We start from the raw sequence: 68,657 nt of genomic DNA, 5'->3' as shown, positions 1-68,657 counted from the left end.
TCACTCACCTTTTCCCCCGCGGCGACTGCTCATCAGCCAGGCAGAAACTGAGCGGGCGCGGGGACGGCGGATCAACCGAGCACACGTCTGCTCTCCGCGACAGCCAGCAAGCAAGTGACTGAGGCGACGCGCTGCGGCAGCTACGCATACGCGCGCTCCTAGCGTCCTCTGCTCCACCCGACCGCGCATGCGCCCGCGCTCCTACTGCCACCTGCGGCGACCACCTGCGAGAGGCTAAGAGAGAAGAGCATTCCTGCGCCCTCTTCTTGCATTACTCATTGGTCGTGACGTCATCCCATTGTCTCAGGGCTACCCTGCTTTTTTTTAACACAGTCGACACAACTGGACAAGGTCAATCTGCAATGAAACCATGGCATGACGTCATCATGCACCTGCGTGGCTTAAGGACGCGTGCGCTCTAGACAGGGGACCTATTATTTATTGAATCACTATCCCAAGATTATTTCCTTTATTCTTCTATAACGATTGAATAGGAAACTATTGCAGAAGAACACCATGCATGAAAGCTGATCGTAGAAATTCCAAAGTCTTACTAAATGTGACTTGCAAAAGAACAAAATATCCTAACACGTAACTCCATCAACGGCTAATAAGAGGACTAGGCACTCAACAAATCAACACAGAGTATGGGTAACAAGGAGCGCAGAACGATGCGTCTACTCCATCCGACAGCCAGGCACGGAACTGAGTCGTAATGCTTTTTCTCCTCTATAAAGTCATGCATCTATCCCTCTTGCGGTTGATTTCTGAACTAATATAAACCGCTCGTAACAAAATCCACCTGCATCGTCGAACACCATTCACCAGTGACGAACCACACATCCGCACCCCATCAGAGGCAGACAGAACCCCAGCGAAACTAAGCTCTTCCACTGACGGCCAACGCAATTGCTAGGAGCAGAATTAACGTGTCCAGACCCGCCAGTGCCCAAGAGAGAAGTGAATCCTTGCACCCCCTGCAGGCCGTTCTCATTGGTCGTGACGTCACCCTATTATCTCACGGCTACACTGTTTTTTTCCACTAATGCTCCTCTAAACAAGGTCAACCCGAAACAATAGTGTTGCGGTATGACGTCATCATGCAGGTGCGTGGCTCAAGGACGCTTACGCTCTAGACCGGGGACCTGTTATTTATTGAATCACTATCCCTAGGTTATTTCCTTTATTCTACTATAATTATTGCATAGGGAACTATTGCAGAAAAACACCATAGATAAGAGGAGATTGTAGCATTTCATTCCCAAAGTCTTACTGTACAGGAAAAAACAAAATAGTGGTTCAGCAAGACATGTCCATCCCAGCCGAGAGCCATGTAGCTAACTGAATAATGACGCTTTGTTCCTCCTGAATAAAGTCACACACCTGTCCCCCTCGCGGTTACTCTCTGAACTAAATGAATCGCAAAATTATTAAGAATAGCTCTACTCCCATTCAAGGCAGCCCTATCGTCATCATCAAGAATATTCCTTGTACAAAAAGAAAAAAACTACATGTAGAAGGAAAGCATGTCAGAACAGGTCAGAGCATGTCAGCGCATGTTTGTCAGACAACAAGGGGGAAAAAAGCGAAAAGAAACGAAGAAGAAAACCAGCATCAAACTATTTCTAAGCACACGCACTCCTCTTATTCAAAAAGAGTGCTCCTCATAAATCCGTCCAGGACAATACACACCATTTTTTTATTGCTACACTCAATAAATAACAGGTCCCCGGTCTAGAGCGTAAGCGTCCTTGAGCCACGCACCTGCATGATGACGTCATACCGCAACACTATTGTTTCAGGTTGACCTTGTCTAGAGGAGCATTAGTGGAAAAAAACAGTGTAGCCGTGAGATAACAGGGAGACGTCACGACCAATGAGAACGGCCTGCAGGGGATGCAAGGTTTCACTTCTCCCTTGGACACTGGCGGGTCTGGACACGTTAATTCTGCTCCTAGCAATTGCGTTGGCCGTCAGTGGAAGAGCTTAGTTTCGCTTGGGTTCTGTCTGCCTCTGATGGGGTGCGGATGTGTGGTTCGTCACTGGTGAATGGTGTTCGACGATGCAGGTGGACTTTGTGACGAGCGGATTTACAATGAGGGAATGTAGTGTACGTGTCCGATGATAGTGAGTGTCTTTTCACTCTGTTCAAGTGTTTGTTTTCCTCGGTTGCCCAGCAGTCTGTGCAATTTGTCCTGACGTGTTCTGACATGCCCCGATATGCATGCTTTCCTTTGTTGACGCTTTGTATTTTTTCTTTTTTGACAGGGAACATTGTTGTCTTGATGATAGTGCTACCCTGAATGGGAATAGTGCTATTTTTAATAATTTCGCAATTAAATTAGTTCAGAAATCAACCGCAAGAGGGATAGATGCATGACTTTATAGAGGAGAAAAAGCATTACGACTCAGTTCCGTGCCTGGCTGTCGGATGGAGTAGACGCATCGTTCTGCGCTCCTTGTTACCCATACTCTGTGTTGATTTGTTGAGTGCCTAGTCCTCTTATTAGCCGTTGATGGAGTTATGTGTTACGATATTTTCTTCTTTTGCAAGTCTCATTTAGTAAGACTTTGGAATTCCTACGATCAGCTTTCATGCATGGTGCTCTTCTGCAATAGTTTCCTATTCAATCGTTATAGAAGAATAAAGGAAATAATCTTGGGATAGTGATTCAATAAATAATAGGTCCCCTGTCTAGAGCGCACGCGTCCTTGAGCCACGCAGGTGCATGATGACGTCATGCCATGGCTTCATTGCAGATTGACCTTGTCCAGTTGTGTCGACTGTGTGAAACAAAAAAGCAGGGTAGCCCTGAGACAATGGGATGACTTCACGACCAATGAGTAACGCAAGAAGAGGGCGCAGGAATGTTCTTCTCTCTTAGCCTCTCACAGGTGGTCGCCGCAGGTGGCGGTAGGAGCGCACGCGCATTCGCGGTCGGGTGGAGCAAAGGACGCTAGGAGCGCGCGTATGCGTAGCTGCCGCAGCGCGTCGCCTCAGTCAGTTGCTCGCTGGCTGTCGCGGAGAGCAGACGTGTGCTCGGTTGCTCCGCAGTCCCCGCGCTCGCTCAGTTTCTGGCTGGCTGTCGCGGAGAGCAGTCGTGTGCTCGGTTGATCCGCCGTCCCCGCGCCCGCTCAGTTTCTGCCTGGCTGATGAGCAGTCGCCACGGGGGAAAAGGTGAGTGATTTGCCGTGCTCCTTTTCTCGCATGTTCGCCGTGCCCCCCCCTCCGTGTTTAGCGGTGACCAACGAGTGATTTGTCGATGTTTGACCGCGCTCGTGTTAAGCCTTTTCTCGCATGTTTAGACTTGTTTAGCGGAGAGCAAGCCTTTTCTCCGTGTTAACGCACATTTAGCTGTTCCCGCCTTGTGTTAGCTGCATAGTGTTGTGACGCTGTGGTTAGGCCTAGTCGATTGCCTTTTCCCCGATGTGTACTGTTTTCTGTGTGTACTGTGTGTTAACCTTTTCTCTCGCATGTCTAGACTTGTTTAGCAGTGCTGCTATTTTTACCTGCCGCTTGTATCTTGCTGTTCTCTTTCTCGCATAGAGCTATGATGGTGGCGCCATCTGGTGTGATGCCTTGCAACTACTTAGCCACCTGTCGTCGATCTCTGCAACTGCCCGTCGCCAACTACCAACATGGCAGGCGCAGATCACTAGGGTGTTGCGGAGCGGCTTCTTCGCCGCGGCATCGTTGATTTTCGAATAAATTGTTTCTCTCCACTCTAATTCTAACTTTTTATTTTATTTTATTTTCTACCTATTTTTTTATTTTTTGTGGACAGAGGTTGTCGGTAATGCACAGGGTGGTCTGGACACGAGTTAGATGCTCCCCAATTAGTGTAATGACTCCCTGGAGGGTCCTGATTAATGTGGGGGGTCCCAATTAGCTCTAATTGCTAATTAAAAGTGTCCAGAAGCCTTGTAGCGTTGCGGACAGTCTGTGTCCAGTAACTACTACTTATGGTTGGCTAGAAGCGTGCTATGTGGTGAAGTTCATTTTTAAGAGCGCAGAATGCAACTCCAGTTCCGGTGAATGCAATTGGATGAAGTGCACGTAAGTAATGATTTTAAGATAAGGAACAAAAGTCTGCAGCTCTTAAAAGCACCTTAGCTTATTCAGGTACAATCAAGAAAATGTCCCCCTTAATATCATATGATATGATAAACTGATATGATTGTGCATATGATAATGTAAACTGAAATCAAATCACAAAACTTAAAAAAAAGCTGTGAACAATATACAGAGCTTGAATGGGAGGCAAGATAATGCTGCAAAGAGGTATACGGAAGGAGGCTGCACAGCATTTGTCCACTCTGAATAGTGGGTTGCAGCTCTTGGCCATGCTGTCTCAACTCAGGGGTTTCCTGCTATGCTGAGGAAATTACCTCTAAACATAAAAGCACATAAGTGAAGGGAAGAGCACGGATACATATATTCAATATGTTAAAGCATGGTTTCTAAGGTCATGCTAAACGAAGTCTATTTCTATCAACAGTGTATCACCTGAGTTTGGTGACGAGATTCGGTAACTTCCACTTTGTCTTTTTTTTACACTTCCTCCCTCTCCCTGATATGGGCCCCAAGCGGCCACAAGGTTCTAACCTTGTTAGCCCAAACAACGAAAAGAAAGTACTAACACTTTTGCGCCGTTTAGGTGCCGATGTTCTTTCCCCGGTGTGGACAGGTATTGTGATGGCACTACACCTTTATTCAAACGCCACTGAGCTCGGTATCCAGTACGTGGAAGAGCTTAAGCGTCTCTTTCGTAATCGTAATCATTGAAATGTTCGCTACAAACACGGGCAGTCGATGGCACCGCGCCGTCTTTCCATTCCGGCGATCCCATTGCTTCCTGGCATCAAAAGCTGTCCGTCTCGTCACTGAGAAGCATATGACCCTGGATGCTCCGGGGATATTGACGTGAATTAGGGCAACCAACCATCCAACATCGTCTCGGTATGTCGGCGAAAACCACAGGATGCGACTGCGATAGACTGCGACCACCGCACGGAGATCATGGAGATTTCCACCCCCGATGAACGCATACACAGGATCCTACTGATCCATACTTGAGTGAAATTGCAGCAAGAGACGCGTAGAGGTGGGTTAAACAAATGCGACAGGAGACCTGCAGACTCGCAACTAGCAGAAGTTTAATGGGAGGAGACAAATATACTCCGCTACAACCCGCTTGTTTCCAACTGATCCTGCGGCGCATGCTCCTGGCGGCACCACGACACGTAACGATGACGTGTCGCGGACCCGATCGTGGTTCGCGTCAAGTTACTCATGGCGTCTTCGCGCGGCAGCTCGACACGGCGTGGCGCCAGCTGTACTCCCTTCGCGGCTCCGTTTAAATTCGCTCCAGAGAAAACTCCTCGCATGATGAAGGTAAAATTTTGATTCTGCACTCAGAAAAGTGTTTTCTTTCTGATGAAAACGAGAAAAAAATCATTTCATAGTCCCTTTAACGCAGGGAAGAAAGAGGAGCGCAGAAAAGCAGAACAAAGAGAGCGTGAAGGATTACGTTATAACATATGCTTACTAAATTAGTTAATAATATACGAATACTCAGGCTCGAGAAGACGAAAACTGTTGAAAAAGACCAAACAAGCGTATAAACATACAAAATATCGCGACACCTCCCCCCTACGAAGAAAGAGTGTCCCCACTCTTCAACAAAACCATAGTACCTAGCACAAAAAAACATAAGAAACAGTGAATAGAATAACAAGCATTCATTCTGACTTCAGAGTAGCGTCAAAGCGTTTAAAACATTGGGCTATGGATAATGGCGGATCAGTAATATACAAAGTCAGCATGTTCGTTAGGTCGCGCGTTACGACGAGGCCGGCCATGTGCATCGGTATCCTTCGTACGTGCATCGTCCTCGACATCCGATGAGTCGTCCGCACTAAAAAAAATTCGTTCTCGGAGTCACTGGATTTGCCAAGGTCACAGGCTCCATGGCACTCCGGCGCATCATCTGAACCATCTGGATCGCTGTCTGAGCTGTCTAATTCCCATTCCGGGCGATACGGCTTCAGTCGAGCAACGTTCACCACATCTGTCTTGGAGCCAGTTCTATTTTCTACTCCCCAATCGTTTTCCGCAGTCTGTCTTACAAGTCGGAATGGGCCCTGTGTAGCAGTGTAGAAGCTTCCTTGTCCTGTTCTTCGACCTTGCCGGTGAATATACGTAGACGAAGTCGCCAGGTTGTAAGCTGTGTTCCCGTCTGCGTTGATCGTAGCGCTGCTTGTTCTTGCGCTGCGTATTTCTCTCCCTTTCGGCAACAATTTCTCGGGCACGCTCGAGGCGATGTTGCACTATCTGTGGGCTCATATCCGTGCAGGAGAAAGAAGGCGGTGTATCCAGTCGTCTCGTGCTGGGAAGAATTATATGCAAACAAAATATACGGAAGAAATTCGTCCCAGTCCTACTGGTTCGCTGACACGTATACAGGGTGTCCCAGAAAACGTGTCATTGAATTATAATAAAAAAACTACACCACCTAGAGTCATGCGGTCAATGGCATTTGTTCTTAATGGGTTTTTGCCACCTCCTCATGTAACTTTTTGCGAGCTTAAGTCGGAAAGTTGCCTAGTAAAGGTCACTTTTTTACCCCACCAATGTGAAGAGCGTGTCTAATTTAGTCAAATTAATGATAATTGACAGGGATATTCAGGAGCTATCCCATCGGAAAAAATAGCCGAACATCATGCTCTACGGAGGTCGCACAGAATAGCGCACGATGAATTTTTCAGCGCAATCTTTGTCAGCCCGACGAAAGGAGGTTGGAAACCCAGCCCTTCCCGACATCGCAGAAAGAGATAAAACAGGAACGGCTTATCACGTCCGACTTTCGCTGAGATAATGCTTTCCCTCTCCCAATTTTAGGAACTGTTACTTTTTCTACTATCACTCTGTGGGCTGGCTTCGGAACCTCCTTTCGTCGCACTCAGAGCGATTGCGCTCAAAACGTCATCGCGCGCTATGGTTCGGTGCTCCGAAAAGCACGATATTCGGCTATTTTTTCCGATGGGATAGCTCGTGAATATCACTGCGAATTATCATGAATTTGAGTGAACTCTGCACGCTCTTCATATTGGTGGGGCAAAAAAGTGACCTTTACTTGGCAAATTTCCGAGTTCAGTTCGCAAATATTTACATAATTAAACTTGGAGTACATGACATTCACATTAGGAGGTGGCAAAAACCTAATAAGAACAAATGCTGTTGACCGCGTGATTCTAGTTGGCGTTGTTTTTTTTATTATAATTCAATGACACGTTTTCTGGGACACCCTGTATGCTTATCATGTCCACCAAGGAGTGATTAAACCTCTCACGGAGCCCGTTCGTTTGCGGATGATAAGCTGTTGTCTTTGCATGATTGGTCTTCAGCAGGACGAGTATTACCTCCAGTGGCGTTGCCACAAAGTGCTGTCTGCGACCTGTGATCACTGATTTTGATGGATTTTTAGGCGCTAACAGGTAGCGCTCTCCGTCGGATAAATCATTCTAGACCAACCAACCTTCAGAACCGTATTATTTTATCTTCCGATTTGAAAGAATGTTGATACATAAAACGGGGCGCGCCCCCTTTCTCAGCTTATCGGGAAACAGAGCGATATCATCCGCGATGATGATTGGCATACTGCGTGCTATGCGGTCAATAGCGCCCCCTGTTAGTGCCTACAAATCCGGGCCCTACACTGTTACAACAGAACTTCACCACATAGCACGCTCTTAGCCAACCATCATACCGAATGATATCATTCTGTGTCATGATTTGCTCAAAACAGGGGGGAGGTGCCTATCTGGGACAAGATAATCTGTCCCAGATAGGCGCCTCCTCCCATTTTCAACAAATCAATGCACCGAATGGTATAATTAGGAATGATGGTTGGCTAGGAGCGTGATATGTGGTGAAGTTCTGTTTTAACAGGGTAGTGATCAGCTTCTCCGGAGCACCATGTTTGAGCACGATGTTCTCAACGCATCCTTTGGCCGCACACGATGCGTGGCTGCTGGAGTTGCAACGGCTTCCGCAAACATGGAGTGGTAGTCTGTCATTTTATTAGGACGTAACGTTTACCGGTCTTCGACTTCGTAAGTGGACCCACAAAATCCATTCCAACCTGCTGAAAGGGGCAAACAGGTGGACTGGGTTACAGGAACCCCATTGGCTCGAGAGGAGTTGTCTGGCAATCTTTGCAGCCCATCACGTACTTCGTAGCGTCGGAAAACATCTTCGGCCAAAAGTATCTGCCTCGTATACACTGTTAAAACAGAACTTCACCACATAGCACGCTCCTAGCCAACCATCATTCCTAATTATATGGTTCTGCACATTGATTTGTTAAAAAGAGGAAGGAGGCGCCTATTGGGACAGGTTATCTTGTCCCAGATAGGCGCCTCCCTCCTGTTTTGAGTAAATCATGACACATCATGATACCATTCTGTATGATGGTTGGCTAAGAGCGTGCTATGTGGTGAAGCTCTGTTTTAACAGTGTATGGCTGTTCTTTTTACTTTACGCTCAACCTGGCCATCCGAGTTTTCCAAATGTTGAATAATTCTTGCCAAGAATGGATCTTTAATCTCCCACATGTCAACTGGAGTACTTTGTTAATTGGGGATCACGACAAAATAGAGGGTGAATCTTTAATCGACCTAAGTATTGCTCTTGATTTAGTGCAGATTGTTAGAGAGCCCACTAGAACTGCTCCCGAACGTCAGGGAACAATTTTGGATTTAGTGTTTGTGAGTAATAATCTATTTACAAGAGGGTGCTCGTACGAGATAATACATGGGCTCTCTGACCATAATGCTGTGCTCGTTAGCATTAACATCAATGTTCCTCAAGCGCCAACCGCCCGCATACCCATCCTTGACTTCGATAATGCCGACTCAACTGCAATTATAGATGAACTAAGCTTTTTCTTCGGCTCCTTTTGTGGTCTTGCACATACTTGTGACGCTGACTCTTTGTATACTACATTCCAAAACATAATTAAGAAGTGCATATCTTTATTTGTCCCGTTGAAATTCAAAAGAAGGACACCATCACAGCCGTGGTACACACGGGAAATCTTGCAGCTTAAGAGGCGAATTGCGAGGATGAGAGTGCGCCTGATTGTTAGTACCAATCACATCCTAAGATGTGAATTCCATAATTTAAAATCTCAGCTTAAGCGTAAATTGAGAGAAGCTAAATTAGCGTATGAGGTTTCTTTGTCGCAGCTCATAAAAACGAACCCTAAGAAATTCTGGCGGTCCATTCTGCCCAAAAATGATCGGACTAGGTCATTTCTGATCAATGACCACCTGGAATATGATCCTCTTGTTATTGCTACTGACTTTAACAACCAGTTTGTTACTACGTTCTCGCACGACGATGGAATTTCTCCAGAATTTCATGTCACTTCTGAATTGCCTGTGCTTGAGGATACCGAGATTGATTCATCAGGAATATTCAATCTACTGTTGAAACTGGATACGAGGAAGAGCAGTGGTCCAGATTGTGTGACCAATATATTTTTATATCGGTTCGCTGAATGGGCATCTAAATACTTGCAAATCATCTTTGAGAAATCTTTAAATACAGGAGTCGTTCCCACAGCATGGAAAGTAGCAAAAGTAATTCCTATACACAAGACTGGTAGCAAACAACTGGTGGCTAACTACAGACCTATCTCATTAACCTCATCATCGTGCAAAGTCTTTGAACATATTCTATGTAAGCACATTACTGATTATTTAGAAACACATTCAATTTTATCTCCTCGTCAGCACGGTTTTCGCAGGGGATTTTCAACCCTGACGCAACTGTTGGAATTCACTCACTTTCTTGCATCTGCGATTAATGATAAAACCCAAGTTGACGCTATCTTCATTGATCTGAGTAAAGCCTTTGATAAGGTATGCCATGCTAAGCTGATTCTAAAACTAAAAGCATTAATTAGGAATGATAGGATTGTGTACTGGATCGAAAACTATCTTTCAATGCGAACCCAGTTTGTTTCGTTTGATGGACATGACTCGACCAAATCTAGCGTCTTGTCGGGTGTCCCCCAGGGATCTGTGCTAGGGCCACTGCTCTTTCTGTTATTCATAAATGATGTTGTCAGTGAGGTCTCCTCAGAGATAAGATTGTATGCAGACGACTGCGTCTTGTATTCTAGAGTGAAATCAGCGGATGATCAAGTCAATCTTAACCAGTCACTTTTGATGTTTCACAACTGGTGTAAAAGGTGGCAACTAGATATTAACTTTTCTAAATGCGCTGTGCTGTCTTTTACCAACAGGAAGATCCCTCTTTCATTTTCTTACATACTTGACGGTCATGCAATACGTAAGGCTGATACGTATAAATATCTGGGTCTGCATTTTTCTTCTAACCTAAACTCGAAAACCCATGTCAAAATTGTTTCGTCTAACGCTCTGCAGAAGCTTGGCTACCTGAAACGAACGTTAAAATTGGCCTCCACGGATACCAAGCTCCTTGCATACAAAACCTTAGTACGTCCAATTCTGGAGTACGCTTCTGTCGTTTGGGACCCTCATTTCAATAGTGACATTAATGTTCTAGAGTCAATTCAAAGTAAGGCAGTTAGATTTCTTATGAAACGTTACGACAGTCAGTTTTCTCCATCTTCCGCACTGAGTTCCACTGCGGCAGAGGTGTGCCCTTGAAAGGTTAAAATTTTTGCATTTAATAGCTCATAAACAGATTAACATACGCCATGAACTTTACTTTACGTTTGCACTGCCGTCCAGTCTTCGGAACTCACACCCATTGAACATTGTTCCTATGCGTTCACGTATAGATGTTTTTAAATATAGTTTTTTTCCTCATACAGTTGATGAATGGAATAGGTTACCTGGTGCTATAAGGGTATTACCTGTGAAAGACTTCTGTAACCAAGCATGCCTGCTCCTGCTATAGCCTCATAGAGGCTGCAGTATTTGAAATAAATAAATAAATAAATAAATAAATAAATAGATCGCCGTTTTGCTGCTCCGCGAGATTACCTTGGTCCATGATGAGAAGCGGGAGCACGGATTCTTCAATTACTGGAGCTGGATCACAGGGAAGGCGGGATAAGGCATCGGCGTTATTGTTCTTCCTCCCTACTCGATGGCGTACACTCTTAAAAATGAACTTCACCGCATAGCACGTTCCTAGCCAACCATCATCTCAAATGATATCGTTATCTGCCTTGATTTTTTGAAAACGAGAGGCGTACGCCTTTTTGTGACACTTATGCTGTTCATAATTGTCACAGAAATGGCGTACGCCTCCCGTTTTCAACAAATAAGGGCATATAACGATATCATTTGAGATGATGGTTGGCTAGGAGCGTGCTATGCAGTGAAGTTCATTTTTAAGAGTGTAGTTCTTGAAGTAGAAGGGACCACCTGATTGGTGGTGTCCGTTTGTATTCCTTACATTCATTAGCCATGCGAGACTAGATTGGTCCGTCACAACAGTAAATGTGCTTCCAAACACGTAGGGTTGGTAACTGATGGCAGGCGTGCACACCGGCAAGGCACTCTTTTTCTGTTGTGCTGTAGTTGCATTCCGCTCTGTTGAGGCGGCGACTGGCGTAAGCAACCACACGTTCTTCGTGTCCATCTCTTTGCACGAGGACAGCACCAATTCCGCAATCGCGCGCGTCCGTGCGTATCTCTGTCGGCTTGCCTGGATCGAAATGGCACAACACTGGTTCAGACACAAGGCGTCGCTTCAGGGTTGCGGCATCACACTCAGCTGTCCATACAAAGGGTACGCCCTTCCCTGTGAGGTCGGTTAATGGTCGGGTTAAGCGCGCAAAATCTTTTATGAAACGGTGATAGTATAGTTTCAGATTCCAAGGAAACTTTGCACTTCTTTCCGGTTCTTTGCACTTCTTTCCGGCTTTTAGTTTTCCACAGCGGGAAGGGGAGCTTGTCCCTTGTCCACGTCTCCCACAGCCGAGGGAAGAACAAAGTCCTCACACAAGGCGGGAAGAGGGACGAGGGAACGGAGTAACTAACAACCAAGACAGTTTCCTGAAGACGAACTGCCTACAGTGGACCAGGCTGCCGCTTATATAGGCCCAGAGGATGGACCCGAGCGCTGGTATCACTGTGACTCAACTTTATTTTAACACAAACACATACAAAACAACGAGGGGCGAGGGTGTCGCCCCCGCAGATGTGCAACAGTTACACGAAGCCATTAATGAAGGGAAGAAGGAGGAGCACAGAAAAGCACAACAAAGGGAGCGTGAAGGATTACATTCTAATATATGCTTACTGTTGATAAATTAGTTAATACTATACGAATATTCAGGCTGTAGAAGACGAAAACGGTTGAAAAAGAGCAAACAAGCATATAAACATACAAAATATCGCGAGAGCACTCACGTCGTATTTATTTTAACTGGACGATTGAGGCGGATTGCCTCGGTGATTACAGCGCTTCGACGGTAAACGAAGTATAATTCTCCATGGTGTTGAAGGCGTCGTCGAACGTCCATTCTTGAATACACACTTTCATTTCGTTGTTCATTGTGCGATGACCTTCCTTCCTTAACGTCCAAAGGCCTTCTCCAGATCCTTGGTAACATCGTCTAAGGTACCTTCATGGATGTAAGTTAGCATGTAAAAAAAAAACAATGCTCCAGAATACAGAGGCAATGTACTGCTTGCAATGTACTTGTCTGAAATCTCCACCCAGTGGGCCCATCCAGCTGTCCCCTATCGGCGGTGTCGCGCGCGGAGGAGCCGTACCATTATGGTCTCCGAGGGGTGGCCGTGTAGGGTGCCTGTTTAGGGTGCTCGTTTAGGCGCCTGTAGGGTGCCTCAATACTAACTCCCTCTGCATAGGATGAAGACAACCGCGTCGTCTGCTACGAATTTCCGCCATATTGACTCCCACGCACAGCTTGCGGTACGCTCACAAAGGTGTAGCGATACGCTTAGTGACGCAGAGCATTTTAGAGCTGAGTAAATTTGTAGCAAAGGAGGTTTGAAAAAATCAGTGCATAGCATGCATGCATGGTAAGCGTTGTAGTCAATACGCGGCTTGGCGCCATTCGCTTCTACAAAGGGTGACTCCAGCCTACACCGTGGGAGGGAGCTAGTATTCAGGCACCCTAGGCGTCGGTTTCACCCAACGCCACCAATCGAGAGAGATCATCTATGATACTTTGGCGTCGTCTGCTAGCATTCTTTCCTCCATCCACAGAGGTGACATAAATCCGCCATTTTTGTAAACTACCCTCAAGCGTGCTTGAGCAGCTTGTTGTAAAACCGCCATATTGTCCTGGTCACACGTCAGAGACAACGTCATTTTGAGGTCATGCGACTTTGTTTACATGTCGTTTTACCGCTTGCCGACATATTCCCGTCGATATAAAGCCAAGAGATGAACGTATTTTGCCAGCGTAAACTAGCTGAAGCTTAACTGCCAGCTGAACTGGCATCCCGAAACCCGGGATCGAACCCGGGATCCGTGGTTCGATCCCGTGTTTCGGCACCAAAATCTAGGAAACGATGACTCCAATTGAGAGAACAAGTGTTTAATGCCACACGAACGAGCAGCTATCCACGAGCTCGATATCTGCTTATTCACGAAGATGAGCGCAGGTGGGGTCAGGTGATCCTCATCCTCTTCGCAATTTCTTATAATAATAATAAAGTGCGTAGGGAGTCGAGAACTACCTGGACGACGCAGACATACTGGGACATCAATTTTGAGAGTGCTCATTCAGCAGCACATTAAGCTAGACAGTGATTCCTCCGCTACCCTCGAGCGACCTGACCCTAACCAGCGTCATCATCAAGCTCTGACACGTCGAAATTGCGTGTGTGTGTTTTTTTCCTATGCTAAGACACTTTCAACGCGCCGTGATATTGAAAAAGAACTTTAACATGCTCCTGGGTTTCTGTTTTGTTTTTCCCCTGAGTCGCATACCCCACTCCCTCAAATGGTGGTAGTGCTGAATGAGCTCGCCGTCGTCGGTCTCACAGAGGTCACTCTCAGAAAAGAATGGAGGGAGGGGGAGTAATGGCAGGATCGGCTCGCCGTTGTTGGCCACACAGAAGTGGGCGTAGTCACGACTATACCAAAACAAAAAAGAAAAGAAGAAAAGAAAGACGAATGGAGGATAGAGGATGAAGGGTGGAGATGCGTAGAGGGTGCATGAGTTAGTCGTGGAGAGCAAAGTGTTAGATGGGTCGTTGAGCAAGACCCGCCTCCTGCAGAAAGAGACCAAGAGACCAACCACTGTCATGAATGATAGAGTTACCGCTTCTGATTCCAAGAGCGAGGGGGGTACTCCTATTATTGACAAGTTGGATATATGATAATTGCTACAACTGTGCGTACGCCCCTCTCTCTCTTCAAATCAGAAGCGATAACCCTATCACTCGTGGCAGTGGTTGGCGCACAACGTGCTGTGCGGTGAAGTTCTGTTCTGAGTGTGCAAAAGCGATGCTAACCACACATGCACGTAGAGTACGCCATTAAAAACGAACTTCACCGCATAGCAGGCTCTTAGCCAACCATCATCTCGAATGGTATCGTTATCTGACTCGATTTGTTAAAAACGTGAGGCGTCCGCTTCTTTTGTGACAATTATGGACAGCATAAGTGTCACAAAAGACGTACGCCTCCCGTTTTCACGATATCATTAGAGATGGTGGTTGGCTAGGAGCGTGCTATGCGTTGAAGTTCATTTATAAGAGTGTAAATATGTACGGCTCTCGTCAAAGCTAACTGTAACAATGCCTTCATAACGAGGGCCGCCCCTCTAACTGTAAATACAAACAAACACTCTCCGCCATTTTTTCTACTAAGCTCCACCAGGGTCCGGAAAGGTTAACTCCCATGCGAGCTGTACATGTTGGCTACACATTTTCATTGGCGGTATTCGAGGAATACCAACTGAAATTGCCTTACCAAACTTCAACCGCCTTCTTGGTTTAGGGTTTTTAGGCCTATCCCTTTATTGCGTAAGGAGGTTTCAAAGCACAAAAATTACAAAATGAAAAGCAAGAAAAGCAGTAGTTACCGTCTCTCATTTTCTGTAGTCGTCTAAGTTCATCTGAAACGAGGAATACTTCGGTTTTACTGTCGCCACTTGAAAGTGCATGTAAGAAACTCGTTTTGGATATAACTTACTCTTGACGATACTATATGTTTCTACAATCCTACACCGTGCACTGTTAAAACAGAATTTCCCCGCATAGCAAGCTCTTAGCCAACCATCATCTCGAATGATATCGTTATTTGACTCGATTTGTTAAAAACAGGAGGCGCCCGCCTCTTTTGTGACAATTATGGAGAGCATAAAAGTCACAAAAAGACGCACGCCTCCCGTTTGCACGATATCATTAGAGATGGTGGTTGGCTAGGAGCGTGCTATGCGTTGAAGTTCATTTCTAAGAGTGTAGATATGTACGTCTCTCGTCAGAGCTAACTGTAACAAGCCTTCATAACGAGGGCCGCCCCTCTAACTGTAAATACAAACAAACACTCTCCGTCATTATTTCTACTAAGCGCCACCAGGGTCCGGAATGGTTAACCCTCATGCGAGCTGTACATGTAGGCTACACATTTTTCATTGGCGGTATTCAAGGAATACCAACTGAAATTGCCTTACCAAACTTCAACCGCCATCTTGGTTCAGGGTTTTTAGGCCTATCCCTTTATTGCGTAAGGAGGTCTCAAAGCACTAAAGTTACAAAATTAAAAGCAAGAAAAGCAGTAGTTACCTTTTGCGCTTTCGTCTAATGCACCGTCAAATCCCCCTGAAACCAGGAATACTTCTGTTTTACTGTCCACCCAAGACAGTGCATGTAAGAAACTCGTTGTGGATATAACTGTTACTCTTGACGATACTATATGTTTCTACAATCCTACACCGTACACTGTTAAAACAGAACTTCACCGCATAGCACGTTTCTAGCCAACCACCAGTCCGAAAGATACCATTCTGCCTTCGGATTTGATGAAAATGGGAGGAGGCGCATATCTGGGAAACATTATGCATGCTCCAGATAGGCCCTTCCTCCTGTTTTCGACATATCGGGAGATAGAATATCATTCAGAATGGTGGTTAGCTTCAAGCTATGGAGTGAATGCTTGTTTGAACAGTGTACTTTACTACATACCTTTCTGCTGTTCAGCTATCGCGAGACACCACTATACACTGTTACACACCACTATAACAGAACTTCACCACATAGCACGCTCCTAGCCAATCATCATTCCTAATTATATCGTTCTGTGCATTGATTTGTTGAAAATTGGAGGAGGTGCCTATCTGGGACAGATTATCTTGTCCCAGATAGGCGACTCCCCCCTGTTTTGAGCAAATCATGACACAGAATGATGTCATTCGGTATGATGGTTGGCTAGGAGCGTGCTATGTGGTGTAGTTCTGTTTTAACAGTGTACGCACTATCACGGCACGAGAAACATATGTCTTAGCAAACAGTTAGTACAAGCAGAACGACTTGCTCCGACAGAATAACCAGGAGCACGCACCACAGATACTGAGTTCCTAGCTTCATACACTGAGTAGAAGAAAAAAAGCAAGATGGTCAATCTTCTGCATCTCCTGTCCAGAGGTACGTGCACATAAAGTCATCTGCTAGCCTCGGCCGCCTTCCCATATTTTCCCTCTCCTCTAACTGGCACACTAGAAATACTAAGCACACACACGAGTGATTCTACTGCACTAGCACGATGGCTATCAAATGGGTTTTCTCGCTCGCACATGGGAATGTTGCACCCTAAATGCAGGCTATACCCCTTTGCAGACTAAGCACGGGCTGACTTTGCACCGTGTTTTTTGTTCTTTTTTCACGACGCACCCAAGTGGTGACGTGACTCTGTTTTGTTCTTGCTGGTCCCGGCCTAAGCTAAAGGTAAACACAAGCTGTGCCAACGTTGCGTAGAGCTTTCGATGCCGTGACGTCACTATACAAATAACGTCCAGTTCCTCTATACAACACCTCTATGATAGCCGAAGGCATGCGCCCTACGTCACCCACAGGGAGGCCTCAGTGAGCTTTTCACTTGTAGAATATGCACCCGTTGAGACAGACCAAGGTTAGGTGAGGAGCCCCTTTTACGTATTTTACACGTTGGGGAGTGGGTCAGGTCGTGTAGAATATACACCCGTCGAGACTGACCAAGGTTAGGTGAGGAGCCCCTTTTACGTATTTTACACGTTGGGGAGTGGGTCAGGTCGTGTAGAATATGCACCCGTCGAGACTGGTCAAGGTTAGGTGAGGAGCCCCTTTTACGTATTTTACACGTTGGGGAGTGGGTCAGGTCGTGTAGAATATACACCCATCGAGACTGACCAAGGTTAGGTGAGGAGCCCCTTTTACGTATTTTACACGTTGGGGAGTGGGTCAGGTGATGTAGAATATGCACCCGTCGAGACTGGTCACGGTTAGGTGAGGAGCCCCTTTTACGTATTTTACACGTTGGGGAGTGGGTCAGGTCGTGTAGAATATACACCCGTCGAGACTGACCAAGGTTAGGTGAGGAGCCCCTTTTACGTATTTTACACGTTGGGGAGTGGGTCAGGTCGTGTAGAATATACACCCGTCGAGACTGGTCAAGGTTAGGTGAGGAGCCCCTTTTACGTATTTTACACGTTGGGGAGTGGGTCAGGTGATGTAGAATATGCACCCGTCGAGACTGGTCAAGGTTAGGTGAGGAGACCCTTTTACGTATTTTACACGTTGGGGAGTGGGTCAGGTCGTGTAGAATATACAGCCGTCGAGACTGACCAAGGTTAGGTGAGGAGCCCCTTTTACGTATTTTACACGTTGGGGAGTGGGTCAGGTGATGTAGAATATGCACCCGTCGAGACTGGTCAAGGTTAGGTGAGGAGCCCCTTTTACGTATTTTACACGTTGGGGAGTGGGTCAGGTGATGTAGAATATGCACCCGTCGAGACTGGTCAAGGTTAGGTGAGGAGCCCCTTTTACGTATTTCACACGTTGGGGAGTGGGTCAGGTGATGTAGAATATGCACCCGTCGAGACTGGTCAAGGTTAGGTGAGGAGCCCTTTTTACGTATTTTACACGTTGGGGAGTGGGTCAGGTGATGTAGAATATGCACCCGTCGAGACTGGTCAAGGTTAGGTGAGGAGACCCTTTTACGTATTTTACACGTTGGGGAGTGGGTCAGGTCGTGTAGAATATACACCCGTCGAGACTGACCAAGGTTAGGTGAGGAGCCCCTTTTACGTATTTTACACGTTGGGGAGTGGGTCAGGTGATGTAGAATATACACCCGTCGAGACTGGTCAAGGTTAGGTGAGGAGATCCTTTTACGTATTTCACACGTTGGGGAGCCGGTCAGGTCATGTAGAATATGCACCTGTCGAGACGGACCAAGGTTAGGTCAGGAGAGCCTTTTCCGTATTTAGCACGTTGGGGAACGGGTCAGGTCATGTAGAATACGCACCCCTCGAGACTGACCAAGCTTAGGTCAGGAGAGCCTTTTCCGTATTTCACATGTTGGGGAGCGGGTCAGGTCATGTAGAATATGCACCCGTCGAGACTGACCAAGGTTATGTCAGGAGAGCCTTTTCCGTATTTCACACGTTAGGAAGTGGGTCAGGTCATGTAGAATACGCACCCGTCGAGACTGACCAAGGTTAGGTGAGGAGAGCCTTTTAAGTATTTCACACGTTGGGGAGTGGGTCAGATCATGTAAAATATGCACCTGTCGAGACTCGTCAAGGTTAGGTGAGGAGACCCTTTTATGTATTTTACACGTTGGGGAGTGGGTCAGATCATGTAGAATATGCACCCGTCGAGACTGACCAAGGTTAGGTGAGGAGAAAGTGTTACGTATTTCACACGTTGGGGAGCGGGTCAGGTCATGTAGAATATGCACCCGTCGAGACTGACCAAGGTTAGGTGACGAGAGCCTTTTACGTATTTCACACATTGGGGAGTGGGTCAGTCCATGTAGAATATGCACACGTTGAGACAGACCAAGGTTAGGACAGCAGAGCCGTTTATATATTTCACACGTTGGGGAGTGGGTCAGGTCATGTAGAATACGCACCCGTCGAGACTGACCAAGGTTAGGTGAGGAGAGCCTGTTACGTATTTCACACGTTGGGGAGTGGGTCAGTTCATGTAGAATATGCACCCGTCGAGACTGACCAAGGTTAGGTGAGGAGAGCCTGTTACGTATTTCCCACGTTGGGGAGTGGGTCAGTTCATGTAGAATACGCACCCGTCGAGACTGACCAAGGTTAGGTGAGGTGATCCTTTTACGTATTTCACACGTTGGGGAGTGGGTCAGTTCATGTAGAATATGCACCCGTTGAGACTGACCAAGGTTAGTTGAGGGGAGCCTTTTACGTATTGCACACGTTGGGGAGTGGGTCAGTTCATGTCCAATATCACCCGTCGAGACGGACCAAGGTTTTGCGAGGAGACCCTTTTACGTATTTCACACGTTGGGGAGCGGGTCAGGTCATGTAGAATATGCACCCGTCGAGACTGACCAAGGTTAGGTCAGGAGAGCCTTTTCTGTATTTCACACGTTGGGGAGCGGGTCAGGTCATGTAGAATACGCACCCGTCGAGACTGACCAAGGTTAAGTCAGGAGATCCTTTTCACTATTTCACACGTTGTTGAGCGGGTCAGGTCATGTCGAATATGCACCCGTCGAGACTGACCAAGGTTAGGTGAGGAGAGCCTGTTACGTATTTCACACGTTGGGGAGTGGGTCAGGTCATGTAGAATATGCACCCGTCGAGACTGACCAAGGTTAGGTCAGGAGAGCCTTTTCCGCATTTCACACGTTGGGGAGTGGGTCAGGTCATGTCGAATATGCACCCGTCGAGACTGACCTAGGTTAGGTGAGGAGACCCTTTTACGTATTTCACACTTTGGGGAGTGGGTCAGGTCATGTAGAATATGCACCCGTCGAGACTGACCAAGGTTAGGTGAGGAGAGCTGTTACGTATTTCACACGTTGGGGAGTGGGTCAGGTCATGTAGAATATGCACCCGTCGAGACTGACCAAGGTTAGGTCAGGAGAGCCTTTTCCGCATTTCACACGTTGGGGAGTGGGTCAGGTCATGTAGAATATGCACCTGTCGAGACTGACCAAGGTTAGGTGAGGAGAGCCTTTTAAGTTTTTCACACGTTGGGGAGTGGGTCACGTCATGTAGAATACGCACCCATCGAGACTGACCAAGGTTAGGTGAGCAGATCCTTTTACGTATTTCACACGTTGGGGAGTGGGTCAGTTCATGTAGAATATGCACCCGTTGAGACTGACCAAGGTTAGTTGAGGAGAGCCTTTTACGTATTGCACACGTTGGGGAGTGGGTCAGTTCATGTCGAATATCACCCATCGAGACGGACCAAGGTTTTGCGAGGAGACCCTTTTACGTATATCACACGTTGGGGAGTGGGTCAGGTCATGTAGAATATGCACCCGTCGAGACTGACCAAGGTTAGGTCAGGAGAGCCTTTTCCGTATTTTACACGTTGGGGAGTGGGTCAGTTCATGTCGAATATCACCCGTCGAGACGCACCAACGTTTTGCGAGGAGAGCGTTTTCCGTATTTCACACGTTAGGAAGTGGGTCAGGTCATGTAGAATACGCACCCGTCGAGACTGACCAAGGTTAGGTGAAGAGAGCCTTTTAAGTATTTCACACGTTGGGGAGTGGGTCAGATCATGTAGAATATGCACCCGTCGAGACTCGTCAAGGTTATGTAAGGAGACCCTTTTATGTATTTTACACGTTGGGGAGTGGGTCAGATCAGGTAGAATATGCACCCGTCGAGACTGACCAAGGTTAGGTGAGGAGAGCCTGTTACGTATTTCACACGTTGGGGAGTGGGTCAGGTCATGTAGAATATGCACCCGTCGAGACTGACCAAGGTTAGGTCAGGAGAGTCTTTTCCGCATTTCACACGTTGGGCAGCGGGTTACGTCATGTAGAATACGCACCCATCGAGACTGACCAAGGTTAGGTGAGGACACCCTTTTCCCACGTTGGGGAGTGGGTCTGTTCATGTAGAATATGCACCCGTTGAGACTGACCAAGGTTAGGTGAGGAGACCCTTTTCCCACGTTGGGGAGTGGGTCAGTTCATGTAGAATATGCACCCGTTGAGACTGACCAAGGTTAGGTGAGGACACCCTTTTCCCACGTTGGGGAGTGGGTCAGTTCATGTAGAATATGCACCCGTTGAGACTGACCAAGGTTAGTTGAGGAGAGCCTGTTGTGTATTTCACACGTTGGGGAGCCGGTCAGGTCATGTAGAATATGCACCCGTCGAGACTGACCAAGTTTCGGTGAGGAGAGCCTGGTACGTATTTCACACGTTGGGGAGTGGTTCAGGTCATGTAGAATACGCACCCGTCGAGACTGACCAAGGTTAGGTGAGGAGATCCTTTTACGTATTTCACAACGTTGGGGAGTGGGTCAGTTCATGTAGAATATGCACCCGTTGAGACTGACCAAGGTTAGTTGAAGAGAGCCTGTTGTGTAGTTCACACGTTGGGGAGCCGATCAGGTCATGTAGAATATGCACCTGTCGAGACGGACCACGGTTAGGTCAGGAGAGCCTTTTCCGTATTTAGCACCTTGGGGAACGGCTCAGGTCATGTAGAATACGCACCCCTCGAGACTGAGCAAGCTTTGGTCAGGAGAGCCTTTTCCGTATTTCACATGTTGGGGAGCGGGTCAGGTCATGTAGAATATGCACCCGTCGAGACTGACCAAGGTTAGGTGACGAGAGCCTTTTACGTATTTCCCACGTTGGGGAGTGGTTCAGGTCATGTAGAATACGCACCCGTCGAGACTGACCAAGGTTAGGTGAGGAGATCCTTTTACGTATTTCACAACGTTGGGGAGTGGGTCTGTTCATGTAGAATATGCACCCGTTGAGACTGACCAAGGTTAGGTGAGGAGAGCCTTTTCCGCATTTCCCACGTTGGGGAGCGGGTCACGTCATGTAGAATACGCACCCATCGAGACTGACCAACGTTAGGTGAGGACACCCTTTTCCCACGTTGGGGAGTGGGTCTGTTCATGTAGAATATGCACCCGTTGAGACTGACCAAGGTTAGGTCAGGAGAGCCTTTTCCGCATTTCACACGTTGGGGAGCGGGTCACGTCATGTAGAATACGCACCCATCGAGACTGACCAAGGTTAGGTGAGGACACCCTTTTCCCACGTTGGGGAGTGGGTCTGTTCATGTAGAATATGCACCCGTTGAGACTGACCAAGGTTAGGTGAGGAGACCCTTTTCCCACGTTGGGGAGTGGGTCTGTTCATGTAGAATATGCACCCGTTGAGACTGACCAAGGTTAGGTCAGGAGAGCCTTTTCCGCATTTCACACGTTGGGGAGCGGGTCACGTCATGTAGAATACGCACCCATCGAGACTGACCAAGGTTAGGTGAGGACACCCTTTTCCCACGTTGGGGAGTGGGTCTGTTCATGTAGAATATGCACCCGTTGAGACTGACCAAGGTTAGGTGAGGACACCCTTTTCCCACGTTGGGGAGTGGGTCTGTTCATGTAGAATATGCACCCGTTGAGACTGACCAAGGTTAGGTGAGGAGACCCTTTTCCCACGTTGGGGAGTGGGTCTGTTCATGTAGAATACGCACCCATCGAGACTGACCAAGGTTAGGTGAGGACACCCTTTTCCCACGTTGGGGAGTGGGTCTGTTCATGTAGAATATGCACCCGTTGAGACTGACCAAGGTTAGGTGAGGACACCCTTTTCCCACGTTGGGGAGTGGGTCTGTTCATGTAGAATATGCACCCGTTGAGACTGACCAAGGTTAGGTGAGGAGACCCTTTTCCCACGTTGGGGAGTGGGTCTGTTCATGTAGAATACGCACCCATCGAGACTGACCAAGGTTAGGTGAGGACACCCTTTTCCCACGTTGGGGAGTGGGTCTGTTCATGTAGAATATGCACCCGTTGAGACTGACCAAGGTTAGGTGAGGACACCCTTTTCCCACGTTGGGGAGTGGGTCTGTTCATGTAGAATATGCACCCGTTGAGACTGACCAAGGTTAGGTGAGGACACCCTTTTCCCACGTTGGGGAGTGGGTCTGTTCATGTAGAATATGCACCCGTTGAGACTGACCAAGGTTAGGTGAGGACACCCTTTTCCCACGTTGGGGAGTGGGTCTGTTCATGTAGAATATGCACCCGTTGAGACTGACCAAGGTTAGGTGAGGACACCCTTTTCCCACGTTGGGGAGTGGGTCTGTTCATGTAGAATATGCACCCGTTGAGACTGACCAAGGTTAGGTGAGGACACCCTTTTCCCACGTTGGGGAGTGGGTCTGTTCATGTAGAATATGCACCCGTTGAGACTGACCAAGGTTAGGTGAGGACACCCTTTTCCCACGTTGGGGAGTGGGTCTGTTCATGTAGAATATGCACCCGTTGAGACTGACCAAGGTTAGGTGAGGACACCCTTTTCCCACGTTGGGGAGTGGGTCTGTTCATGTAGAATATGCACCCGTTGAGACTGACCAAGGTTAGGTGAGGACACCCTTTTCCCACGTTGGGGAGTGGGTCTGTTCATGTAGAATATGCACCCGTTGAGACTGACCAAGGTTAGGTGAGGACACCCTTTTCCCACGTTGGGGAGTGGGTCTGTTCATGTAGAATATGCACCCGTTGAGACTGACCAAGGTTAGGTGAGGACACCCTTTTCCCACGTTGGGGAGTGGGTCTGTTCATGTAGAATATGCACCCGTTGAGACTGACCAAGGTTAGGTGAGGAGACCCTTTTCCCACGTTGGGGAGTGGGTCTGTTCATGTAGAATATGCACCCGTTGAGACTGACCAAGGTTAGGTGAGGAGACCCTTTTCCCACGTTGGGGAGTGGGTCTGTTCATGTAGAATATGCACCCGTTGAGACTGACCAAGGTTAGGTGAGGACACCCTTTTCCCACGTTGGGGAGTGGGTCTGTTCATGTAGAATACGCACCCATCGAGACTGACCAAGGTTAGGTGAGGACACCCTTTTCCCACGTTGGGGAGTGGGTCTGTTCATGTAGAATATGCACCCGTTGAGACTGACCAAGGTTAGGTGAGGACACCCTTTTCCCACGTTGGGGAGTGGGTCTGTTCATGTAGAATACGCACCCATCGAGACTGACCAAGGTTAGGTGAGGACACCCTTTTCCCACGTTGGGGAGTGGGTCTGTTCATGTAGAATATGCACCCGTTGAGACTGACCAAGGTTAGGTGAGGAGACCCTTTTCCCACGTTGGGGAGTGGGTCTGTTCATGTAGAATATGCACCCGTTGAGACTGACCAAGGTTAGGTGAGGACACCCTTTTCCCACGTTGGGGAGTGGGTCTGTTCATGTAGAATACGCACCCATCGAGACTGACCAAGGTTAGGTGAGGACACCCTTTTCCCACGTTGGGGAGTGGGTCTGTTCATGTAGAATATGCACCCGTTGAGACTGACCAAGGTTAGGTGAGGAGACCCTTTTCCCACGTTGGGGAGTGGGTCTGTTCATGTAGAATATGCACCCGTTGAGACTGACCAAGGTTAGGTGAGGAGACCCTTTTCCCACGTTGGGGAGTGGGTCTGTTCATGTAGAATACGCACCCATCGAGACTGACCAAGGTTAGGTGAGGAGACCCTTTTCCCACGTTGGGGAGTGGGTCTGTTCATGTAGAATACGCACCCATCGAGACTGACCAAGGTTAGGTGAGGAGACCCTTTTCCCACGTTGGGGAGTGGGTCTGTTCATGTAGAATATGCACCCGTTGAGACTGACCAAGGTTAGGTGAGGACACCCTTTTCCCACGTTGGGGAGTGGGTCTGTTCATGTAGAATATGCACCCGTTGAGACTGACCAAGGTTAGGTGAGGACACCCTTTTCCCACGTTGGGGAGTGGGTCTGTTCATGTAGAATATGCACCCGTTGAGACTGACCAAGGTTAGGTGAGGACACCCTTTTCCCACGTTGGGGAGTGGGTCTGTTCATGTAGAATATGCACCCGTTGAGACTGACCAAGGTTAGGTGAGGACACCCTTTTCCCACGTTGGGGAGTGGGTCTGTTCATGTAGAATATGCACCCGTTGAGACTGACCAAGGTTAGGTGAGGACACCCTTTTCCCACGTTGGGGAGTGGGTCTGTTCATGTAGAATATGCACCCGTTGAGACTGACCAAGGTTAGGTGAGGACACCCTTTTCCCACGTTGGGGAGTGGGTCTGTTCATGTAGAATATGCACCCGTTGAGACTGACCAAGGTTAGGTGAGGAGACCCTTTTCCCACGTTGGGGAGTGGGTCTGTTCATGTAGAATATGCACCCGTTGAGACTGACCAAGGTTAGGTGAGGAGACCCTTTTCCCACGTTGGGGAGTGGGTCTGTTCATGTAGAATATGCACCCGTTGAGACTGACCAAGGTTAGGTGAGGACACCCTTTTCCCACGTTGGGGAGTGGGTCTGTTCATGTAGAATACGCACCCATCGAGACTGACCAAGGTTAGGTGAGGACACCCTTTTCCCACGTTGGGGAGTGGGTCTGTTCATGTAGAATATGCACCCGTTGAGACTGACCAAGGTTAGGTGAGGACACCCTTTTCCCACGTTGGGGAGTGGGTCTGTTCATGTAGAATACGCACCCATCGAGACTGACCAAGGTTAGGTGAGGACACCCTTTTCCCACGTTGGGGAGTGGGTCTGTTCATGTAGAATATGCACCCGTTGAGACTGACCAAGGTTAGGTGAGGAGACCCTTTTCCCACGTTGGGGAGTGGGTCTGTTCATGTAGAATATGCACCCGTTGAGACTGACCAAGGTTAGGTGAGGAGACCCTTTTCCCACGTTGGGGAGTGGGTCTGTTCATGTAGAATACGCACCCATCGAGACTGACCAAGGTTAGGTGAGGACACCCTTTTCCCACGTTGGGGAGTGGGTCTGTTCATGTAGAATATGCACCCGTTGAGACTGACCAAGGTTAGGTGAGGAGACCCTTTTCCCACGTTGGGGAGTGGGTCTGTTCATGTAGAATATGCACCCGTTGAGACTGACCAAGGTTAGGTCAGGAGAGCCTTTTCCGCATTTCACACGTTGGGGAGCGGGTCACGTCATGTAGAATACGCACCCATCGAGACTGACCAAGGTTAGGTGAGGACACCCTTTTCCCACGTTGGGGAGTGGGTCTGTTCATGTAGAATATGCACCCGTTGAGACTGACCAAGGTTAGGTGAGGACACCCTTTTCCCACGTTGGGGAGTGGGTCTGTTCATGTAGAATATGCACCCGTTGAGACTGACCAAGGTTCGGTGAGGACACCCTTTTCCCACGTTGGGGAGTGGGTCAGTTCATGCAGAATATGCACCCGTTGAGACTGACCAAGGTTAGTTGAGGAGAGCCTGTTGTGTATTTCACACGTTGGGGAGCCGGTCAGGTCATGTAGAATATGCACCTGTCGAGACGGACCACGGTTAGGTCAGGAGAGCCTTTTCCGTATTTAGCACCTTGGGGAACGGGTCAGGTCATGTAGAATACGCACCCCTCGAGACTGACCAAGCTTAGGTCAGGAGAGCCTTTTCCGTATTTCACATGTTGGGGAGCGGGTCAGGTCATGTAGAATATGCACCCGTCGAGACTGACCAAGGTTCGGTGAGGAGAGCCTGGTACGTATTTCACACGTTGGGGAGTGGTTCAGGTCATGTAGAATACGCACCCGTCGAGACTGACCAAGGTTAGGTGAGGAGATCCTTTTACGTATTTCACAACGTTGGGGAGTGGGTCAGTTCATGTAGAATATGCACCCGTTGAGACTGACCAAGGTTAGTTGAAGAGAGCCTGTTGTGTATTTCACACGTTGGGGAGCCGGTCAGGTCATGTAGAATATGCACCTGTCGAGACGGACCACGGTTAGGTCAGGAGAGCCTTTTCCGTATTTAGCACCTTGGGGAACGGGTCAGGTCATGTAGAATACGCACCCCTCGAGACTGACCAAGCTTAGGTCAGGAGAGCCTTTTCCGTATTTCACGTGTTGGGGAGCGGGTCAGGTCATGTAGAATATGCACCCGTCGAGACTGACCAAGGTTATGTCAGGAGAGCCTTTTCCGTATTTCACACGTTGGGGAGTGGGTCAGATCATGTAGAATATGCACCTGTCGAGACTCGTCAAGGTTGTGTGAGGAGACCCTTTTATGTATTTTACACGTTGGGGAGTGGGTCAGATCATGTAGAATATGCACCCGTCGAGACTGACCAAGGTTAGGTGAGGAGAAAGTGTTACGTATTTCACACGTTGGGGAGCGGGTCAGGTCATGTAGAATATGCACCCGTCGAGACTGACCAAGGTTAGGTGACGAGAGCCTTTTACGTATTTCCCACGTTGGGGAGTGGTTCTGTTCATGTAGAATACGCACCCGTCGAGACTGACCAAGGTTAGGTGAGGTGATCCTTTTACGTATTTCACACGTTGGGGAGTGGGTCAGTTCATGTAGAATATGCACCCGTTGAGACTGACCAAGGTTAGTTGAGGAGAGCCTTTTACGTATGGCACGCGTTGGGGAGTGGGTCAGTTCATGTCCAATATCACCCGTCGAGACGGACCAAGGTTTTGCGAGGAGACCCTTTTACGTATTTCACACGTTGGGGAGCGGGTCAGGTCATGTAGAATATGCACCCGTCGAGACTGACGAAGGTTAGGTCAGGAGAGCCTTTTCTGTATTTCACACGTTGGGGAGCGGGTCAGGTCATGTAGAATACGCACCCGTCGAGACTGACCAAGGTTAGGTCAGGAGATCCTTTTCACCATTTCACACGTTGTTGAGCGGGTCAGGTCATGTCGAATATGCACCCGTCGAGACTGACCTAGGTTAGGTGAGGAGACCCTTTTACGTATTTCACACGTTGGGGAGTGGGTCAGTTCATGTAGAATACGCACCCGTCGAGACTGACCAAGGGAAGGTGAGTAGATCCTTTTACGTATTTCACACTTTGGGGAGTGGGTCAGGTCATGTAGAATATGCACCCGTCGAGACTGACCAAGGTTAGGTGAGGAGAGCCTGTTACGTATTTCACACGTTGGGGAGTGGGTCAGGTCATGTAGAATATGCACCCGTCGAGACTGACCAAGGTTAGGTCAGGAGAGCCTTTTCCGCATTTCACACGTTGGGGAGTGGGTCAGGTCATGTAGAATATGCACCTGTCGAGACTGACCAAGGTTAGGTGACGACACCCTTTTACGTATTTCCCACGTTGGGGAGTGGGTCTGTTCATGTAGAATACGCGCCCGTCGAGACTGACCAAGTTTAGTTGAGGAGAGCATGTTGTGTATTTCACACGTTGGAGAGCCGGTCAGGTCATGTAGAATATGCACCTGTCGAGACTGACCAAGGATAGGTCAGGAGAGCCCTTTCTGTATTTAGCACGTTGGGAGGCGGGTCAGGTCATGTAGAATATGCACCCATCGAGACTGACCAAGGTTATATCAGGAGAGCCTTTTCCGTATTTCACATGTTAGGAAGTGGGTCAGGTCATGTCGAATACGCACCCGTCGAGACTGACCAAGGTTAGATGAGGAGAGCCTTTTAACTATTTCACACGTTGGTGAGTGGGTCAGTTCATGTAGAATATGCACCCGTCGAGGCTGACCAAGGTTAGGTCAGGTGATCCTTTTACGTATTTTACACTTTGGGGAGTGGGTCAGGTCATGTAGAATACGCACCCGTCGAGACTGACCAATGTTAGGTGACGAGAGCCTTCTACGTATTCCACACGTTGGGGAGTGGTTCTGTTCATGTAGAATACGCACCCGTCGAGACTGACCAAGGTTAGGTGACGAGAGCCTTTTACGTATTTCCCACGTTGGGGAGTGGTTCTGTTCATGTAGAATACGCACCCGTCGAGACTGACCAAGGTTAGGTGAGGTGATCCTTTTACGTATTTCACACGTTGGGGAGTGGGTCAGTTCATGTAGAATATGCACCCGTTGAGACTGACCAAGGTTAGTTCAGGAGAGCCTTTTACGTATTGCACACGTTGGGGAGTGGGTCAGTTCATGTTCAATATCACCCGTCGAGACGGACCAAGGTTTTGCGAGGAGACCCTTTTACGTATTTCATACGTTGGGGAGCGGGTCAGGTCATGTAGAATATGCACCCGTCGAGACTGACCAAGGTTAGGTCAGGAGATCCTTTTCACTATTTCACACGTTGTTGAGCGGGTCAGGTCATGTCGAATATGCACCCGTCGAGACTGACCTAGGTTAGGTGAGGAGACCCTTTTACGTATTTCACACGTTGGGGAGTGGGTCAGTTCATGTAGAATACGCACCCGTCGAGACTGACCAAGGGAAGGTGAGTAGATCCTTTTACGTATTTCACACTTTGGGGAGTGGGTCAGGTCATGTAGAATATGCACCCGTCGAGACTGACCAAGGTTAGGTGAGGAGAGCCTGTTACGTATTTCACACGTTGGGGAGTGGGTCAGGTCATGTAGAATATGCACCCGTCGAGACTGACCAAGGTTAGGTCAGGAGAGCCTTATCCGCATTTCACACGTTGGGGAGTGGGTCAGGTCATGTAGAATATGCACCTGTCGAGACTGACCAAGGTTAGGTGAGGACACCCTTTTACGTATTTCCCACGTTGGGGAGTGGGTCTGTTCATGTAGAATACGCGCCCGTCGAGACTGACCAAGGTTAGTTGAGGAGAGCATGTTGTGTATTTCACACGTTGGGGAGCCGGTCAGGTCATGTAGAATATGCACCTGTCGACACTGACCAAGGATAGGTCAGGAGAGCCCTTTCTGTATGTAGCACGTTGGGAGGCGGGTCAGGTCATGTAGAATATGCACCCGTCGAGACTGACCAAGGTTATATAGGAGAGCCTTTTCCGTATTTCACACTTTGGGGAGTGGGTCAGGTCATGTAGAATATGCACCCGTCGAGACTGACCAATGTTAGGTGACGAGAGCCTTCTACGTATTCCACACGTTGGGGAGTGGGTCAGTTCATGTAGTATATGCTCCCGTCGAGAGTGACCAAGGTTAGCTGAGGAGACCCTTTTACGTATTTCACACGTTGGGGAGTGGGTCAGTTCATGTAGAATATGCACACGTTGAGACAGACCAAGTTTAGGACAGCAGAGCATTTTACGTATTTCACACGTTGGCGTTGGGTCAGTTCATGTAGAATATGCACCCGTCGAGACTGACCAAGGTTATGTGAGGATACCCTTTTACGTATTTCACACGTTGGGGAGCGGGTCAGTTCATGTAGTATATGCACCCGTCGAGACTGACCAAGGTTGGGTGAGGAGAGCCTATGTATTTCACACGTTGGGGAGTGGGTCAGTTCATGTAGAATACGCACCCGTCGAGACTGACCAAGGTAAGGTGAAGAGACCCTTTTACGTATCTCACACGTTGGGGAGTGGGTCAGTTCATGTACGCACCCGTTGAGACTGACCAAGGTAAGGTCAGGAGACCCTTCTACGTATTTCAGACGTTGGGGAGTGGGTCAGTTCATGTACAATACGCACCCGTCGAGGCTGACCAAGGGTAGGTGAGGAGAGCCTTCTACGTATTTCACACTTTGGGGAGTGGGTCAGTTCATGTAGGATACGCACCCGTCGAGACTGACCAAGGTTAGGTGAGGAGAGCCTGTTACGTATTTCACACGTTGGGGAGTGGGTCAGTTCATGTAGAATATGCACCCGTCGAGACTGACCAAGGGAAGGTGAGGACACCCTTTTACGTATTTCCCACGTTGGGGAGTGGTTCTGTTCATGTAGAATACGCACCCGTCGAGACTGACCAAGGTAAGGTGAAGAGACCCTTTTACGTATCTCACACGTTGGGGAGTGGGTCAGTTCATGTACGCACCCGTTGAGACTGACCAAGGTAAGGTGAGGAGACCCTTCTACGTATTTCAGACGTTGGAGAGTGGGTCACTTCATGTACGCACCCGTTGAGACTGACCAAGGTAAGGTGAGGAGACCCTTCTACGTATTTCAGACGTTGGAGAGTGGGTCACTTCATGTACGCACCCGTTGAGACTGACCAAGGGTAGGTGAGGAGAGCCTTCTACGTATTTCACACTTTGGGGAGTGGGTCAGTTCATGTAGGATACGCACCCGTCGAGACTGACCAAGGTTAGGTGAGGAGAGCCTGTTACTTATTTCACACGTTGGGGAGTGGGTCAGGTCATGTAGAATATGCACCCGTTGAGACTGATCAAGGTTATGTCAGGAGACCCTTCTACGTATTTCAGACGTTGGGGAGTGGGTCAGTTCATGCAGAATATGCACCCGTCGAGACTGACTAAGGTTGGGTGAGGAGAGCCTTTTACGTATTTATGACCATGAAAATAAATGTTGAATTTCAAAAGAGGCGGGCGGTGTTGTGAGCTTTTGTCGGGAGCCGAACTTGAGGTGCCGCCATTATCCTAGTTCTGGATTCGGCAACTGTTGACAAATACGTTAACTGAACATGTTATTTAAATACACCAACATCAACATTAAATACATAGAACTGCTCCAGAGGAAGACCTACCTGATATTATTATATTACAGAATATTACAATCGTCCCTGATTACTATGGACAATTCGAATTATGGACATTATTTTCTTGGAACGAAACTTTTCCCATGTAATGGTGTCTCGATAATATGAATCTTCGCTTTTCGGACAATGGACTGCACAGACGGCGACCGACCCCGTACACTCTTAAAAATGAACTTCACCTCATAGCACGCTCCTAGCCAACCATTATCTCGAATGATATCGTTATCTGCCCTGATTTGTTGAAAACGGGGGGCGTACGCCATTTCTGTGACACTTATGCTGTTCATAATTGTCACAGAAAAGGCGTACGCCCCGTGTTTTCAACAAGTCAGGGCAGATAACGATATCATTCGAGATAATGGTTGGCTAGGAGCGTGCTATGCGGTGAAGTTAATTTTTAAGAGTGTAGAACTTTATGTATCCTTTAGCTATTATGGACACCTTCCCATGACGGCAACCTTTGGAGAGAACAGGGGGCAGGGGCGGATCAAGGATTTTCCTGAGAGCGGGGTCCAGCCTTGCCCAGCACTGTAGGTACGCAATCGAGGTCAATTAAACACTATGTGAAGACCGAAATTGAAGAGGGGGTCAGGACATCCTAATCCCCCCTCTAGATCCGCCCCTGACAGGGGGTGACACGCCCTTCTTCGACACTCTTAAAAATGAACTTCACCGCATAGCACGCTCGTTTTCAACAAATGAGGGCAGCTAACGATATCATTCGAGATTATGGTTGACTACGAGTGTGCTATGCGGCGAAGTTCGTTTTTAAGAGGGTAGAATCCTCCTTTTATCAGTTTGAGTACACCCTAAAAACTCAACTTCACTGCATAGCATGCTCTGCGCCAACCATTGCCACGAATGATAGGGTTATCGCTTCTGATTCGAGGAGAGAGAGTGGGGGGGCGCACGTCTTTTTGTGTCAGTTATCATGTATTGAAATTGCAGCAGAAAAAGGCGTACGCCTCCCTTTCTCTTGGAATCAGAAGCGATAATCCTATCATTCGTGGCAACGGTTTTCGCAGAGAGTGCAATGCCTGGGATGTCATGCGGGGGATGATTCTGGAACGGGCATGATGACTTAATAGCTATGACGTAATAGTGGACCCGGACGCTGAAGCCGAGCACCTGAGCATTTTCGACGAAACGGACACCGAAAAGGAGCTGACTGACGACGCAATTCCGGAGACGATGGAGCAACCGGCATCCGACGAGAGTTCCTAAAACTAGTTGGACGTTTTCTGTGACAATGCGGGCAGTGCTAAGCCTCTTGTCACAGCAGCAATGGCTCGGGAAGGGCTGCAAACAGCGCTGCAATTCTTCCAAGACAACGAGGATGAGCCTCAAGCAATTAAATTTGCGGATATTCCAGCAATTACGACTTCCACGATGTACATGCAGAAGCATACGCTGATAACCGGATTTTTTTTTTCACAATTAATGCTGTCTGGTTGGATATTATGAACGACTCACTTCATGGACAATTTTTTTGCTAAGGACGAAAGTGTAGATATTAACGAGGGACGAATCTCTCTCTGTGTATTGATTTGTTGAAAATGGGAGGAGGGGCCTATCTGGGACACATTATGCTTGTCACAGATAGGCGCCTCCCCCCTGTTTTGAACAAATCAGGACACAGAGTGATATCGCTCGGAAATGATGGTTGGCCAGGAGCGTTCTATGTGGTGAAGTTCTGTTTCAACAGTGTAGTTCCGCGGCCCATGTTACCCCTGCTGCGTTTAAAAGTGTTGTGCCGATATTGTATTTGAAGGTGGACCACGTGCTGCAAGTGTTTATCACTCGAAAGAAATAGTCTCGCAACACCTGGAGATTTGAGATGAGATAAACCACGAAGTGCTGATTTTAAACAGCCGTGTCCCCTACAGCACATGCATTTTCAGCATGTGTAACAGGGGTTCAGTTTTTAAAAGCAGCATAGCTTATATCATACTTAGTGCGTGGGCGGACATCATGGCGTTTAATATCATTAGCAAATGTCGTGGGGCGCAAGCTTCGTAAATAATGTCATTCGAGACCCGAATGACGTTAACACGAAAAGGCTGTAGCGGTATCTGTTTTGCAACAGGGTGAAGTTATGAGGATTGCAACGAACGCGCAGCGTACCTACGATCTGTGCGAGTCCTCCTTCCTGTGCGCCAACCAGGACTTCCAGAACTAGAAAAAAAAAAGGTTAATGGGGAGTGTGCAGAATGTTCACACGAGCGAATAGATGTGCTAGTGAGTACAAAAAATATACTGAAAGCAGGCACTTGTAGTGCGTTTCAGGGCAGGCTGGTACGCTACTGGCCTGGGTAAATCGTTTAGTTTTATTAGGGATGAAGTAGAGACTTAGCTACTTGTCTCAAATAATGTACCTCGTAATGTATTTCCTTACAAAAATGATGAATACGATACTTTTCTACCCCCCCCCCCCCTCCGTTCCTTTCTGCTTCAGTGTGGATGCCTTCTGAAATGGTTCCACCGTCCCTACGCTTCGCACGTAGTGTTCGGAGCCAGTTGAAAAGAGCTAGTAGGGTTCCGGATAATCACGTCACTGACCTCATAAAACCACCTTGTGGTCTTCCTTACTGTGCTAAAGCTGTTCTAAGGACATTCCATGCATTTGTGAAAGCCATGAACCCGGAGCGGACGACGCGAGGCTTTACCCGGATCGCTTGGAAAATAACCGGACATTTGGGCCACCAAATGCATCTCGAAGTAAATCCAATGTGAAACATCACTTAAAATGAAAAGAAGTTGATTTAATAATTTGGCAGAGTGAAACACACAAAGCCTTCTCGAGGCGAGCTCCCGCCTGTGAAGGATAAACGAAAAGAAGTGCTCCCCCGCCACCGGGAGCTCTGGAAATTAAAAAAAAAGGAATGGAGAAAAAAAAATGCATGCGCACTTGTGAGCTCAAAAAACATTCTCTTGGCCCTCGCTCCATTATATAGCTTAGCTCCCGGGACCTGCAGTTCGGAGCCCAGCCCTTCGCTTAGGGAAGGCGCTCTCCCTCTCACTATAGAGTCACTAAATAAGCTCCGCTTCAGAGTATCGACACTGACGTCCAAGCGAGAGCAGGAGCGCCATCTTGTTTCTGCACCACACCGGTATCATCCCCATTTGAGGATCGAAGACGGCTAACGTAATGCTCGCTGTGGGATTAAGAAGCGTGTATGATTGTTGCGCGGTAATCCATGTATTGTCAGCCAGAGCGTCCAGAAGATGTCAAGGTGAGCTCAAGGCCGTCAACTGATGCTCGTACAGGAAAGGTACATTTCACCCGCTCACGATAGATGGCATCGTGCGCTAACGTGAGCTGTGCGCGTGCGCAGCGTGGCGCGGAAACAAGATGGCGCATGCTCGCTCTTGGAACTCAGTGTCGGTACTCTGAAGCGTAGCTTATTTAGTGACTCTACCTCTCACCTCCCTGTCGGAACGGCTCTGCAAACACCCTTAGTAACGGAAAAGTAATCCGTCAAAGGTGGTGTCCGGACAAAACAACGTTGTTGAACTGTAGGTGCGGTCGTAATAGTGGATGCCTGATATACATGTAGCCGAGATATTTCGTTTTGAAGCAGTCGGAAATATTAGAAATTTAATTTAATTTGATTTTGCATCCCCGGCTGCGCGCTCCCGGCGGAATTCAGGCAACAGTGCGCGTACCGACGTCACTGGAGTCGGTTACGAAGGCAGGCTGTCCGTCACAAAATACGGTCTGGCTTCCGACAGCAATTTAATGCCGCACTGTCGCTATAGAAACATCTCCGTTCACGCTTTCGGTGGTATCCGATTGCAACCAGCCTGGCGACGCCGTCAGCTGAGTGATTGGGAATCTCGCCGGCAATGTGAATCCGCCTTTTCAAAACATGTGTAGAGCGCATGCGCAAGACCGCTGCGCACCGCGCGGCAGAATGCCGAAACGACCTGGTAGGCACGGGACAGCTCGTGGCTCTGTTTTGCAATGTCAATTACGTCATCGGAATGGGCGAAGTCGGGAAAGGCTGTTTCAATCGGAAGCTGACAGTTGGTTTCGAATTCCATGTTTTTGCTGTTTTATGAAGAAGAAAAAAAAGAAACAGATGAAAAACACGAACTGACTTCGGGAAACTTTTTTTGTGTTTTCTTCTTGGAAGTTATCTTCAAGTGGATATCACGTTAACTTTAGAATTCCGGATTCCTCGCGGACGCCAACTTTAACGAGGAACGAGAACTCGTTTGTTTTCGCTGTTGAGTAACGTATTTCGTTCCTTTTTTTTTTTCTTTCTTTTCGTTAATGGTTGCGAGTCCAGTCCTCTTTAAAACAAACCCATACCGGTATTGCAACACGAAACTAACGTGGCCGACACACACACACACAAGAAAAAGAACTTCAAATCACATCAGATCACATTTTCCTGGGGGGGGGGGGGTAACTTTGGTTCTCGAGGTACAAAAATGTGCCAAGATTTCGACGCAAAAGAAACTGTCGCTGCACGTACGTTTCGAATTTAGAAATATTGCAAAATGAAGCTATCGAAAGAAAGAAAAAAAGTCAAATATGATATATTGACGATGAAGTGGGGTGATGTATCGAAAACTCGTTGTATATGTACCTTACTTCTGTAAGAATAGCATGGCAGTGATCATTCGTGGGTTTACGTCGCGAGACAACTTGTAAGAATAAGGGCGTGTAACCAACGCTTACCAATTAGGCACACGAACAGACAGAAGAAGGTGTACTTGAACATCGTAGAAGGCTTCACTGCAAAGGAAGGCCAACACATCAGTTATCTTTTTGTCACACCACTCCTGTTTCTCTCGCATGCTAAACTACACTCTAAGGGAAAAAATACTCCTTGTGGACACTAAACGCATTGCCACAAAAAACAGTCCCTTTCGGGAGTAAATGAATGTCACTGAATATTTCACGCTCTGTTCCAAGAGTCCCAGGTAAGTAATTCGTGTGCATGCATGAAAATAGTTTGAATCAAACCGTCAACCGTGATATATCGAGTGGTATAAAATCTTGCGACATACATACATCGAACACAATTTGCTAAGAAAGGAGCGCCAACTGTTTCTTACTCTGTGTGGGTGCAGAATTGCAAAGTTGGCTAAGTTATACAGCCGTAGGCCATCAGATCGACCAAGAGCACATATTTACGGAGACTATTGCATTCAGAAGGCCATTTGCGACGTTCAGTGACAATTTGCAGTGTAAATGTCAGTATCGGGGGACTAAAATGGGGAGTAAATGTAATCTAGGGGTCTAGAAGTTGCAATCAGTGGCGTAGCCACGGGCGGGCAAGGGGGGCCGGAGCCCCCCCCCTATACCTGCCACTGACCGACCCACGCAAATCGTGTAAACCCGAGGGGAAAATAATATATACTGTGGGGGGGGGGGGACCAGTGTGATGATCGCGAAAGTTCTTACAGTTCATGGCGTCTATCTAAGCGGCACACTTGAATGGTTTCCAAAGTATGAGCTTTTCAAAATCCTTCCAATCTCGTGGCACCACCTCATTGGACATCACAGTATCATCGTATTGTGAATGTCGAAAACAATTATTTTCGCTTTTTTTTTTCAACCGCAAGCTGCGGTGTGCACAAGTATTGTGTGTCAGTGGGGGGAGGGAGTGGGGCGGGTTTTCGTATAGAGCCCCCCCCCCCCCACCTTGGAGGTCTGGCTACGCCACTGGCTGCAATTACTCCCCATTTAATCCTTTGTTCTTAGAGTATATACATGTACTCGTCAGACACTGAACGGTTGGCCAGAGTCGTTATAGCTACCAGAACATCAATACGAATGTAGGCAAGTTTTCCTGTGGTAACAAATTATTACTAATACCGCCGGTAAATTTGCCTAAACTGGAACCCCTAATGGAAAACGGGATTTACGCCTAAACTATTCAGCCCGAACCAGAACAAAATCGGCCACGGATATCTCGGTAACGACATTGTGTTCTCGATAAAAGGTATCTTTTTTTTTAATTTCCCTAGTGGTATTATAAAGGAAGCTGCTCCCGGAATTCAACATTGACGTTCCTGGACCTTCTACGGGAAGGCTTTGTTTCCTTTTCTTTTTCTTTAAGCATTACAACTCAAAAGTCCGCCGACATAATCACGCATGAAGCCACTCATTGAAACTCCTGTCGTACAGCGTACACCAAATATGCACAGATAAAAAAATTATACGAGGCGAGGTCACGTGTACAGTACGCAAAGCTAGTCGTGTCATAGCCCAACTATAGTCACTGGAGATGTCGTGGACCAAATTAGGCCACTTTCTCTGAGCTCCACTAACTTTAACACAGCTGACGTCCCGCACAATATGTCTACATGGCATCTGGAAGGCAACAATGACAGTAAATCCACACTCTAGTCCCAATGCAAAATACAGCAAAAGTGCCATTGTCCAATGAAACACACGCGTAGTGAACCAATAGAGGTAAGAATGCTCGCTTCGGCGAGAAAACGGCGCAATTTGCTGTGCCGTCTACGTCAGCCGTTGCGGTATGTGTCAACTAGCCCCATGTCTTACCATCCAACGAAAACTGTGCTTGAGTACCTGAAAAACTGCTCCTCAGAAAACTCTTAGTGCATGTATACTTCCCAGCAGTACACAAGAGTGTAAACAGCAGCATCACAGAACGCAGAATGCCTCAGGGGATACAAACGCACACAAATTACGTGGAGTGATTCAAAAGCCGGACTACACAAGTCATAATATCCTTCCTGCGACATTCTCACAGCGTACAAGCAATCCAACAACAACAACAAGAGATAAATTAATGATGATGAATGGGAAGATTCACCACATGAGGTGCGGCCCACTACCCCAAGGCACAATGGACAGGATGAGATCCGTCCAAGCAAGCCATGGATGCGTACTAAAATGTATTACTGGCACATCAACGCGACGCAACGAATACTACCTTTATTATTGTTCCTGACATTCGTCTACATGGTGACTGTCACTGCTCAGTCGCGCTTACAGTCGCACAGTTTGGCGAAGACGTCATCGGTCCATTTTATGCAGTGATCCAAATTATAGAAGCTTCCCTTACATCGCCTAACCTTGCATTCAGAGGTAATCGACCCTCGTCGACAACATGGCTTGCGCAGTCATGTATTCTCGATTGTCTCGAAGGCGCAGCCGTATCGTATAACCAGAAGTGTATTAAGACGAACATGCGAGCGAAAAGCTCCATGCTCCTGCTGGCCTCCTCGCGGGTTGCCTGGGGAGGATGTGAAAGTTTATTAAATGATGGGTGATGCCTGGGAGGGGGGGATATAGGTTTATTGCAAAGAAAAAACAAAGAAAGAGGCGAAAGGATAGCCTGGCTCCAGAAGCCGACTTGGTGATGCCCGGGTGATAATGCATGTTCCTTGTTTGTTCCTGCTATGCGTAGACAGATTAGAGCACTGCACGAGCCGCGTTCCTAGGGCCATTCCCGGCGCGAGCCCCGCCTTCCTTTGATTTACCCGCCCGGTCCTCGCCCGTCTGCTCCATACCTGTCCCGGGTCCGGCCCAAGCCCGAAGAATTTCTAGGTTTCTGGCCGAGGCCCGGCACGAGCTCGAGAAAGTTATAGGCTACCCGGCCCGGCCAAGAGTTGCGGACTCTTAAATTTATACTGGCTAAACGGTGGTGTAACAGAGGCTCGATCCCGACCTAAAGCCCAGGCAATGTACCTGCACGGGCCCATAATGGTCAAACCCGTGCCCAGCCGAGGCCAGCAAAAAAGTGGCTTTACCCGGCTCGGCAACCGGACCCGTGCAGTGCTCTAAGACATGTATGGTTAGTTCTATGGGACAGCTCTGGAGTGTACCGTGCCATTCTCCAATTGCACCTTTCCTCAGCTCCCAAAAGGCTATTTGCCTGCAGCGATGCTCTAATTGGCTTTTGTTCCTTTTAGAAGGCAAACGTCATGCTGGAGAGTTCTGGACTTCCTTTTCTGACTTTAAAAAAATGCACGTGCGCATGACAACATATGCACGCTACAGAAGCCACATGCAAGAATATCACGAATAAGCGTCCAATATCTGCAACAATCGCGTAAAAATCCCTAAAATAGTTCACACATGGGCAAAGTACAGTGAGCAACAAAGGAAACGCCGTTTACGCTCCTTAATAAAGAAGTAGAGCCAACAACAGAATTCAGAATGTAGAAATATTATATGAAAACACATACATGTTACAGAGTCAACCTTGAAGAATAGCGTGAAGAATATGTGCAGGATGATCTCTCACACGGACCCTGCGGAATGACGAACACAAACTGGGACATTCGAGTTACAAAACGTACAACGCAAAACGTACATACGCCACTTGCGCATGTGGATGCACATGTAGGAAAATACCGAGTACAACAAGTGGAGCATGCGGTAGCAGTTCAAAAAAACAGTAAGAAAAAAAAAGGGGGGGAGGGCTGGCAACTGAACTCGCGCGTGTATCGCGCTTCTTGGTACGTAGCACCACGGGGCTCCACCACCTGGAAACAAGGCTGCGAAACACACACACGCAGTGATATTTGTGTTTTGTTCCTTTGATCCAACCCGGGTCTCCACGTGCACTGTGACCATACCTGGGTAAATTACTTCAAAAATGTAATTAAATTGCATTACTCAGTACTCTAGTTAGAATTTAATTAAATTACATTACCCATTACTGCAATTGAAATGTAATGAAATTACATTACAGTTACTACGAAAAAGTAATGACATTACAAAGTCATTACTGCGGGTCTAATCGTAACGATATTGAGGATGTGGAAATTCACTGACAGACAACACTGCGTTGCAAAAGCAAGACATATTTTACTCTGTGCCGATTGAATGCGTCACCGTTCATATGAGCGTTTTCACTGGTCATTCGGAAACTCTCTTTCAGCCAAGTGCCACCACAGAACACACACTCGATTCTTTTTTAAAAAGTAATCAGTAATGTCACAAAATTACTGCCCAAATGTAATTAAATCATATTACAAATTACATAATGTCAAAAGTAATGCATTACGTTACAAATTACCAGAAAAGGTAATTCATTACGTAATTTCATTGCAGTATATAATGACATTACTACCCAGGTATGCCTGTGACTGTTCTTTGTGGTTACCATGATGACGGTGTGACCACAAGGTGTCCAGCGCATCAGTGTTGGCTACTGACGCTAATCTGGAATGGCAGCGGTAAGGTAGAGTTTCCGTCGCCAGAGGAGAAGTTTTTATGTCGTTACATCCAACATGCCGTTACATTCATCGTGCTAGTACATCCAAAAGCGAGATAGTACATCCATCATTCCTTTACATCGAACGAGCAGTTACATCGAACGTGTGCTTTCATCCATTTTTGGCTGATACGTCCACAGGCCACTACGTCCAACGGCGTTCTTACATGCCCTGGCTGTGCTGTCTGAGGTTTTTCCTGGGCTTTCCAACTATATGAATGAGATTAGATGTTTCACCGCAACAATTGCGCTACAATACCCCAGTGCATGTGGGTTAACATATGAGCGGGATGACGATGGAGAAGATGAGGCAAACACAGTCGCGCACACACATGACACACGCAAATGGGGGCGTCGTAACTGATAAGGATAGGAGTTCATCCTGCTGGCCACCGGAGACGTAGTGCTGTGAAGATCACATCTGTGGTCTCCTTTCGCTTTGCTTAGCAGTGTCTTAGAGACCGTATTTTACAGAACAGTTACGTAATATGTTGAACATATGTATCTGCTTTCACGTTTTCAGGTAACTTCCTCAACGGAGCCTGAAACCACTGAGGTGAGACAGCATCATCACTGCAACCCACTATTCAGAGAAGACGAATGCTGTGCAGCCTCCTTCCAGATTCCTCTTTGCAGTATTCTTTTACTTACCATACAGGCTCTGTATATTGTTCACAAGTTTGTCTGTTTTTTGTCTGTTTGTTGGTTTTCAGTTTATTTTATCGCAAATATGATATTCAGGAGGATATTTTCATGACAAATGAATAAGCTAGGTTGCTTTTAAGGGGTGCAGACTTTTGCTCCTTATCTTGTAATCCTTATCTCAGGTGGACTAAGTAGTACGAGGGGGTGTCGAGGGAGACCGGTGTCCAGTTAGCTCCATGGGTGTCTGGTTCGAACCCCACAGCGTCTGGGACACCGTCGCGTATTTTTCCCTGCGCGGCGCCTGTGCGGAGGGTTGTCCGCGCGCTTATCGGCGAGGGGAGGGCTGCGTGCGCGTTTGCCCTCTCACATTTTTCAGCCTGGGCCAACTTCTTTCATCATTTTTCAATCTGCGCCGAATTTTTTTGCGACTTTTTCCAGTGCGCGACAGGCGGCGCTCGGGTGGAGGGCTGCTGCGGTGGGCGGAGCGTGGCCGGAGGGTTGCGTGAGCGCTTACTCGCTCACATTTTTCAGCCTGGGCCGACTTCTTTCATCATTTTTCAATCTGTGTCGACTTCAATCGCAATTTTTTTCCCGCTACAGCAGGTGTGCAGTAGGCGATTTACATGCAAAGGATAGCCATACACAAAAGTACAAGTGAAAATATATTTATTAAAGTCATTAGTGTCAGGAATTATGTTATGACTCCGTGTGAAAGAGAAAAACTCAGCCAAAAAATCTGATGCAATAGCATTGAAGGGGTATTTTATTAGTGATAATCACGCAAGTTTTCAATTAAGCAGAAGGAGTAGCACATTTTTAATAAAAGAAGATATTTTTAATCAATACGATTACTATCAAATTAAAAGTATTATTATAAAAAGTCTAACATGACCACCATAGCGGAGTTTTAATTACATAGTTCTAATATGTAATTTCATGCGCAGCAGCTAATATTCCATTATGATACATTTAATCAAATAATATATTTTTAATCAATATAATTACAATCAAAATTAAAAGCTTTATTATAAAAAGTCTAACATTATTATACGTGACCGCCATAGTGGAGCTTTAATTACAAGTACCGATAGATGTATTTAATTGCGGACAGCAGAGAACCTGGAAGACCATGGGACACGAACACAAGAGGAAATAAAATCTATAACACTATAAAGAAGATATTCTTAATCAAAACAACAACTATCATAAAATCATCCTCGTGACTTATCTAGTCGAACCACATACAATTTTCATTCTAAGAGACACTACAAACCTTACTTTGTTTGATGAATTCAACACAGAAAATATATTAAAAAATGAACTTCAACACATAGCACGCTCCTAGCCAACAATCAGCTCTAATAATATCTGCCCTGATTTGTTGAAGACGGGAGGCGTATACCTGACAGTTATGAACATTTTCGAGCGCAATAGGGAAGATTATTCCAACATTACACAATTAATCAATTTCTTATTAAGTAAACAGCATAGACATACGGAAATAATAAGAAAAACGATCAACAGGTAATAGAGAACCAAAACACATCACATAAACAACAGACACATGCAGGAAAACAAATGAAAAATAATCTATCAGAACGATCAACATGCACGGATGATTGACAGAGAAACACTTTGAACAGCACATGATGAATAATTTAATACAGCACAGAGCTCACGCTGAATAGCAGAGAAACAATCTAAACGGCGCATCTGCCAACATATAAACAACAGACAGGAAAATATTACTGAAACAAGATCAACAGCTAATAGAGAGCCAAAATCCAACACGTAAACAAGAGGTACACAAAGGATAAATAGTTGAAGAACAATCTAACAAAACAAGAAACATGCACGGATGAATAGCAGAGAAACACTCTAAACGGTGCATCTAAACAACAGACACATGCAGGAAAATAATTGAAAAAGAATCAATCAAAACGATAAACATGCACGGATGAATAGCAGAGAAACGCTTTGAACGATGCATCTGCCAACATGTAAACAACACACCGGAAAATAATAGCGAAACAAACTATCAAACATTACAATTTGAAATAATATATCTTTTGAACTATCATAAAATCAACCTTGCGAGCTAACAATATAGAATTTTCATCCTACTCAGGCACTATAAACATTACCTTGACAGAGCTATCCAAACACGCACCACAGCTATGCTTTACACAGTACAACCAGGCTCGAGACCCGGCGGGGTCACTCTCTCCCTCTATGCAGCTCGGTGGGGTCACTTTCTCCATCTATTCAGCCCAAAGCATGGAACCTGTTGTCAATCTGTGGGGGTGGGGAAATCCTCTCTTTTTTTCACATTCTTTCAATTTCTCCAAAAGGAAATATTCTTAGGATCGGTGTACAGAGACGAATTTTTTATTGATCGCAAATAGACATTGGAATTCTTCGACTCTCAAGAACACAATAAGAATTCTATCAAAAAACAATAGAACGCAAAAAATCTAAGAATAGACTTTCTAAGCAAACGAGAAAATATTATCGGTGCAAACAATACTCAACGAGAAACGTTGCATTTAAGATTTCAGATCAGACACAACTATTAGGCAATCATTATTCTCAACTCACAAAATATCAATCAAGTGAAAGTCAAGTTTATTCAGTGATAGAAACAATACTGTTACAAGCTCGCAGGGAGGGTTCGAAGTTCGTTCTGGCCAGACCCGTCAGACACAATTCTCCTTGCACCAGCGCACGTGTCCATGCCCGGCCCAATAGCCTCCTCTTTATCCACCGCTACACTATTTCCCCTCCTCCACCGGTTGCGGTTGACGGTGGCATCCCGCGTCGCGCACAGCTGGCGCGGCGGAAGCTCCTCGGTATGGTGCCAAACGGTCTGCGTGGACAACTAGAGGTCTGGATCGTCCCCGCAGCTTGATGCGGTACACCACGTCGTTGAGCCGCTTCATTATAACGTAGGGTCCGTGCCAGGGACGCTGCAATTTCGGCGAGAGCCCACGTTTCCGTGTAGGGTTATATAAGCAAACGGACTGCCCTTCCGAGAATCCACCGCCAGACGCTTTCAAGTCATAGTGTGTCTTCATACGGGTGAAGGCTTGTTGCATGTGGTGCCTGGCAAACCTGTGGACAATCTCCAGTCGTGAGCGCAGTGTATGAAGGTAGGCCGAGGCGCTGGTTGCGGTATGCTCAGTATACTGTAATAAAATATTCCGTTTCAAAACGGGACCGAATGCTGCTATCCGTTGATGCCAGCCAAGTCCTCGTAGTCTTCCGTTACGGCTCTGATGGTAGACGGCGAATGTACAGGAATGCACCCGTAACTGAGAAAAACGGTGTTGAGTCTGTTGTGAACTGCCAACGGCTACCAGTCAGTAAATAGTACATCATCACGGCTGAAGTGCCGTTTGGGCAAGGTACTGCTATATATCAGTAAGTATAGGAAACTGTACTCGTGATGTGCCTCTTCATTATGGCAGCAATTCACTAATTATAATGACCGGGACCTGTGCAGTAATGAAACGATGATTCCGCTTTAAAACAGGGATAAATGCTGTCGACCATGATGCTAGCTGGTTTCCTGTTGTTTTCCTTTACAGTCCTCATGATCAATGCGAGATGTCCAGAGATTTTGTTTCATTGTTAATTGTTCAATTCTCATGTTTTGTGTGTCCAGAGAGGATAGCTTTTCAATAATAACCCTTTATTTTGGAAATTACTGAAACGACTACAAATAACTTGTACATGACTTCGGTGGTGGAACATTTGACCGCCATGTATCACATGAGGTGAAAAGAAAAGAAAGCCTCCTCAGTCACAATACTTCCACAACAAATTAAATTATTTGATGAACAAAGACATGCAATATGCTCGTAGGAAGCATTTACAACTTACATGTTCCCACTTCTTGCTATATTCATCTGCAGCCCTCATTGCCTCACGCATTTATGTATGTAGCCCTCTTGATTTTTTTATGGCTGCTGGCTCCCTTCGTTCTCAATGATACCAGCCAGGTGCCTAAAATCACAACCAAGTAATAAAATTTCCTTATGAGTATTCAAAATAATTGCATGAAATATTCTTAGTTTCACATGGTGTAATGATCAGGACAATCACTCCATTCCTCTACCAACTATTCCAAATAAGTTTATGAAGAACACTACACGTCCACCACTGCAAGTGGCACAACAAATTTCTGAGCACATAGATAGGATTTTTTTTTCATCCGTAAAACATGCTTATGAGCATAGTTCAGCATGGCAGAGACACCACCATATGTGAAGCATATGAATGTCTCTGAAGGGTTAGCAGTTGATATGGCCTCTGCTATACGTATGTGTTACATCGCCTGCTGTATTTACTGCAGTATGTATCGTACCAGCCGAGTAAATATGTAGTATAATATAAGGAGGGTTCGTGCAAGACAGGCCCGCAGATAATCTAAGCTAGAGCACCATCTAAACTTCAAACCAGTTTTTTGTTACTCTACTACATCACGTGAGTTTCAAAATGCTATATTTTACCAGTACGTGATATGCTCTCCTACAACATTTCAATGCATGTCACAACATTTTTTTTATATCTGCTGTACTCTATCCAGGTAAGCCATGCAAACAGCAAATATACCTGTGAATAAATATCAGGAGTGCCTCCCACCTTCAATGGATATGCAGGGACATGACGCTGCCATGTGTGCCACTTCCTGTTGTTGAGAGGGAAGCAGAACATTGTCTGCTTCCAATGCGTCAAGTACTGTCTTGCTGAAGCTCCCCCAAGGGTAATAAATTCGTGAGAGCAGAGGCATTTGTGGGATTGGTGAAGGTGCACTCACACATGTTGACTGATCTAAACAGGAAAGCAAAACAAAAAATGGCTCTTAAAGCCCCAAGCAAGAGGGCAAAATGGCATCTGGAGATGTATGCACTATACCTTGTTTCCATAGTCCATTTTTAACAATGAAAATGTCATCGAGGCATTTCTCAGCACCAGCAACCATAGAGCGAACTGATAACTCATCCATTAAATACACCTAGAAAGAAATAACTGGTGTGACAAAGATTTTTAGAACAACAATGCAATTGAAGCTCATACGAGCGTTATAAACGTTATAACAAAAGTGGCATACCTGTATGTTGCCCTCCTGACAAATTCCATGACCCACAGCAACTCTGATTAGCTCCTCAAAACATGTTACTGACACAAAGCTTTTTGTTTTCTGATCTCTACTCCTGATCTTCAGAAACGTCTAGTAAACAAGAAAAAAAGAGAAAAAGAAGCAGCATTGAGCAAGCTCTGAAAACCACACATATAGCAACAACTGTAGCATGCACAGAGAAAGATATGTACCTCTCATATGGAAAAACGAAGTTATTAAGCAAAACAGAAGTAGCGTATATATTTTGCAAAAATTTGGTTAAACAGACTATATATACCGCCATAATCATGGCTGAGCAGCGATATTCTGAGGAAGACAACAACAGAGTTTATTACTTCATAAGCTGAATATGGATGACTGTTCATTAACTCTGAGGGTCGCACACAGCAATATACACTTGTCACTGAGATTCAAGATGGTATAGCCTGAGGTCTGGTAGAAAGCTCGATGGTGTTATGCGAAAAAGAAAAAGAAAAATTGGCATCACCTCAGGGACAGTTTCCACAAAGATGTGTACCGGTTTCCCATAGCGCAGGTTGTACTCGTCTTTGGAGACCACAAGAAAGTGTCCTGTTATGTTGAGTCACAAGAATAGTGATTGTCGAAGCACACAAGAAGGGACTGTCAACTCACAGTGCACGATGCATCTGTGATGAGGTGATGTTTTCAGCGTGCAATATCTGCTTCTTCACTGTCCACACGGCTGGCTGCAAGAAGCCACAGAACAAAACTTTCAAGACAATACTTTTTGTGTTGAATGTGTTGGCGTTTCGTCAGGATGACTCATCAAGGAATTGGTTCTATAGTTCTTGGAAGCAGCATTACGTCCCTCTATGGTACAAGGAACACCACTTGCAAAATTTTCATGTGATAGCAGATGGTCAAAAAGAGCTCGACGAGAAGAAAATTTCTGCAGCAACAAAGTGTACCCGTATATCACCTACCAAGAGAGTGCAAAAAAGGGATCCATTTATAAACAGCCTTCAGCTGTGCGAGCATGAAACCGTTACTGGTGAAAATTTTGACGCCGCTAAGACTAGTGAAAGGTACATTTGTTTGGAAAGACAGTGAAATGTGACGTCTTTGATGAATTGCAAACTGTAGAGGATCGGAATTTTGCAAACAGGAGGCCTTCCTATAGTGCAAATGCAACAGATTTCAATGGAAAGTATAACAGGCCATAACGGAATGATATCCACTTTGGAGATTGGGACACTTTCAGGTGAACATTCCACAACAGAGGAATTCCGTTTACTCCAGCTCCAAGGGGGGGGGGGGATACAGTCACAACATTTATCATTTTTTTGTGCGAGATCACAGCAAAACACAAATTATTTCAGTAGCCTCCCCCTGCACGACTGAACGTTAGGCAACTCTTTACGTTTTTACTCATGATCTACACACAGTGACACACACAGACACTGCTTTCCTGCTGTTGCACACCGTTGCTGAGACGCGTATGCAACGAAACAATTTTTGCAACCATGCTTTTAAGTGGTGCTCGTATTTGACTTGGTATAGTGGTGGAACAACGAAACAGGTTTTGAACTCACCTTTGCTTTGCGGGGGTACAGTCGGCCAAAGACCAAACACTAGATGCACTTCCAAACACCTAAAACTTCACGGAGCGTCTCATGCGTCTACGAGGAAAGAATTTCGCGGGCTTCCAGTTAGCGGCTCAGGTGACAATGCTGTATTGCTCCGCGCTGCGCACTCACTGACGGCGAGACGCCGGCGTCCTTGAGTCTGCCACATTCATCCGAGCAAAAAGCTAGGCCCAAATATTGCGATATCACTGTTGGATCGTTTAAAAACGGTAAATATGTGCTTCGCTGAAGTCATGTATCGTCTTCCATATTTCCGGTAGTATAATCGTGACGTGGTGTGAACAAAATATTTCATTTTGAGCGATCTTGCTCTACTCATTCCTGGAAAAGACGACGGGATAGCAACGGTTCATGTGCCGCTACGGAATTGGAGCAGCAATGAAAAAGAGAAGCTCTGGTTCCGTGGGCGGCGTTCCGTAAATTTACGGTCTTTTTTAACAGTATATCTGGAGTCGACGCAAGGGCTAAGTCGCTTGGAAGACGCAATTCGCGGCCAGTAAGCATCATTGCCGGCGTTTCCCGGGTGGCTTCGTGGGGTGCTGTCCGGTAGGACAACAGGAAGAGAGGAATGAGATCGTCCCAGTTCTTCTGGTTCTCGGCCACGAATAGGCTAATGTGCTGCAGTATCGTACGGTTGAACCTCTCAACCATACCGTCAGACTGTGGATGCAACGGCGTAGTGTGAGTTTTCGCGATGCCAAGGTACCCGCACATGTCGTGGAAGACCTGTGACTCGAAGTTACGACCCTGGTCCGAGTGTAGTTGCATGGGAGCCCCGAAACGGGCTACCCATTCGGTCACTAACGCTTCCGTCACTGTAACCGCCTCTTGGTTCGGGAGTGCGTACGCCTCGGGCCACTTAGTGAAGTAGTCCATGACAACAAGGACGTACCTGTTGCCACGTGTTGTCGTTGGTAAGGGTCCTAAAATGTCCAGGGCCACTCTCTCAAATGGCACCCCGGAAACACATTCTTGGAGCTTTGATCTTGTTCGGGTGCGCGGTCCTTTCCGAGATGCGCAGAGGTCGCAAGACCGGCACCATTCTTCTACGTCCCTCCGGTATTCCACCCAATAGTACCGTGCACGAATCTTTGCAAGGGTCTTGTTAACACCGAAGTGGCCTCCTGCAGCACTGCTGTGCATCATGCGTAGAACATTCGGCCTGAACACCGCAGGCAGTATGAGCTGCCTCCGTGCGGTTCGCCCGTCTGCGGATTCCCATACGCGATGCAGGAGATCGTCATGTAACTCAAGTGATCCCCAAATAGCCCAGTAACTCTTGAGTTGTTCCGATTCCCGTGAGACTTCCGCCCACGAAGGACGTGATCCATTCTCCTTCCAGGCAAGGATAGGACCAATGTCTGGATCCGCTTCCTGCGCTCCACGCATCTTGTCGCGGCTGACTTCGCTGTCGATACGAACAGCGCAGGTGGCATGCGCCTGTGAGATTGAAACAGGTGTTTGGGGGGCATGCTGAGCGCAGTGGTGGCCGCCGGTGCTGGCACAAGGCAACCTCGACAATGCGTCCGCGTTGCTATGGTCCCGCCCGCGACGGTGTTGGGGCGTAAAGTCGTACTCTTGTAGCGTCTGAATCCAGCGCGCGACTTGTCCTTCAGGGTTGCGGAAGGTGAGCAGCCACTGGAGTGCAGTGTGATCAGTCCTGAGTGTAAAGTGGCGCCCATAAAGGTAATGATGGAAATGCTGTACCGATTTGACTACGGCCAACAATTCTTTCCGTGTCACACAGTAGTTCCTCTCCGGTTTTCGAAGTGCTCTGCTGAAGCATGCCACCATCTTCTCCTCGCCTTCCTGCACCTGCGACAGGACGGCCCCTATGCCGGTCTGGCTAGCGTCAGTGTCCAAGATAAATGGAGCGTCCGGCAGGGGGAACGCTAGTGCTGGTGGCTCCGTTAGACAGGATTTCAGAGCAATGAACGCTTGGTTGCAAGCGGGTGGCCAATCAAAGGTGCGTGTCTTGTTGAGCAACTGGTAGAGGGGATCAGCTAATTCCGCGAAGTGCGGAACAAAACGACGATAATAGGAGCAGAAACCCAGAAACGTTCTGAGGGCAGGCTTGTCTGTTGGCACAGGCCAGGACTGGATGCACTCAACTTTTGCTGCGTCAGCTTGCACTCCAGCTGGTGAAACACGGTGTCCCAGGTAGAGGACGGAAGGCTTGAGAAACTTGCACTTTTTAGGATTGAGCTTCAGATGAGCCGTACGTAGTCTGTGAAAGACCCGCCGCAAGCGATCTATGTGCTCAGTCAATGTCCTGCTGTGTACGATGATGTCGTCAATATATACCAAGCAGACCTCAGGAGGTAGCCCAGACAAGACAGTTTCCATAAGTCGTTGGAACGTCGCAGGCGCATTGCATAAGCCGAATGGCATAACTTTAAATTGCCACAGTCCTCGGCCTGTGGTGAATGCAGTCTTCTCCTTGTCCTCCGGGGCTACTTCAACCTGCCAATAACCGCTGCGTAAGTCCAGGGTGGAGAAGCGCGTCGCACCTACCAACGTATGTAAAGTGTCGTCAATGCGGGGCAATGGATAAGAGTCCTTCTTCGTAACTTCATTTAGGCGCCGGTAGTCCACACAAAATCGTGTGGAACCGTCCTTCTTTTTGACGAGCACTATGGGCGATGCCCAGGGACTACAAGAGGGCTCGATCACGTCTTGACTCCTCATGTCTTGGATGAGCTGGTCGACTTCCCCGAGGCTACTCAGTGGTAGTCGTCGGGGCACCTGCTTGATGGGACGTGCGGTACCAGTGTCGATACGGTGCGAAGCGGCGGTGGTCTTGCCAAGGTCAGCGGCAGCAAACGAGAAAACATCGTGAAACTCTAGAAAGAGGGAGCGTATCTTCTGTTTGTGGCTCTGTGAAAGCACCGGCTCCGTACTGTTGACAAGCTCGTCGATATAGCTAGCTAGACATGAATCACCACAGGCGGAGGGATCTGCGGCACTGTCTTCTCCGGCAGCGGGGTGTATCTCCACGACCTGACTACACCTCGCTAGGCGTTGTCCTCGCTGAAGCACAATGGGTGAGGGAGTCACGTTGAGGATACGGATTGGTACCAATGGATGCGCGTGACGAACCAGGCTGCGAGCAACGATGATGCCAGCGGTTGCAGGCCCTTCCAAGCACTGCTCGACAACGGAGACCTTGCATTGTTGCTTGGACGGTGCCGTTCCAGGAACAATCACTTCGACATACGGTGGTACCATGACAGTCCGACGACACAGGACATAGGGGTTGGGGTCAGGTGCAGTAGTGGTGCACGAAGAAAGGACTAGCTGCCGGGTCCCCAAGTGTAGAGTACCTTCTCGGAGGTCAAGAATACATTGGTGGTCTTTCATAAAGTCAAATTCTAGTATGCACTGATCCACGATATCGGCGACGTAGAGGGCATGTCGAAACTCTTGTCCCGCTATAGTCAAAGAGACTGCGGGGACGCCTTCCACCGGTATAACGTCGCCGGCTACAGTTCGCAGTTCTTGCACACTGGCTGTGTAGAGCATGAGGTCGGCGTTCGGCAACGTCTCAACAAACGACGAGCTAATGAGGCTTATTGAAGCTCCCGTGTCCAGCAACATTCGGCATGACTTGCTGTTGACCCCCCCCGTCGATGTAAAATCCAGAAGTTGAGGGCGCTTGACGAGAGACCCCTACAGCTGGACGACGCCCCCTGCGCCCAGCTAATACGCGTTTTCCGACCGCGGGCCACGTCTCCTGCGAAATCCCGAGTTTCCTGTAGTTTTAGGTGACCGGAAAGGTGGACTTGGGCAAGAGCGTCGTAGGTGGCCCCGACCGCCGCAGTTCCAGCACGTGAGTGGCTGCACAGCATTTACCTCGCATGTCAGCGAGTCATCGTCCGAAATTGGAGCGAGAGCTCTTGCTTCACCTAGGACAGGACGGGAGAGGCCCTGCGTTGTTCTGGCCGCACGCTTGGCCGTATCCACTTCTAGTGCTCGTGTTAGGGCGGCCCGCAGACCAGTGGGCCCCGATAACCGAACGGCTTGCTGCACATCCACATCGGCTATGGCGTCGATGAAGTAGCCTACGGCCACCGTGTCTACGACATCCTGGGCACAGTCGGCGAAAACGACTCGAACTTTCCTGTCAATGTCGAAAGCGAGCTCACTCAATGACTCCTTTGGGAGCTGGACTCGGCTTCTCAGTTGCGCATGGAAGAGGCCTCGCTGGTGACGATCTCCGAAACGTTGCTCGAGGGCCGCCGTCAAGTGCGTGAAGCTCCGCCTCTCGGGGTCGGGCAGAGCCTGGAGCACCGAGAGTGCAGATCCTCGCAGAGATGAGACAAGGTGACATGCCTTCTGGTCGTCTGACCACTCATTAGCACCTGCCACTACCTCGAACTGCGCCAAATAACTGCTCCACGGGATATCACCATTGAATTTATCCGGCTTTGCGGTGACAGCAGACCTCGTTGGAAGACGACCCAGGCCCATGGTTCCAGGAGTTTCTCCAACGCGTGTACTCGCACTGCCCAACGGAAACGACGGCGGTAGATGAATCTCATCACGGGCAGGCTCTTTAGGCTGACGTGCCGTGTCAGAAAACTCCGTCCGCATTCGCTCTATCAGGCTGCACGTGTTCTCCTGAAGTAGAGTCCGTAATTGATCCAGCGTGACGAATCCCGAGTCACCGGACGAACACTCCACTGGAGCAACGTCAGGAGGAGGCTGCCTACGTCGACGTGGAGGCATTGCGGAATTAAATCGCTGGGCGCTTCTGACTTCTAATCCCACTTCTGACACCAATTGTTACAAGCTCGCAGGGAGGGTTCGAAGTCCGTTCTGGCCAGACCCGTCAGACACAATTCTCCTTGCACCAGCGCACGTGTCCATGCCCGGCCCAATAGCCTCCTCTTTATCACCGCAACAATACTAATTCGAGAGAAACACTAACACACAACAATACTAACGAGAAACAAATCTAATTACATAATTTTTAATGATAACTTTGCAACAGTAATTTCTACACGCAGAAGCCACAAACAACTCATATGAAATGCAAAATTATTGTGTTTGCTATAGCGGAAATCAACGCACACAACATTCCAATCTAGTAGAATATTTTTATTAATATCAATCGAGTGATCATCTGAAACATAGTCAAAGCAGTAATTAATTTAGGCAAACATTTTCCTAACCAAGTGTGCAAATACATCACAGAAACACGTATTTTTCATTGGGGACCCAATAGTGGAAACAAAATATCAATCGAGTGAAAGTCAAGTTTATTCAGTGATAGAAACAATACTAATTCGAAAACGAGAAACAAATTTAATTACATATTTTTTATGATAACTTTGCAACAGTAATTTCTACACGCAGAAGCCACAATCAACTCATCTGAAAGGTAAATTATAGTGTTTGCTACAGCGGAAATCAATGCACACAACATTCCCAACTAATAGAATATTTTTATTAATATCAATCGAGTGATTATCTGAAACAAAGTCAAAAGCAGTAATTAATTTAGGCAAACATTTTTCGTAACCACGCAGCGCAAATATACATCACAGAAACACGTCTTTTTCATTCAAGACCCACTAGTGGAAACGAAGTGAGAGAGGGAAGCTGAGTTCCCGTACACTTTCGTTAAGGTTACGCCCGCAGGGAGTAGGGGAATCCAACAATAGTCTTGGTATACAAAGCCATAAACCGACTCCAGCAAGTCAAGTTAGGGAAGGAGAGGCTCTAGCGCTGTCTTGTACATAGAATCATTGAAAGCAAACGTTTTTTCCTTACACATCACATCTTTTTGTAAATTGAATTTCATAATTCTCACGGCAGGTGGAACATTCTAAACGCGATAATAAATTTTTAATAAATAAAATTACCACCATTATGATTTAATTAAATGTCGAGGCGCACTACAAAACAGAACAGACAATTGCTATACATTGAAGAGATGGACGGATTTTGTACTCGTTACCATACGTCATGGGAGGACCTTATAAAAAGCTGCTTCGAAAAGAAGGAGTCTCGAAACGATTCAATTATCGCTGCATTTCAATACGTCCTAGACATGGTCCATGGAGGTAAGAAACTAAGGAGATGCCCTAAGCGCCTCTCCCAATGCAAGCGAGCGTGCTGTGACCCGCGCATGGCATTGTGGTTAGTTGCCCACACACGTGACCCATAAACGTCACGGCAAGACGTCATAAAACATGGCGTCCTCCATGTCCGCGGCGTACCTTACCTGAATACAGAGACGAGCTGCGGCCGAATAACTTGTCTTCGCTTTCATAACATCTTTGGAGTTAGAAGTTATCACACCCGTTGAAACACAAGATAGATCATCTCAGTGTGGAAGCAATGGATCACGAAATCGCTAGAAGACGTACGTACGTCATCGTGACATTGCCTGGCTTCTCTTCTGTTTTGCTCAACTTTTGCTGTGATTTATCACGCGGCAAGTGTTGAAACACCTCATAACCTTCAAAGTATTGTGCGAATGGACTCCTTAAAGGTAAGAGGTTTCCTGAAGATGAGGTTTGCTAAACTTCCAAGTCTCCGCGCAGACCGCCATAACGCCGAAACATGTGGGAATCACGTGACTGGGCAACTAGATGGGCGTGGTATTGCCAGGAGCGACCGCTAGAGGGGTCCCACGGCCCTCCGATCTTATAGCCCTCTCCTTAGTTTCTTACCTCCATGACATGGTCGTATTCGGAGATATGGCACAAATTATGGAATTCAAGATGCGAGAACTTGCCGAATCTACAATAGTTACAAAAATATTTGCACGTCATCATCGGAAGGACCACTTGGATTGATGGTGGAGTTTTTGAGGTTTGCTAACGAAGAATTGAAATACACTAGACCAAACGTAATTGTAATCATTGCAATGGGCATTGCATTAATCAAGAAAGCAATCAGATCAAATTATCATATACAAGCACTCTATATCGCACGATTCATTACGGATTTGTTGAAATTACACCTAACGGTTGAAATGGAAAGTACATAAAAAATCTTATCACGTGATATATTCCACTAGAGCTCCTACACATTTATTTTATTCTACCAGTCAAGGATGTCGAATGAACAGAAGTTCAATATTGTCGTGCAAGGTCTGATGTATCATCACTTATTGAAACTCAACATACATATCAATTGTGGTGGGCCACCAGATGATTTTCATCTAATACTCTCTTGTACGCCACTCAAGAATCTTCATACAAAGAAAGGAAGCATCAATAAGAGACTGTGCAAGTTCGTCGCAACAAAGTGCAAGTTGTTGAAGCAATACAAACACGGCGACAACATATCACCTGCGTTAATCAACGCTGGATTCAAGCGCCCAATAATCAGAATAAATTACTTGATGTCTTCGGAATTCATCAATCAAGAGAACAAACGAAAACTTCGGAGATAAAATAGAACTGTAATTTATCGAAATAAACAAGTGTATAATTGAAATAATAATTGTATTCTTTGTCATCATTGTAATGTATCCTACACAGCGCAACGAAAACAGCTTATGACTAGATTGGGAATTGCTAAGGAGACACTACATACAAGGATCTTCGCATGGAATCAGCGCTGGCAATCAAAGAGATTTTTACACGACCACACTCTATACAACACCGACACCCGAAGGAAAGAATTGTAGAAGAATCGATAATAGAAATTTAGAGGCATGTTACATCAATCTTTGTTTACAAAGAGGATCACTAATATTTTGCGAAAGCTTATTTTAAGAATTAAATTGCATAGTGTATATATTTTCTCAGACTATTGGACAGTTGACAATACTGTATTGAAAGGAATCTATCGTACAATTTTTTAATATATAGATTAAAAAGCTGTCTATATAGTCACACATTGTATACAATATATTTGTTTGTACATTAATTGCTAAAATTTATCAGATCACATTCCGGAGCAGTGGTGACTATCGGTAAGTGTTTAATTAAACTTTGAACTGCTGCCGCAATTTACGAACTCAGTTGTAGAAAGTGTAATTTCGCAGCTTTAGCTGGCTCACTTTGATACGCGAAGGTGTTAAGAACTCTTTCACGATGTCAAAGAATTTAATCGAGTGTATTGCTAATTTCTATATACTCTATAACGTAATGTGAATTCTCCATGACGCGGATAGTAAAAGTTACGAATATTTTTCGAACGAAATTTACTTAAAACTCGAAGAAATGGTCATCACTGATTATCACTAATAAAATACCCTTCAATGCTATTGCATCAGACTTTTTGGCTGAGTTTTTCTCCTTCACACGGAGTCATAACATAATTCCTGACACTAATGACTTTAATAAATATATTTTCACTTGTACTTTTGTGTATGGCTATCCTTTGCATGTAAATCGCCTACTGCACACCTGCTGTAACGGGAAAAAATTGCGATTGAAGTCGACACAGATTGAAAAATGATGAAACAAGTCGGCCCAGGCTGAAAAATGTGAGCGAGTAAGCGCTCACGCAACCGTCCGGCCACGCTCCGCCCACCGCAGCAGCCCTCCACCCGAGCGCCGCCTGTCGCGCACTGGAAAAAGTCGCAAAAAAATTCGGCGCAGATTGAAAAATGATGAAAGAAGTTGGCCCAGGCTGAAAAATCTGAGAGGGCAAACGCGCACGCAGCCCTCCCCTCGCCGATAAGCGCGCGGACAACCCTCCGCACAGGCGCCGCGCAGGGAAAATACGCGACGGTGTCCCAGACGCTGTGGGGTTCGAACCAGACACCCATGGAGCTAACTGGACACCGGTCTCCCTCGACTCCCCCTCCTACTATTGGACTACATCCATTTGCATTCACCGGAACTGGAGTTGTATACTGGGTTATTTATTTTCACCTCTCAAACCAGGGCTGCCCATGTGTATGTGGCAGCTGAAGTCTTTCACCGGGGTAACATACCAGAACAACTCCAATGAATGCTCTGCAAGCTCACCTCTAAAGTAAAGAAGCCTGATGCACCATGTCGTCAGGAGATTTTCTTTCTGCTACAACTCTTTGTGCTTTGTTTTACATTACCAAAAATAACCTTAGCAACCATTCCCATATCAGTGGTGTACTGCTGCGTTCAACCTGTTCAACTTGCTCTGGGCATCCTGTAAAGCCTGTGCAGCGATTTCATATTTCATATAGCTGGTGGACTTCAGCCCTTATTTGCTGATAACATTGGTGCCAATACAGTTGTTAGATGAGCCGTGTGACAGTGTAGAATAGAATACATCCTGTGCTTGCATCTGCATAAAATTTACGCATGCGTAGAATATATTGTGTATATGTAGACGGGGGGGGGTACAGCTAGGGGTAGTGCTGAAAAAATCCTATTCAGCATGTGTCTGCTATCGCTAAATATATCTATTTCCATGAAACACTTCACAATTAGCACTGGCATAGTGCGGGTTATCACTGACGGTTGTATTTGTTTTTTAGCTCCCTTTGATCCTGGTTCCAGACGCATAAGGTTGTATGCCAGGTTTTTAGTGTTTTCAATCACAGCACTCAGCAGTTTCAGTTTCAGTTCTTTTCTATTTTAGTTAATATACTATTTGAGCCAAATGCTGACATTTCAGCTGTGTCAGCATGGTGCTCTCGCCCTTGACACGTATGCAATTGAACCGACATCCTCGGTGCAGCCTGCACAGCTGAGGACGCCCTGTCCAGATGGCGAATTGATGGACAGTTCTTTTACGAAGGCAGATTTCCACCAGTAGACCAAAAAGCATTTCAATTGAAACAGTACCAATAATTGCTCTTTCTTTTTCTCGTGTTGCAAAATATAGGGCATGTTACGACTGGGCGAAAGTAGTAGTAGATTATGGATGTATTACATAGTATATTGTAAACCTAAACAGTAAACAGTAATCAAAATAAATGAGAAATAGATACGATGCGCAGAATACTCTTGCAGAATACGCTACATGTCGAGTAGGCACGGTTGTTGTACCTGCTCACGTTCATGGCGTGCTCGACACTAAATACCTCATAAAACACAAATTCTTGCGTGAAACAAACATATTGTTAGGCAAACAATAAGTGCTTTGACAAAAGGAAATACGGCCAGCCCGTCGCGTCTGCAGACCACGAAATGGGTGAGAGAAAATGCGAAAAGAGTAAATCAGAATCGCTTGAAAGTGCGAAGCTCCTTCGAAGAACACAAGTTGCAACAAGGCAGAACAAAACATTAGTCCTCCTAATCTTTTATATTGATTAATGTACAAATTGTACACATTAATGTACAGACAAATCGAACAACACATGGGGACAGCTTTCAAAGACTACAGCCGCACTTCACAACGCGCTTGCTTTGTTGTCCGATTGACAACTCCTACATGTAACTTGCAACGCGAGGCAACTAGCACACACCATTGCTGACGGCGATATACAACTTTGCGGTGAATAGCTAGAGGCTCGAGTGTCTCGGCATCAAAAAAAAAAAACTGATTGCCACGGAGGTGGGTGGATGCTAGCGTTGCTTGTTGTGACTAGAGTCACTACATAGGGGAGCAGAGTAGCGACACTGAGCCACGCCGGCGAGCGAGGCCGCCATCTTGGGTCCGACGCAACTCCCTCGCCAGCAATGCGTCAGAGCCTATATCGAGAGAGTTTGGCCATCTATTGATCTTTCGCCGCTTCACGGGCGGAGTCTGTTTTGACGTCATAGTCGTCATAGCACCCCCAAAAAGCCTGAATCCAAGCGAAATCCGCTTATCAGGTGGCAGATAGGCACCATCTTGATGCAGTTCACCGGCTGGTCGGCATGTACTACTGTCGCGCTCAATATAATCTTTCAGGATCACGGGCTTATGACCAACAGGCGCCTGTGAAATGGACGCTTTTTTACCAAACTGAAAGGATCAAGGACGAAGGGGTCTCGAAGGACGCGGTAAGCACGTGTCTTCCCCCTTGCATCGTGACCAACGGTTTTGCATCAACATGGCGTCGGCGACGTGTTCCCTAGCACCTTCCCGCTTGCACCGTACACGTGACTGGGGCGGCTTAGCCTTGCCGGTGGTGCTCGACAAGTGCCTTGCACTTCAGTCGCCCGTTTACCGCGCGTACGGCGCGGCCACCATACAGTTCCCGGAACCGTTGCCTGTTCCGCGCGTTAAGCGCAAACAATTTGCTTTATTAATTACCGAGATCAACCTTCAAATTTGGATCCGTCGTTGCCAGCTGGCTTTCGGTGGCCCAGACTTCGGAGACGCAGCTATATTTCAGGATGTCAGGGAAGGGCTTCGTAGCCACATTGTCCGTGAGCAAGCACTGTATGGTCTTGTGGAGTGCTCTCGCCGCTGGCTGACGTCTACTCGTCTTTTCCGCCACGTTCAGGATGAGTGGCAAATCGTGTTCTAGCCAGCTCGCTAGGACCGTACTGCACTCTGCAGCGGCTCTCCCGTGCTTGGACTGTTCGCTTGGTATGGTGAGTACGAAAAGCAAACTCTCCTAGAGAGTGTTGTTATCTAGCTTGTAAGACTGAAACGTAAAGCTAGTGTCTGTGCAAAGGGGACTACTTCCATAGGTAGCTCTCCTGCTTGATGACAATGCACACCCGGGGGTTTCTTTCCTTCTCTTTGACGTGCTTCCCCATTTTGAGGGTCTGTTTGACATGTAGGTGATGTGAATGGTCTTGGTGCTGGGTCCAGTGACCCCAACCAAACCATGGCCAGCAGGCCGCAAGATTTTCCGGTGACACTGCCCTCTAATATGTCTCGTGTCAACTTCCTGATCCCCTTAGTGAAGAAGAAAGAAGAAGAAAGTCGGCAAGATCGTGAGAAGTATGCGTCATTTGGGAGGCGCGCATGCTCCCTCGTAGCGAAATCAAAGCAGGCGGCTCAAACAATAAAGGCAGGAGATGGCAGGAAAAAAGGGCAGGAGATGGCAGGAAAAGGGCAGGTTTTCATGGAATCTAACTTAATCACAGTGATGGTAGTATCCGTACCGAGTCCGGTCCCAGATCAGGTTGTGGAGGCGGCGCTTACGGGTCTGTGACTAGGGTCACAAGGGAAACCTTCCCGGAGAAAGAGCAGTTGGAAGTCATTGAAACGGGCAACCGTCGAGTTTTGGTGGAAATGAAAAGACCCGTTCCCAACTTCATCTACCTCCGCGGAAGGCGGGTTGCGTGCAGTTACGATGGCCTCAAGCGCGTGTGCATACGCTGTTATGTTAAGAAAAACTGTCTTGCACAAGTGTGCACTCGTTGTTCCGTGATTGGTCATGAGTCGTGTGATGCTCTGTGCAAGCGCTGCGGCAGTGACCACCCCATAGCTACTTGCAAAGTCAAGGCATGGGCTTCACGGGTTGTCGGTGACTGTGTCGCTAGACGCTCCCGTGGTGCCTGTTCCTGCGGTTGTGGGTAGACCTGAGCGTAAAACGACGATAAAACCGGAGACACGGAACAAAAAAGACAACACGACACGTTCTCAGTTCACTGAGAACGTGTCGTGTGTCTTTTTTGTTCCGTGTCTCCGGTTTTATCGTCGTTTTACAATGTACCATATCGCCTGCACCTTTGCACTTCTACCATTGACAAATCTGAGCGCTCCGTAGAGTTGGAGTGTAGCTCTACCGCACCCGCCGTAGCTAATGGAGCAGACGCAGTAACCGTAGGTGTGGCAGTTCAAGAGGGAACCAGCGGTTATTCCGCTGCAGTCGCTCTTGCATCTGTTCGGGTATGTAGGTAGGTAGGTTCGGGTAGGCATGGAGGGCGGCAACTGTGATATCGCCCCCGTGTGTGATTCCTTCGCTCCTGTTGTTGAGGAGATTAGCACTGTGGACGATGACAGCGTAAGTGCCGCGTCTTCCGAGTCCGATAGGTTGGTAGACCTGGAGGCGGGTGCTGTGATGCCTGGCAAGCCTCGCTGTAAACGGGAGCATGACTCCTCGGACGAGTCTCCTGAAGTAGTGGGAGACGCCGCCATCGTTGCTCAAGAAATGTCGGCTCCTGATTCCAAGCGCAAGCCCGACGATCCCGATGTCCCTTGAGATATTATCTGTCAATTCTATGTTTGTGTTCTTATTATCCCTCTTTTTTATGTCCCAGCTTGACGATCGTGTCGCCACCTTAAATGTGCCTGGGTTTTGCAAATAGGCCATACAGTTGGAAGTAGTCAGCTGGGCGAAATTGTCTCACGTCGATATTCCACTGCTGCAAGAAACTAGGTCATTATCCGGAAGGGCTATTCAAATTGTAGAAAACCACACCTCGAGTTGGCACGAGTATTTTAATTTTTTCCGTCTTTTCAGGGCTCCGTCCGGTGGTTTGACATCGATACGGATGGGAGGGTGGTCCAACTCCAGATTGACGGCAGATCATTTCGAATTGCAAATGTTTATGCGCCTGTACGTCGTAGTGAGCGATCGCACTTCTTCCGTCGATTAGGCACTTTTCTTTTTGGCAGCCAAAACTTGATACTTGCTGGTGATTTTAATTGCACGACCGACCGCCAACACGGTAGGCAGGCGTGCGGAGAACTGGAGCGCCTTGTAAGCGCCGTTGGCTTAACTAATGCCTGGTCTCACGTGGATGGCGACAGATTGAACGCGTCTTTGCTAGAAGACCAGGAAATTAAAGAAGATATGCAACATTGGTTGTCGAAAAAATGTTCTGTACCCGATCATGGGCCCGGTCACTGGGAGGCTTTGAAGCTGGGAGCCGCTGATCGCTTTCGATGTTGAAGTAGACGGGGGACGCGTGAACAGCGGGAGTGTAGAGACGCACTCAGGCTATTCTACGCCACCCCGGCTCTCGCAGCCATGACTCTGCATCTGATATCGCGGATGTACAGAGGCGCCTGATGGCCATGAGAATGCGCTCCTGGCGCAATTTCGCAGCGCAGCGAAACGTCGAACGCTAGTGTCGGGAAGCATGCTGCTCCCGCTTACTCCTCCGGCGCTATGTGGCAGGAAACCCGGCCTCGGATATCGCCGTTGTCCGGTCAGCTGACGGCTCACTTCTCACACAACCTGATGACATTCGAGCTGCAATGCGTGAGCACTGCGCGGCCTTTTATCAAGAGTCATCATCCATCGAGCCAGTGGTTAGCCCAGAGTGCCCACTTCCAGTAAAACAAATCGAGTTTGCAGAGTCAGAGTCGTTCACGCAAAATGAACCTTTTGGCACCGTTTCGTCAATACCGAACGGGACTGCCCCGGCATCGATGGCCTCCCAGTCCAGTTCTACAAACGTTTCTCGAGGGTAATTGGCGGTGCAGGACCCGGATAAAGTAAGAAGAAAGCATGACCCGGATGCGTATCCCCCATAACGGTTTTGACTTCCGACTACAAAATTCTAGCCTATGCGCTTCCCCTACGCGTTTCGCCGCAGTTGGAGAAGGTCTAGCTTGCACCCATGTCACGCCTGTTTGGTCCCTGGCAGGTCATCGGTCCTCCACAAGATGGCCATCCGTGATCATCGGTGGGCATTTTCCTGCGGCCTCATTCATCCTCACCTCACGAAGCAGAGACTATATTGACCTCACTCACCCTCACAAAATTTTCCTCACCAGTAACAAAGCCTAAGTCGCCCTCACATTCCATTTAAAATTTTGCCCTCGCAAACCTCACCTCAGGATATCGGGATCCTGAGAGGCCTCACTATCCTCATCCTGACATGCCTTCACCTCATGAGGCTATTCGCAACCCTTATGGCCTCACGTATCTTCACCTAATGAGGGCCCTCATCCTCACGTATCGTCACCTCATGAGGGGCCTGATGTCCTCACGGCGCCTCATGTACTTTCGCCTAATGAGGACCCACATGGCCTTACGAGTTCTCATCCTTACGGGCCCTCACCTCATGAGGCCCTCATGGCTTCACATACCTTCTCCTCCATCCTCCATGGCAACCCTGTGCACGAAATTCTCTGTTTCAAAGGCTGAATTGCCTGAGTGACACACCCATAGCGTTCATCAAGCCTGGTACAACTGGTTTCGCACTTTTAGAAGCTGTTGGACGGTACATCTATCCTTACGGTATACGTGGTTACCTCAATACAGCGGAGGCACATGGCAACAGCACGTGTTCCGTATGATATGGCAGAGGGCTGAGGCACAGAGACTAAGCCAGACACGTTCCACCACAGAACACAACTCGTTTTTCCCTCCAAGCAACTGTGCTGTATGTGACTCGTACTATGAAGATAATATCTAATAAACATCGTTCAGAAGCAGCCCATCAGCAAATTTCCTTCACTGTTAGGCGACGGCTGAGAACAGGATCAGTACGTGTTCTAGTTGTGTCTGTTCCACCCATGCTGTCCCTCTCCTCAAAGACATGTTCGTTCTTCACCTCTTGTTTCCTCTACTTGCCAAGCAACTATATACAGCCACTTTGAAGCAAAAGCGGTTCACTCAAGAACGGAAGCCCTGGGCAGAAACTTCGAGTAGAAGATGTCACTGACGTCGCCTCATTTATGCTCTGCGTTGTTTCGTAAAAGTAACATCATCCATAAGGAATATGAAAGGGGGAGGGGGGATCAAAATATTCGTTCGTTCGTAAAGTCAATGTACAGAAGGTGTGCTGGGGAACCACAAGACGTGTCTGGTCTCTGGGGCACTACGTATACGTAGTGGTACGTATATGTAGTGCCCCAGAGTCTCCAGTAGTCTCTCCCGTAGTGCCCCGTAGTGCTCCAGACCAGGGTCCAGCTCCGGTATGTCAGAGGCTAACTTGTCAGTCCCCGTATAGCCCTGCACTCTTACAAATGAAGTTCACTGCACTGCGTGCTCCTTGACAACCACGATCTCTGATGATATCACCTGCCCTGATTTGTTGAAAACGGGAGGCGTACGCTTTGTTTTGTGATAAACCCCGTAAGTGTCACAAGAGAAAAGCATACGCCTCCCGTTTTCAACAAATCACGGCAGATAACGATATCATTCGATATGATGGTTGGCTTGGAGCGTGCTATGCGGTGAAGTTCATTTGTAAGGGTGCACGGCGCGAGGGCTCGTCGTCAGGGCTGAGAGCCAAGGTGCTCCCAGAGTCTTAAATGGAACAAAAGTCTTCGAGCACGAAATAAGCCTGTTAAAAATAAACGAGCAGAAGCTGTTGATTAAATTTATGACTATTGCATCTTACTTCAGCAATACTAACCACAGACACCTCTTCGACAGACGGGGGTATTATTTTTTTTCAAGGTCCGAATAGCCCGCAAAAATAGCGAAGACGCGTCACAAAAGTAACCTCGCTCAGTCACGCTCGGCAGCCTCTCGGCAGTTCGCGCGCGCGTCGGTCGCGTCGGTCACGTGATCTTCCCAGTTTTCGTCCAGCAACGAGGCAGGAAACATGTCCGTGGCTGCCGTCACGCCCCCAATGCGAGATCCGCACTGTGATTAGTTTCCATCACACTGAAGGGCATCGTGCAGCAAGGTGTATGGCCGGGATTTCACGAGTGTGAGTAAAGTGCGGAAATGGTGTGAACAATTCAGAGAAGGGCGGTGCTGTCATCAGGAGTTGTGCTTCTCCACGATAACGCCCGTCCTCACACTGCGACCTCTACTCAGAAACTCCTCCAGCAGTTCAGCTGGGAGGTATTCAACCACGCACCGTACAGCTCTTGACCTGGTGCCGAGTGATTTCCCCCTCTTGAGTCGAACGAAGCAGTGGCTGGGAGATCAGCGGTTCAGCACCAACGAGGAGCTGCAGACCGCCGTGACAAGATGGTTCAGTGGGCTGGCGGCGGCTTTCTGTGACCAGGGAATGGGAAATTTGGTTCCACGCTACGACAAATGTCTCAACCGGAATGGCGATTATGTTGAAAAGTACCATAAAGGCATTGAAATCTTTTGCGAATTGCCGCATTTTAAAATTTGCTCTAGCTTCCGTGTTGTGGCTGTGTGCACCTTGAAAAATAAAATACCTCTCGTGACTACGAAGTATTAGAGCATAACCGCTAAAAGCACCGCTTGGAAAGACGACTAGGTTATGATTTGTGAGTCTAACAGCTTTTGGAGGGGCACCACGGTAATATTATATGGTCGTTTAGGCTTTAAAAATATGCGGCCATCAGCGAGAAAAAAAATATGTAGCAATACAAGGGGACTAACGTCTAATCAAGTGCTTCCACCGAAGATGTAACCGGTAGGCACGAAGTCAACAAATGGAATTCAAATTGCATAATATGCGTACCTTGAAGATGCCCACTTCGAGATAATACTCACTTCAAAATTAAACAGCAATTCCTCATCTACTCATGAAAATAGAAATAAAAAATGAATACCTGTGGAGCACTGACCAGAACTTGGGCGCAAAATATTACCGAAAAAAAAAATGCCCCAATAAGTTAAAAGCCACGACAGACCACGTACATGCACTTGGAGATGAGATCTCAAAATCATCTATAAAGATATATAATTCGAGTTACAGGAAGAGGTTGTCGAATTAATATTTAATCCGATTCATCTATAGCTAAGCTCGACCTACCTGTCAAAAATCAAAGCAACCGAAAAACAACCATTTGTGTTTACTACTTCTTGCTCGATTGGAACGCGCCGCTTTCCTCCTCCGCTTTCCCCCCTCCCCCTTCCTTTTCAACAACACCTTGTTCGACCGAAACTGAGGGCTTATCGTTATCTATGTAGACATGGCTCCACCCCATAGAGGCTCTATCACCTTGGTGAAGAAGTACGCCGATGACGGACGTCGGAATAATCAACTAAGGAATCACCATAGACGATGAGAAGGATGATACAAATTGCTCGCAATGCAGGCTGTTGTCTGTTCCCGTTGCCCTTTGGTCATCGTTGTTGTCTTGTTACTTCGTTCGTGCTTCTGTTTGCTGTTGGTCGCCAGGTAAGTGCATCTTCGTTACAGCTGTGTCGCAAGTTTGACCTCAATAACGTGTTACTGCCTCTTACCGATTTCTTGCCGATTTCTCTCGAAACGGAATGAAAATGGAATTTGGTTTTTGACAAAAGCGTACTTTTGTTTTGTTTTTTTCAGGCATGAAGGCCCTCAACGTCGCTTTGACCATCTTCCAATGTTTCTGCCTGGCGGCCACCACGTTTTTGTTTTATCTTGTTATCTTCGAGGACAACGATGTCCTCAGGGCCGTCTACATGCTCTGCGGCCTGGTCTCACTCTGCCTATTCGCAATAACAGACGAGGACATCAGAGCCACATTGTGGAAGAGTGAGACCGAAGAAGCAGACATGATACCACAGTTAACAGTAGACCACTCAGCATCGGCTCACATGCCCACGTGTTGGTTCCAAGAAAGCTCTACGACTGTAACTGTGGAGTGAGGTGGTGACGGGCTTGTAAATGGCGTTCGCTTTTCTTGTTTTTCTGTTGTTTTTTTTGTCTTTTCGTTTTTTTTCGTTTTTGCTTGTTTTTTTCGTTTGTTTTTTTTGTTTGTTTTGTTCGTTTTTGTTTCTTCGTTTTTGTTTGTATTTTAAGTTTTTTTCGCTTTTTTCGTTTTTTTTGTGTTTTTGTTTTTCGTTTTTTACGTTTTTGTTTGTTCTTCCTTTTTCTTATTTTTTGTTTGTTTTTCTCGTTTTTTGTTTTTCTTTTACGTTGTTTTTGTTTCGTTTATTTTCCTTTTTCTTTTTGTTTTCGGTTTTATTTTTTTTATTTAACTATAATGCCAGCCATTTTCTTTTTCGTTTTTTTGTTTACGTTTTGTTTTCGTTCTGTTTTCTTTGGTTTTTGTTGATATCGAAAAAAGAACAAAAACTGCTACATAGCTTTTTATTTCTTTATTTATTTTTTGTAAATAGCGTTGATGGGGGGGGGGGTTGGAGGGCGTGACTCAGTTGCATGACCTCATGCAACTGAGTCACAAGCGAACCGGCCTCCACGTGGCGCCCTCTGGAAACGGCAAGCTAGCCGGCTAACGGTTCGCACAGGACAATTTGTCCTGGACTCGATTACGTACGTCAGCTGGCTCTCACTTCGAAGTCTCGGCTAGCTCCTCTCAAAACCGTGACGCTCGCGTGTCTGGAGCTTCTAGGAGCGCTTATCTCCTCCAGACTCGCGAGGTTCCTTCAGGAGAACTTCAAGCTTACGACGACGAACCACTTCTGGTCCGACTTTACCATCGTGCTACAATGGATTCGTGGCAGCGCCACTAAGCCAGGCCAATTTGTCGAAAACAGAGTCCGAGAGATACGGCAGAATGTGGACCGGAGCAATTGGTCGTATGTACCATCTTCGTGAAACCCGGCAGACCTGCTGACTAGAGTTCTTTGTGGTTGCCATGATGATGTCGTGGCACAAGGTTTCCAGAGCATCAGTGTCGGCTACTGACGCTAATCTGCACCGACGGCGGTAAGGTAGAGTTTCCGTCGCCAGAGGTATAGAGTTTCCATGCCATTACATCCAACGTGCCGCTACATTCATCGTGCTGGTACATCCAAAAGCGAGATAGTACATCCATCATGCTTTTACATCCAACGAGAAGTTACATCCAACGTGTGCTTTCATCAATTTTTGGCTGATACGTCCACAGGCCACTACGTCCAACGGCGTTCTTACATGCCCCGGCTGTGCTGTCTGAGGTTTTTCCTGGGCTTTCCAACTACATGAATTACAATGAGGTGAGGTGTTTCATCGCAGCAATTGCGCTACAATACCTCAATGCATGTGAGTTAATATATGCGCGGGAAGATGACGATGAACAGTTACGGATTTAGGGCAGGGCAGACGGGGCACTTGCCCCGGGGCACCCACCACAAAGTGGCCCCCACCAGTAAAGGTCTGTCCAAGGGAAATCTGTTTTGCATGCCTGAAACGCATCCTTGAAACGGAAACTTGGTAAAAATCTGCCCTCCGTCCACGCATATCGACCCCAAATAACACATTCGATAGACATAGAATACACAAGGGAGCCCCCACAGCACAGTGCCCCGGGGCCCCCACCACTGTAAATCCGGCACTGCGTTGAAGAGCTTAAGCGTGCCTTTCGTAATCGCAATCATGGAAATGTTCGCTACAAACACGGGCAGTCGATGGCACCGCGCCGTCTTTCCATTCCGGCGACCCGATCGCTTCCTGGCATCACAGGCTGTGCGTCTCCTCACTGAGAAGCATATGACATTGGATGCTCCGCGGATAATGACGTGAATTAGGGCAACCAACCATCCAACATCGTCTCGGTATGTCGGCGAAAACCACAGGATGCGACTGTGATAGAGTGCGACCACCGCGCGGAAACTGGCGTCATGGAGACTTCCACTCCCGATGAACGCGTACGCAGGATCCTACTGATCCATACTTGAGTGAAATTGCAGCAAGAGACGCGGACAGGTGGGTTAAACAAATGCGACAGGAGACATGCAGACTCGCAACTAGCAGAAGTTTAATGGGAGGAGACAAATATACCCCGCTACAACCCGCTTGTTTCCAACAGATCCTATGGCGCATGCTCCTGGCGGGACCACGACACGTCACGATGACGTGTCGCGGACCCGATCGTGGTTCGCGTCAAGTTACTCACGGTGTCTTCGCGCGGTAGCTCGATACGGCGTGGC

General features: G+C 47.3%; 1 long non-coding RNA gene across 1 annotated transcript; it reads right to left on the bottom strand.

Moving 5' to 3' along the window:
- Positions 1-12,062: 12,062 nt before the first annotated feature.
- On the bottom strand, positions 12,063-39,947 carry LOC135374534 (uncharacterized). The gene is made up of 6 exons (XR_010416944.1): positions 39,762-39,947; positions 36,274-36,330; positions 33,711-33,761; positions 15,772-15,807; positions 15,069-15,101; positions 12,063-12,632 (listed from the first exon to the last, which is right to left on the bottom strand). It is a non-coding gene; the product is annotated as an uncharacterized LOC135374534 (long non-coding RNA).
- Positions 39,948-68,657: the final 28,710 nt, after the last annotated feature.

Source organism: Ornithodoros turicata, unplaced genomic scaffold, assembly GCF_037126465.1.
Source record: "Ornithodoros turicata isolate Travis unplaced genomic scaffold, ASM3712646v1 Chromosome69, whole genome shotgun sequence".
NCBI lineage: Eukaryota > Metazoa > Arthropoda > Arachnida > Ixodida > Argasidae > Ornithodoros > Ornithodoros turicata.
Note: the sequence above shows the minus strand (reverse complement) of the source record. Positions and strands in the feature narration are given on the sequence as shown.